The sequence below is a fragment of the Eublepharis macularius genome, chromosome 3, assembly GCF_028583425.1.
Source record: "Eublepharis macularius isolate TG4126 chromosome 3, MPM_Emac_v1.0, whole genome shotgun sequence".
NCBI classification, from domain to species: domain Eukaryota; kingdom Metazoa; phylum Chordata; class Lepidosauria; order Squamata; family Eublepharidae; genus Eublepharis; species Eublepharis macularius.
In genome coordinates, this window is record NC_072792.1 from 52,231,443 (window position 1) to 52,303,531 (window position 72,089).

Here is a 72,089-nt window from a genome sequence, read left to right on the forward strand (position 1 = left end):
TTATTCCATTGCATTTTACCTACCACTGGATCATCATTGGTGAGCTTCTCCCATCCTTGGGTCTCCAAATAACCAAGGAAGTCTTAGAGGCAATGGCCTTATAGCCTTTGCCATCAGACCAAAGTCCCAAGACCCAAACCCAACATCTTTACCCAAAGATGAGAAAGTTTTTAAGTATTTTACTAATACCTGAGTCTCCTTGAGGAAAAAAACATGCAAAGCAGTGAAGCAACTTCCCTCTGCACCATCACAGGCACTGCAGTTTTCGGAAATGGAATGACACATTTTATTTTCAGTTGCACAAGTTTTTCATGACGATTAATGATGATTAATATGAAGAGGGTTTTTTTTATAAGTTCATGGTTGCAACTGCAAATTGTCCTCAGCAGGATTAGAATAGTTTAATGGTGGCAATTTATTAAGAAAAGGGTATGAGCAGAAAGCCATAAACAGCCGTCCTCTCCCTTCCCCCTTTAAATTGTACACTTTGGAGCTGTGATCTGTAATTTTTTTTAAAATGGTGAAAATAACCCCTAAATAAAACTCTTAGGTGTCACAGAGACAGAACTCTAGAACTGTTTATGCATACACAGAGTTCTGGTTTTTTGTCCATTTTTGTCTCATTATAGCCAGAGCTATGTCTGAGAAATAATCACCTGTCTTCTAAAACGATGTGTGTGCGCATGTTTATGTATGGTTAGTCTACTAAATAGCACTGCTATTAAGACAGCAATTGTAATATTTCAGTGATCTAGATTAGTATTTGCAAATTTAAAATATTATTTTTAAATTTTTACTTGCAGCAAGATTATTTAAAGTTGTAAAATGTCTTAATCAGAGGTAGAGGGCTTTTCATTCCCAGTCAATCTTTATTTTCTTATTAGATAGTAACACGAAAGAACATCTTGAAACATCTTGAAAGAACATGTCCCACCCTTGGAAATCATTGCTTCAGGGGAAGTTCTCACACAAGCCTCTCCTGTGCAATGGGTGAAGCATGTGGGTGCATATTATCTTTCTATTTACATTAATACCACTAGTTACACATTTTATGTCAACATACATACAAGAGGCATGCCATCAGTTAAACATTTCTTACCAACATATATGCAATGGTCAATAGGTATACCAATCTGCTTCTGCAACCTCCACTCTTAAGTGTTTCTGGAGAGTGCATCTGCGATGACATGCTTCCTCCCTTTTATATGTATGATATCGAAATTATAATCCTGTACCTGAGACTCCATCTTATCAGTTTGCTGTTTGTACTCTTCACCTGGCTTAACCAACACAAAGATGAATGATCAGTACACACAGTGAATTTCCTCCCCATAGGTACGGTTTTACCTATGACCCACACTATTGCCAAATATTCCCTCTCAATCACAGAGAGATATTGCTCAATCACAGAGATGTTGCTCTCTATCCACCAACTTCCTACTGATGTAGAGAATGCAAGAGCAAAGTCTTTCAGCCCAGTTAGCAGTTTATCAATCAGCCTCTGGAATGTGGCTGGGGCGTTCCTAAGATCAAACGCTAAGACTGTGAGTTCAAAGAGTCCTTCTCTGGTCAAAAAAGCAGTTTCGGGTTGGTCCTTAAGATCCTTTGCTACCTGCCAATATCCTTTTGTTAGGTCAATGGTGGAAATGAAATGTGCGTCCCCAGTGATTTCCAGCAGTTCCTCCACCCTTGACATGGGGAAAACATCTGGGACTGTAACTTGTTCAACCTTCATTAGACAACACAAAATCTCACTGTTTGGTCTTTTAAATTTTAAAAAAAAATTTATTGTGAAAAACTTAAAAGATAGAGCAAAAGAAAGAAAGTAAAACAAAACAAAAAAACCCAACTACAGAGAGCCAACAATGGCCTACATCAATCTGGGCTGCATGATTTGGGGTGATCTAAAGGCTGATTTGGGGCACAGAGAGCTTTAATCTTTCCCTGTTCCTTATTCATGGCTATTCTCAATACAACGTTCTAGGAGGCAGGCTGGATAGGAGGTCTTAGCTCCAGGACCAGTGTTTGGATCAGCAGCACCAGCACATGCAGGGGACAGTCTCTGGAGTTCAGGGCTGTGTGATTTGGGGTGATCCAAATTTTTTCCCCCACTGCAGCTGCCCCTTTCTGCTTATTGATTTGTTCTAGGGGCACCCTACTTTTAAGCTGTTAACTCAAGAACTGGGCTCTGTAGGATGACCCAATATAGGTCCATTTGGAGGGCAGAGTCTGCTGAATATGGAAGTGTATGATATGTGCCCCTACAAACTTTATTTTGGGGTGCAGAGCTTTTCAATTTCCCCTAATATTTGTGTTTAACTTCGTGAATAAGGATCTGAAAACTGCAAATAAGGAACTAGGAACTCGGAACCAACTTCAGCTACGTGGTTCGGGGTGGGTTCTGTGACTTCTTCTGTCTTTCTTATTAGTTGACAATTTTTGATAAAGTTTGCTGTTTTTCTTTATACAGCTTTAGACAGTAGGATTTCATGTACCTCTCTTCCTAACCTGCTTTTCCTATTTAGTTCAGGAGTGTTCCGCCTCACAGGGTTGGTTTTAAATGGCTCATTTTTCTCTGAGGTGCCCCAAACTTTATTTTTCTTGATTGGGGGGTGGTGGTGGTGGTAAAAGAGATCCTCCTGAGTCCCCTTCTTTTTCATCCTATAAAGTGGCAGCTTCATCTAATGTTTTAACCTTTTTATTCCTTAGGAACCATCTAAATTGTGAGGGAACTTGATTGTAAAACTGTTCCAAGCCTATTAATTGCTTCAGTTCCTCAGATGTTTTTACTTTACTTCCCTTCGCCCATTTGTTAAAGTCTCTGTCCAAACAGCCTACCTGGACATATGTTTCTCCCTGCTTTCTTTAAATTTCCCTGAAAGATTTTCTGCTTTATTCAGCAGTCAGCCCAAATCTAACACTGACCCTTTCCTTAAGAAGTAAATAATCTGAGGTTTCTTCATTCCTTATCTCTGAGTAAGCCTTTCTCAATCCTCCACAAATCTGTGGGCACATATAAATCATTCTGCCCTCCTCTGGGACCCCAAAAGCTCCACAACTTTGTTCACAACTGCAGAAAAATGCCTCCACATCATCTCCTTTTTGATCATGTAGACATTTCTTTTGTTCCATAAAGGTACCTTTCCCAACTCTGTAGAAGCAGCAATTCTGCCCTTAACTGAATTTCCTTCATCTTCATATTATATATTTCTTTTTCATCTTCCCTCTCCGCTTCCCTCTCTTGCTGGGCCCTCTCTGCTAATTCTTTTTCTGCCAAAATTTTGTCTAACTGTATTTGTTTTTCTTTCTCTGTCTCAATTCTGACTTTTAACTGCTTCAATTCTTGCCTGTTCAAATTTCATTCTCATAATTTCTACATCCTGACTAGAATTCTCCTCAGTCGATTTTACTCTCTCTCATCTTCTTCTTTTTTTTTAAAATTTTTATTGGAATTAGAAATATTTTGTCATTTATAACAATCAAATTACTTTAATATTCCAGTTCTAACCCCCTCCCTTTCCCCCCCGTTTGTTGACTTCCAACAGTTTTCCAACCCTTTGTCTATTCTTCCCCTACTCATTTCAATTTATTTTGTCAATTAAACATATACTTTCACACTCTTCTAAGCTAGTCTATTATAACACAGTACTAAGTCAATTTCCCTTCACTTATCAACTAACTAATACATTCCTGGCATGTTATTCAATAGTAATAATACTGGTAATATTCTCAATATCCTGTACTCTAACTTATTCATTCTAATGTCATCAATATGGGACAAACAATTTATCCCTCCCTATACATAACTTGAGTACTCATAAGTGATGAATACATTTATAAGTCAACCAATTTAACTTATACTCTATATGTTACTCTTTACTTCCTCTTATATCTCTTATATCTCTTATCTTTATAACATAAAGTCAATCAATTTGACTCATATTCTACACATTTCTAAATATACCTATAAACACAATATACATTCGACATAAGTCAATCAATTTGACCCATGTTCTGCACATTTCTAAATATCGCTATAACCAAAAATACCTTCAGCATAAGTCAATCAATTTAACCTATATTCTATATGCTACTTCTCATTCCCCCCTTCTTGTATTCATGAATTTTAATTCTGTTAATTCTCAATTACACCCCTATCTGCCAGCAACATAATTAATTAATTAATTTCTATTCTTATATATCACATAATAACTATTACTTAATACTGTATAGAATAATCAAATAGAATAATTGCTTAGTAATTCTTCTTTAACTCTCCTCCCCCCGGTATAGTCACTTCTCTCTTCTTTTGTTTTCTTCAATAATTTTCAAACTGCCACAGTTCTCCTCCCACCTCCCATTTTTTCACCAAATATTGTTTCAGCTTCTCCCAATCTGTGTTAAACTGTCCTGGATCAAGGTCTCTTAGTTTTCTTGTCAGTTTATCCATCTCCGCCATGTACAGCAATTTGTGAATCCAGTCCTCAATAGTTGGCACTTCTTGTACTTTCCACTTTTGCGCATACAAAAGTCTAGCCGCTGCTGTCATGTAAAAAAGCAATGTCCTATGTTGTGCTGGAATATCTTCCATTCCCAAGTTCAGTAGCAGGAGTTCTGGGTTCTTATTAACTTGAAACTGTAAAATCTCACTTATTACTCTTATTATTTCCCCCCAGTACTGCCTGACTACCTCACAAGTCCACCACATATGGTACAAAGATCCTTCATGCTTTTTACATTTCCAGCATTTATTAGACGTGTTCACATTCCCTAGCACAATTTTCTTTGGTGTCAGGTACCAACGATAGATCATTTTATAGACATTCTCTTTACTCTCTCTCATCTTCATGTGACTGATGTAGTGGTGCCATTTCTGACAGGAACTTTATGGTAATTCCTCACAAAGTTACAAAATATTTTCTTATTTCAGTTTGTATCTGTGATGGAACAAACTAGTTGTGGGTTTTACTTTTGTATCACAGTAATGCTACCAGTTATGACATTCCCTCATTCTTAAACCAAAGAAATGGCTTTTTAAAACTCAAAAATAACCCACCTGCCCCCATTTCTGGCAAGGGCCAGGCTGGCAGCAGAAGCACTGCTCACTCGCAAATGACCCCCTAAGCACTTAAATCACTCAACCCGGACAAGGCGGCGATGTTTCTTCACGCGTGAAGTAAAGTGCTTAGGGGTGTTCCCCATGGGGGCTTTGAAATAGACTCCTGAAGAAGCAAGCACGAAATCTGCTTGCAGCCGGCCACAGATTGAGGGTTATGCAGGAATGAGGTTTACTGCTGCTTTTACAACTGACCTCATTATTGCTATACAGGAGAAGGTTATGCAGAAATGAGATTTACTGCTGCCTTTACAACTCACTCCACGAGTGTTTTGCAGGGGTGAGGTTGACTGTTGTTTTTATAACTTACCTCATGGCAGGAAAGCCTTTCTACTTTATATTTAGGAATGCATAAGAAAGAAGATCTGGAAAGAAAGTAAAAAACTGTTTCATCAAGGATTTACCCGGAAGTTATGGACTATTTGGAGAATGCTCATATATGAAATGTTGCCTTGTATGGACTTGTATGGACATTTGTGAATGGATATTTATGAATTTGTTATATTGTGGTAATATTTATGAATTGTCAGCACTTTGCACTTTCAATTGCACTTATAAATTGACTCATTGTATTATAAATGGCATGAAATTGATTCTTTTGTTCCCTGTGGGATTCACCTCCCTCCTTTTTGCATCAAATTTCTTATCCCAGCCAGGTGAAGGGGGGTGGGCATTGCCATCTGATCTGCTCCTGATCCCAGCTGGGTAAAGGGGGTTAGGCATTGCCACCTTCTCCACTCCCAATGCCAGCTGGGTTAAGGTGGGCAGATGGCATTGCCACCTGCTCTGCTCCTAATACCAACTGGGTTAAGGTGGGGGTGGGCATTGTCATCTGCTCCACTCTTAATATCAGCTGGGTGAAGGCAGGAGGTAGGAATTGCCACCTGCTCTGCTCCTTATACCAGCTGTGTTAAAGTGGGGGGTGGGCACTGCCACCTACTCTACCACTAATACCAGCCGTGTTAAGGCAGGGGGCAGGCATTGCCACCTGCTCCGCTCCTGATCCTAGCTTGCTGATGCGGGAGTGAGTATTACCACCTGCTCCTAATACTAGTTGGATTATAACAGGTAGTGGGCATTGCTACCTGCTCTGCTCCTATTACCAGCTGGGTTAAGGCAGGGGCTGAGTATTGCCACCTTCTCTGCTCCTAATACCAGCTGGGTTAAGGTGGGGGCTGGGCATTGCCACCTGCTCTGCTCCTAATACCAGCTGGGTTAAGGTGGGGGGTGGGCATTGCCAACTGCTCCGCTCCTGATCCTAACTGGTTCAAAGGGGGGGCATTGGCACCCTTTCCACTGCTAATACCAGCTGGGTTAATGTGGAGGTTAGGCATTGCCACCTGCTCCACTCCTAATATCAGCTGGATTAAGGTGGGGGTGGTCATTGCCACCTTCTCCACTCCTAATATCAGCTGGGTGAAGGAAGGAGGTAGGCATTGTCACCTGTTCTGCTCCTTATACCAGCTGCATTAAAGTGGGGGTGGGCACTGTCACCTACTCCACCACTAATACCAGCTGGGTTAAGGCAGGGGGCAGGCATTGCCACCTGCTCTGCTCCTGATCCCAGCTTACTGAAGTAGGAGTGAGTATTACCACCTGCTCCTAATACCACCTGGGTTAAGGCAGGGGGTGGGCATTGCCACCTGCTCTGCTCCTAATACCAGCTGGGTTAAGGTGGGGGCTGGGCATTGCCAACTGCTCTGCTCCTAATACCAGCTGGGTTAAGGTGGGGCGGTGGGCATTGCCAACTGCTCCGCTCCTGATCCTAATTGGTCCAAAGGGGGGTGGGCATTGCCACCTGTTCCACTGTACTACCAGCTGGGTTAATGTGGAGGTTAGGCATTTCCACCTGCTCCACTCCTAATACCAGCTGGGTTAATGCAGGGGTGGGCATTGCCACCTGCTTTGCTCCTCATGCAAGCTGGGTTAAGGTGGGCAGAGGGCATTACCACCTGCTCTGCTCCTAATACCAACTGGGTTAAGGTGCGGGTGGGCATTGTCATCTGCTCCACTCTTAATATCAGCTGGGTGAAGGCAGGAGGTAGGAATTGCCACGTGCTCCGCTCCTTATACCAGCTGTGTTAAAGTGGGGGGTGGGCACTGCCACCTACTCCACCACTAATACCAGCCGTGTTAAGGCAGGGGGCAGGCATTGCCACCTGCTCCGCTCCTGATACCAGCTGGGTTAAGGTGGGGCGGTGGGCATTGCCAACTGCTCCGCTCCTGATCCTAATTGGTCCAAAGGGGGGTGGGCATTGCCACCTGTTCCACTGTAATACCAGCTGGGTTAATGTGGAGGTTAGGCATTTCCACCTGCTCCGCTCCTAATACCAGCTGGGTTAATGCAGGGGGTGGGCATTGCCACCTGCTTTGCTCCTCATGCAAGCTGGGTTAAGGTGGGCAGAGGGCATTACCACCTGCTCTTCTCCTAATACCAATGCTCAATCAGTGTTCACACCCATTACACTCATAAGTACACATCAATGAACATACAATTCAAATGCAAATACAAAAGAATAGTCCAAGAGGGACTAGATGGTTTAGAAAAGGATGGCAGCATAATAATTAAGGGGAAAATGCTGGGGGAATCCTCCTAAAAACCAAGATCAATATATAGAGACTAAGCCCAAGGAGGCACAAACAGGGTTAAAATAGAACACCTATTACCTTCACAATGGTTCAATTATTTTAACAATGTATTACTGAAACATCATATCCACATGATATAGCACGGGGAGTTGTGGAGGATATATTGAAAAGCTAGACTGCATCCGGAACCAATTTCAGAATTTCTACTCCAACTTTTAGACATCATACTTGAAAAGAATTATTTTAGATTTGATGATACTTTTTTCTTTCAAGTCAAAGGAGTAGCAATGGGATGTGCAGCAGCTCCCAGCATTGCAAATCTGTTTATGGTGCAATGGAAAGCAAAATATATCACCAATGAGACTAATCCATATTATGCGCACATTAGTATATTTAAAAGATGTGTAGATGATCTGTTCTTCTTATTCAAATAATCATCAGAAGTTGACAAGTTTTGTGAGTGGCTAAACATGAGGAATCCTAATATTCAGTTTACATGGCAGAGCAATGCACAGGAGATTAATTTCCTTGATGTTATGGTGTTCAGGAGCAGAGATAACAGATTACAAATATGGTCGTATAAAAAGAATAGAGATAGGAATTTCTATTTGCTCTATGAGTCCTTCCATCCAGCACACGTAAGATGCAACATATCTTATGGTCAATTTTTGAGACTGAAACGTAATTCATCAGTAGAGGATTATAATCAGGACTGCTTGGAAATCCAAATGGCCTTTGAACGAAGGGGTTACCCCAGACGCATTTTACAAAAAGCATCTTCCAGAGCCTCTGGGGTACATAAAGAGAGGTTGTTTGAAACCAACATTAGGGTGAAGTCAGATAGACTGCAATGGGCAATGGATTATACTCCCCTATGCAAACGCCTGTATGCTATTGTTCGCCGTCACTGGCCTTTGGTATCAGATATAAAAGGATGTGAATTGCCACCTACCATAGGCTATAGGTGAACTAAAAACATCAGGGACACTTTAGTCTGTTCAGATTTGTCAAGGACACAGGCGATGGCAGATACGCCAATGGGGAATTACAAATCCGGGCATTGTGCTGCAAGCCCCTTGATTTTGGAAGGGACTTGTATTGATGTGCCATCTATGGGAAAACAGGTGCGTATCAAACATTTCTCAACATGCCAGACTGCTGGGGTAATTTATCTCATTATATGTCCATGCCACAAATTGTATGTGGGAAATACCATTAGACCATTGCGGCTTTGGATCCTTGAGCATGTATCAAGAATCAGAAATAATGTTCAGGAGGCCCCTTTGACTCAGCATTTTAAGGAGAAACATCACAAGGCACTGGATATGAAGGTAGCAGTTTTATGTGTGGCATGTAGAGGCTCTGGTCAATGTACACCCAAAGAATTATTTAGAAGGGAAGCCCAGTGGATTTTCTTTCTTTGAAGCCACAGGCGCTTAATAATGAACTTGTGCTAAAGTGCTTTTTGGGATAAGTACCAGTATAGGTTACTGCATCTTTAATTTCAGTGAAATGGTCGAGATAGAGTTACTATATAAGTGAGTAAGAACCAAGAGGGTGCATGCTAGATTGTCGTGTCAGCGTCACCCTCTGGGTTCAAAGAATGAATTGAAGACTTGTATGGGTAAGCATGGAGATTTATTTAAACTTGGTAACAATTGTTGAAGGCTTTCACGGCTGGAGAATGATGGTTGTTGTGGGTTTTCCGGGCTGTATTGCCGTGGTCTTGGCATTGTAGTTCCTGACGTTTCGCCAGCAGCTGTGACTGGCATCTTCAGAGGTGTAGCACCAAATGACAGAGATCTCTCAGTGGACATTGGAGATCAGCTATGTACAGAATGGGAACTATCTTGTGGGATTCTGCAGGGTGCAATCTTATCTCCTATGTTATTCAACCCCTATGTAAAGCCTTTAGGAGAACTCATTTGCAGCTATGGATATCATCAATATGCCGATGACACCCAACTCTATATCTCACTATCCAGGTCCCCACAGGATGCAGTAGAAATCTTAGATCACTGCCTGACAGCTGCAGTGAAATGGCTGAAAAAGAACAAATTGAACCTAGACAAGACTGAGGTGATGCTTCTTGGGAAGGCAGAGATCTTGAAGGACATTGTACTCCCCGCTTTCGATGGAATTCATCTGACCCTTGCAGACTCAGTTAAGAGCCTAGGTGTCAGGATGTCAGTTCTCTAACCAGAGTACAGCCATATTGTGTTATGTTATAACCAGTAGTTTTCCAGTTTTCCTCCCTCTAGGCCCAGATGTTGTCCAGGCCGTTCATACTCATGGGAGCGAAGAGGCTTATCTATCCAGTCCAGCCAACGACCTTGATGTCCTCATCTTCTCAGGCCTTTGCAGACAGGATGAAGGGGGAGGCTGGGACTGGGTGTTTGATGTATTGTAACTTTCATTTTACAGGCCATTTTCAACAAAGCTTTTGTTCAGCCAGGGGCCTCTCCAGCCCTTGGATCATGGACACCTGTATCCTGAGCATAGTCTTTCAATAAACCTTTTGAAACCAAGAAACCTTGTGCTTCTTGCAGAAGGCGGGGGAGATGAACTCGAGATAACTGGGATTCCATAGTCTGACAATAACTAGTAATAACTGGATCCAGCATTATTACTAGAAAAACAAGTTAAGGCAGTGGCAAAAAATGCTTTCTACAACCTCACTCTAGCCTGGAAGATGGCTTCTTATCTTGACACAGCTGACCTGGCCACTTGGATCCATGCTATGGTAACATCAAGGCTTGACTATTGTAATGCTCTATACACAGGTCTCCCATCTAAGTTAACTAGGAGCCTCCAATTAGTGCAATATGTTGCAGCTCAATTGTTATCAGGAGTGAGCAGGAGCATGAACATCACTCTCATCCTGAGGTTGCTCCATTGGCTATCATCAGTTATTGTGCTCAGTTCAAGGTATTAGTTATTACATGCAAAGTTCTTCACGCCTTTGGTCCGGCATATCTACGGGCCCGCCTCCCTCCCTATGTTCCTCCATGGCAGCTTCGCTCATCTGAACAGGGTCTCCTGCAGGTGCCACGCTGCACATGGGTGAAGTCAGCAGCAGCCCATACACGGGCTTTCTCTGTGATGGCCCCTATCCTGGTGAATGACCTGCCTGATGAAGTCAGAAGAGCCCCCCCCTGAATTATTCAGAAAGGCTTTTTACTCAAACAAGAGGGCTGTATCGTAGGGATAGGGTCTCAGATGTTTTGCTAATGAGTTAGGGACCATAGACTTCATCACTATATTGCCTTACATATTTTCTAATGCTTTAAATATGTACTCGTATATACCACCAGTGCTCCATGTTGTCTAATGTTAGTCCTAGAACTGATGTTCTGCTTCAGTATTTTTTCTACTCTGATTGGATTCTTGGTAATACTGTCTTTTAAACTTATTTACCCTATGATGTTGTTTATGGAAATGTCCTTGATTCTGTATTGAAATGTGCTTGATACTGATTGTACTAATCTCATACTGTGTAATTCGCCTTGCATATCAGTGAAAAAGGTGGACTATTAATGAAACAAACAAACAAACAAACAAACAAACAAATAAAACATGTACCCATGCAGGATCCAATGCTCTCTTTGAAATGATCGCAAAAAAAGGAGAACATCAGACATGATATCCAGACGTGCCACCGTCTGCAATGGCTGTTTGTCTTATTCCTCAGAATCCCCCTCCCCCCCCCATAAATGGAAGCAATGGTGTCGATTCCAACATTAACCCACTGGTTGATTGAATCAACGAACCCTTGCATACACCACCAAAGGTGTTCACCATATATGGCAGCCATTGTTTCACACAGCTGCCAAGGCTTCATACTCAAGCTCCTGATTTAACGTGAAAAGTATTTGCAGTAAGTGGATATCTTTATTGGGGCCAATCAAAAGCTTACAATATGTGGGGTTTTTTTGTTAGACTGTTGAAAGAGAGATGACCAAATAAGCAATTATTGGCTTCTCTCTCCCGTAACCTGGGTTTCTTCTTTGCCAAACGGTCAGCTCTTCCCAAAACACTGTCATTTCTAAAGTCATTTCGTAAGGAACAAAGTATAGTGATGCAAAGTTTGAAAAATCTGATTACTAATAAGATAAGTACATATACAATTAGAACAAACAATTTATGCATAACCTTAAGATAAATCTAAAGAAAGCAATAGAAGTAACAAAGATGACAATCTAAATAAGGAAATTGATAGACTTAACATGTAACTAAGGAGGAATAGAGTTCAAGCTACTTTAATATATATCCCTGCTAAGTTAGAAGTTTAAATTAATGTGATCACAGTTGTATAATTATCAGCTGCTGAAGCTGGTGTTAATCCCAAGTACAGCCAAAATGTGGTACTTGTAGAACTAAATGGTAAATCATTATTTTGGGTAAATCTTTTAATGGAAACAGCACAAAAAATAAAATATTCTAAATATGGGTTCTCTTGACAAATTGCAATGAGTCCTAGCTGGCTCACATTGGTTCTCTGTGCTTTCCTTCAGATCATCTATACAATGGGTTTCCAATGTGGTGCTTGTGGGAGCCATGATGTCCACTGACACCTTATCTGGTGCCCATTAAATCCTTTGAGAAAGTGGGTGGGACTAGGTGGGGCTCTTGCCCAGTAGGGATTCTGATTGGCCACTGGAGATCCGATTGCCTATGCAGAATAAAATGCTTTGGCAGCAGCTGCCACCATAGTATTAATTTTATTTGCTCTCATTCCTTTTACACAGTGAATTTTTACAATCACCCCTTTTCTCCCCTGCACTTGGGCTTCCTCTGTGTGTACAGTTCAGCTTCCTGTAGAAGCCATTTTGTGGTTGCATCCATCACCATGTGTCAGAATTTCTTATGTGCCCACAGGCAAAAAAAGATTGGGGACCCCTGATCTATACCCTATATCCTTTGCAGCCGTTACCCTAAAGGGCAGATTAAACTCTGTTTTACTAGCAGTTTGCTGAGCTTCACCTTTATACCAGCATTGAAGAACAAAAGATCATTCATCTTTCTTCTTTGCCCCTGAACTGTTGTCAACACATAATATTGGTTTAGCCTACAATTCCCACATCACCATTTTTATAGGTGTGCTAACATCTGCCATCTTTTGGTCAAGATAGACATGATGGGATGATGAGCATGAATACACTCATGGGAGTAGGAGTGTCTATTTGTACTGAAATGCACCATGCTGGTGATGAGAGGAATTAAACCCCGCCCTCTTCTCTGCCTTACCATGCTGTGAGTGTTTAGGTGTTTTTCTTCCTTTGAAGCCAGAAGTGCGCCAGCTTTCAAGAAAATTGCTTAAAGCACTAGAAAATATTAGTGTAAGGTAGGGAAGTTTTAGCTTTCCACATTGGTGTGTTCCATTTTGTATGGCCACAACCATTTTACATATGAACAAAGGCTGCATGATTATACATGAACCTCCCGTTCAAATCTAATTTGGCCTTTAACTTTCTTCTTTTGTTATTCCGTGGATAAAGAATTCTCTCTCTGACAATTCTCTCCCTCACATGCAATTTGAGAGCAAATAGTAAAAATAATATAAAAGTCAAAATAGGCTAACAAGGGGGTGTGCAAAAAAAATTTGAAAAAAAAAGAGTTGGAAATAAGGGATTCCTGAAGCGGCAAGCCTCTTCACGAATCCCTTGTTTGATCCGCTTCAGTGTGCTCCGTAAAGATTCTGAGCACACCAACAAACTACCCCCCCCCTATTTATTCACCCTTCCCCTCCCATTGGGTGAAATAAGCCGAGGGGGGAGAGTTCAAACCCCACCAAGCAGAACAGCTGCTTGGTAGGGTCTGTGGCCGGCCCTTTAAATTCCAACAGGGAAACCCCACTCCCCGCGACCCAGGTGAAGCATGGAAGGGCCCTTTCCAGCTGGCTGGAGGAAGGGGCAGAGAGTTTGAAGGGAAGAAGATTCCCTGTGCTGCTTGCAAGCGACACAGGGAAACTTCTTCCCTTCAAACTCTCCCCCTTTCCAGCTGGCTCGAGGAACGGGGGGAGAGTTTGAAGGGGAAAAGCAGCACGGAGAGGGAAATTTAAACCCTGGCAGGCTGCACTCAGCCACTTGACAAGGAAACCCCTGACAAGCGGCTGAGTCGAGGATGAAGTGTCCCTCTCCCTGCTGCTGCACAGCAGCAGGGAGAAGGGCATTTCACCCTGGCAGGCTGCACTTAGCCGCTTGTTAGGGAAACCCCTGACAAGTGGCTGAGTCGGGGATTTAAATGTCCCTCTTCCTGCTGCTGTGCAGCAGCACAGAGAGGGAAATTTAAACCCCATCAGGCTGCACTCAGCTGCTTGTCGGGAAACCCTGGACAAACAGCTGATCGGTGGTTTAAATGTCCCTCTCCCTCCTGCTCCACAGGGGCATGGAGAGGGACATTTCAGTCCCTTGACCTGAAGCTTCCCAAAGCTACACAAATAGCTTTGGGAATCTTTGATTTGGGGTTCCCGAAACGGCCCCGGTATGCTGGGGCGTTTCAGAAATTCTGAATCTTTGCAAATCGGGTCCAATTCGGCCATTTTTCCTGAATCAGAAACCTGAAGTGCACACCCTACTAACAAGCCCACTTCCTTGCACTTTTTCTTTGGGTCTTGCAGGTACCAGGAAGCTCAGATCAGAATGATACAAAAACAATACTCTTCCCTTCTAGTCTCAGCAGTTAGAGGAGTACAATTTCATGATATGTAGCTTTTCTGAGCAGCCAAAGTGTGCAGTCAAGCCATCAATAGTATATTATTGCTAGAACTGGAAGGCTTGTAAGGAATCTGAATTCACTAGTATCTGTACTGTAGGGGATATTGGAAATTTTGCAAAAATAGTCATAATCTATATACTCTTGTTATGAAAATCTTTTGGTATCTAGAATGACTAGTTGAATAATTTGCTAAGATATAACAAACATTTGATTATTTTAACTCCTTTTACACACTGGAGAAAATGAAACATCCTGGACAGCATTATTTTATTGCCAAAATGACATCTTGAGAGGTGTTCGTTTTCTTTCTTTCAGCCTCCTTGAAGCCAGCTGCACTGAGGAGCATGTTGATTTCTGATAGGGTTCGTTCTTTTCCTTCAGTATGAAGCAACATAATCAAAGAATAAAATTGGGACAATAAAGGCCCACATCGATCTTCATTGACAACCATGCCAATTACTAGTACTCCACCGCCTGTTTCAACAGAGAAAAAGAGCACCATTTTTCTTGCAGAAAGGAATGTGAGGAGAATTCTGGAGTGACATCTCATGAAAAACTGGGGAAATGTTTTTGAATGCATATACAATTAACCTGCACATGGTATAGGAATAAGGGTAGAGTGGCTGGTATCAGGGTCAGATTAGTCATCTGGCCTTGATGCCCCCCTCCACACACACACCTGAAGTAGAACCCTGTTTTAGCTCATCACTCATCTAAATGCCATATTAAACTGTAATTGTTTTTAATGACTATTGTACCCCATCCTGAGCCCACTTGTGGGGAGGGCGGGTTAAACACCAAATAAACTAAACTAAACTAAACCTTTTAATCAAGTCCTGCTGAAACACAGTAGCACCAGGCTTCTCCCTGCTTGGGTTCAAGGACACTAAGAGCTCTGTAATCCAGCCTAACTATTTTCGGTGGCTGCTCAATGATGATGTCAAAGGACCTGACTGAGTCTAAAGGACATGTTCAAAACTAGTGTCATAATTTGGAACTGAGAGAATAAAGGTTCCTTATGTTTTATTTGCCATCAAGTGATTTCCAACTTTTGGTAACCCAATGAATTAATGATCTCCAAAACATCCTTGCAACGTTTCTTTGGTCTTGAACACTGAACACCATGACTTCCTTTATGGAGTCTATCCATCTTATGTTGGCCTTGCTGTTTTCCTACTGCCTTCATCTTTACCTTAGCAATTATAAAATGGCAAGGGAGGAAAAGTATAGATGTTGAGTACCAGTGGGCTATGCCAGTTCTGTACTCCATAGTGAATGGAGGGATGGATTGGCTGTTACTTTACCACATGAGATCCTGGTGTGCTGCTGCCATGGAGGACCAACTGTTACAGAGTCCCCACACCCAAACAACATCATATAATAATAACTAGGGGTGTGCAAAAAAAAATATTCAGGTTTCCTGCTTTGGGAAACCTGAAGCAGAAAAAAAGAGTCAGAAATAAAGGATTCCTGAAGCGGCAAGCGGCTTCAGGAATCCCTTGTTTGACCCGCTTTGGTGTGCTCCATAAAGATTCAGAGCACACTGACAAATTACCTCCCGCTTATTTCACCCAATGGGAGGGGGAGGAGGGAACCCCCTCCTTTCCCTCCTATTGGGTGAAATAATAATAATAGCAGCATTAGATTTATATACCACCCTTCAGGATGACTTAACACCCACTCAGAGCGGTTTACAAAGTATGTTATTATTACCCTCACAACAAAACACACTGTGAGGTGGGTGGGGCTTAGAGAGCTCCAGAGAACTGTGACTAGCCCAAGGTCACCAAGCTGGCTTCAAATGGAGGAGTGGGGAATCAAACCTGGCTCTCCAGATTAGAGTTCCGTGCTCTTAACCACTACACCAAACTGTCTCTCAAATAAGCTGAGGGGGGAGTTCAAACCCCACTGAGCAGATCAGCTGCTTGGCGTGGTTTGTGGCCGGCCCTTTAAACTCAATCTGGGTTGTGGGGAAACCCCCCGCGACCCAGGTGAAGCGTGGAAGGGCTCTTTCCAGCTGGCTGAGGGGGGAGAGTTTGAAGGGAAGAAGGTGCCCCGTAGAGCTTGCAAGCAGCATGGGGAACCTTCTTTCCATCAAACTCTCCCTCTTTTAAGCTGGCTGGAGGAAGAGGAGAGAGTTTGAAGGGAAGAAGCTTCCCTGCGCCACTTGGAAGAACCGTGGGGAAACATCTCTTCAAATTCTCCCCCTTTCTAGCTGGCTGGAGAAAGGGGGCAGAGTTTGAAGGGAAGAACACTCCCTAGCAGGTTACAGTCAGCCTCTTGTCAGAGAAACACCTGACAAGCGGCTGAGTTGGGGGTGAAATGCCCCTCTCCCTGCCACTGCACAGCAGCAGGTAGAAGGGCATATGATATCACCCCGGCAGGCTGCACTCAGCCACAGCAACATGGAGAGGGAAACTTAAACCATGGCCGGCTGCACTCAGCTGCTTGTCGGGAAACCCCCGACAAACAGTTGATCGGTGGTTTAAATGTCCCTCTCCCTCCTGCTGCCCAGGAGCATGGAGAGGGACATTTTAGCCCCTTGACCCAAAGCTTCCCGAAGCTACACAAATAGCTTTGGGAATCTTTGATTCGGGGTTCCTGAAACGGCCCCTGTATGCTGGGGACGGTTCAGAAATCCCGAATCTTTGCAAATCAGGCCCGATTCGGGTATTTTTTCCGAATCAGAAACCCGAAGCGCACACTCGTAATAATAACATAATAACCTTGTGCTTTTATACCACTCTTCTGGAAAATGCCACACTCTGAGTGGTTTACAAAGTCAATGCCATTATTATCCCCACAGACACTCTGAAAGGTAGGTGGGGCTGAGAGAGCGCTGAGAGTGTTGCAACTGGCCCTAGTTCTCCCAGCTGGCTTTAAGTGGAGGAGTGGGGAATCAAACCCAGTTCTCCGGATTAGAGTCCTGCTGCTCTTAACCATACAACAAACTGGTATACACCAAACTGAAGGAAGAAAATCAGGCATAATGGCACCTAGCTTCAGCCTGTGCCAGCTGGCTTCAGTGTAACCAGCAAGGAGGAACATTTTGGCTATACTTTTCCTCGCTGAACACACCTGGGCCAGCAGAGTAATGTTGAGCACAGCTGTGCTCCTCCTCATCAGCCACACTGCACTTGGGCTAGCAAGAATGAACACAGTCTTGTGCCGGTCCAGGCATAGTGCTGCTAGTGAGGAAGAACACAGCAGTGCCCCCTTTCCCTCCACCCACTCTTCAGCCCTCCATCAGGTGAGGGGCCAGGGCAGCAATGAGCCCCTTTTCAGGCCATTTTAAGCCCCCAGTCTGCCTCTGAGTGAATGAGAATTGGTTTGAGCAAGAATGAATTGTAGTTTAAGCAGTCAAACGTCCTTTTGAGGGCTTGATGTCTGGAACTCAGGATACCTATTTTAAAATAAAAACCTGAAATATTTCTGCACTTGAATAAGAGAGTATTGAGAATGCCTTGAGAAAGCTGAGGGCAATGCATACAGCCTATGTGAATGTCACAATTTATGAAGTCTACCACTATCCACCCCTACACGTACCAGGTTTGCAGGTCTTGTACACTTCGGTTAGCAGCTGTACACACTTTTTATCATCCCAGTTATGGAGGACCCTCGCCAAAACATACAGATCAGCTTCAGGAAGTGGGTCTTTAAAAAAATCCCCTGTATTAAAATGACGCAGAGATCAGTTTGATTAATCATAGACTTCAACAAGAATAATTAGCTAAAGTCCGCCTACTGGAACTTACACAGATCCCCATTTCTGAACTTCCTATTGTTGTTTCTAATAGATATCAAGAGAAAAGTTATCCAAACCATAGATTCTCAGGATATAACACAGATATGATAGCAACGGGATACAACATTGGTCCTGCAGTGTCCACCCTCAAATGGAGGTGGGAGGCTGGGGGTTGATAACTTAAAACACTACCTGGGTGCTTGGGAAGCAAAGAGGGGGCTCTCTCTAAACATGCTTTTCCATCCAATAACTCTTTTTAAAAGCACAATTTCTACCATGATCAGAGTGTTCAGAGTCAGCAGTCCAGGTCAAGTCCAAAGGGGGGGGGCAAGGCTGGGTTGGGCGGGCATGGCGCGAGGAGAAAGCATTCCCCTTGGTGCGTCACGCTGTGATTGCTTTCGGCTCTCTAGGCACTGGTAGATGTGCTGACATAGCACCACCAGGACTTGGAGCGTGGCAAGGCACTCTGTTCAGGCCAATTCGTCCAGGACCTCATCTACAGGCCCTTCCACAAATTGGTCCATGAATGCTGACTCGTTCCAGGACAGGTCCTGAGCTAGGAGTTGGAACTCTGCTGCATAGGCTGCCACGGTACCCCCTTCCCTGATGGAAGCAGCGGATCCTTCTATTAGCGTTCTCCACTTTGATTGGGTTGGCAAATGCCGTCTGAAGCCACTCTATGAACCCAGCATAGTCTTGCAGTGGTGATGACAGCTCTAGGAGGAGTGGGGTAGACCACTTGGCAGTCTTTAACAAGTTCAAGATAAATTCCACCTTGGTCTGGTTGTCTGGGAAGTCCCGGGGGCGCAGGCTGATGTATAGCTGGCACTGGGCGAGGAAGACCGTGAACTCTTCCACATTTCCTGAGAATTTCTCCGGTGGCTTACTGGGCACTTGGGCAAAGCTGTGGAGGGAGGCTGCATGGCCACTTGAGCTTACTGCTGCTGAAGTTGCTGCTGAAGTAGACTCACTGTGTTGGTAAGCTGGTCAACCCACTGCTGGAGTGCTTGGTTTTGCACCAGCAGGGCAGCAGGTGCAGCTGGGTCCATGCTGTCAGTGAACTGTTGTGGAGTGGAAGCAATGGGTTACACTCAGGCCAGGGGCATGTGTCCCAGGAGTCAGCCGGTCAGATTAGCTCACTGGTTGGCCAGGCAGGCTAACAGCAAGTCCATTAGAGCAAGAGTCAGTGGTCCAGGTCAAGTCCAAAAAAGTCAGTCCACATGAAGGGAGGCAGGTGAGAAGTCCAAAGCAAGGCCAAGGTCATAATCCAGAAGGTCAGCCCAAAGGGGGGGGGACAAGGCTCAAGGCGGGTGCAAGGCTTCCAGGCACAAGGCTCAGTTTGCAGGGAGTGGTGAACTAGGTTACTTCCAAGCTGAGCTGTGCTCAGTGTCTTCCCTTTATACTCCTCCCAGGTTGGGAGGGTGAAGGGCAAGTGTTCCCTCTTCCTCTGATTGACTTGCCTCACTCTCCATGGTCAGCTCCTCTCAACGTTGCTCCTGCACCTCTCCCACACAGCCACTCTCGCTCAGCTCTGCCATCTAATAGCTGGCTCCGGCGACTTGACCCTTCCCGATGCTGGTGTCACCTTTTGCCTGCGCTCATTTCCGCCTCTGGCTGCACCTTCCAAGGTTCCTGGCTGTGCCTCCTGCTGCTCTGCCCCAAGCTACCTTGGCGTCACAGCAGGCTCTGATACTGGTTTCTCTGCTCTTGAGTCTGGCCCCACTGGCTCCTCGTCCTCTGAAGAGGACTCACTCATAGGTAATAATGTGCCAGACCAACCCTGACCAGGTTGACTCATAACACCATCCCCCCTCCCAAGCCCCCCCCCCCCGCTGTGGCCTGGATGGCCCTGGATTCTCTTGATAGGCCCAATGGGACCGCCGAATGAGGCAGGGAGCATGGAGGTTCTCGGCTGGTTCCCAGGAGCAGTCATTGGGCCCATAACCCATCCAGTCCACAAGATATTGTAGCTTACCCCAGTATAAGCGGGAGTCAAGGATCTGCTGTACTTCAAATTCTTCCTTGCCAAGACTGGCAGAGGTGGTGGTGCTGGGTCACGAAGCGGGTGCAGAGGTGCCACTAGGGTAAGCAGGGACTGGTGGAAAACCAGGTGGATGTGCACCATGGGCAGGGGTTCTAGATGGTACGCCACTGGATTGATCTGCTCCAGGATCTGATATGGCCCAATAAAGCACACATCCAATTTCCGAGATGGCCATTGGCTGTAGAAGTATCTGGTATAGAGCCATACCAAGTCTCCCACTCATAGGTTCTCTCCCTCCCACTGATGCTGGTCTGCTGTTGCCTTGTAGGCCCTCTTTGCTTGATCCAGTTGCTCCCGCAGTACCTGATGGAGGGCCTGCAGTTCTTGCACCCAGGTGTCTGCTGATGGGACTGAGGTCTTGGGAGTGGTCTGCAGGAAGTAACACATGTGGCGTCCATATGAGGCTAGAAAGAGGGTTTGCTGAGTAGAGACATGGACTGCATTATTGTATGCAAACTCCACCACGGGGAGCAGGTCCACCCAGTCGTCTTGCTGGTAACTGACGTAGCAGCGAAGGTACTGCTCCAGGGTGGCATTTGTTCTCCCTGTTTGACAGTCTGACTGTGGATGGTGGGCCGAGGATAGGTGAACTTAGGTGCCAAGGAGTGTCTGCAAGGCTTGCCAAAAGCGTGAAGTGAACTGAACTCCTCAGTCTGAGATCAGATGCTTGGGGGTTCCCATGTAACTGGAAAATGTGGTGGAGATAGAGACATGACATTTCTTTTGCTGAGTGGGAAGCTGGCCAAGGAATGAAGTGTGGCATCTTGGTGAAGAGACCAACTGCCACTAGGATACAGGTCTGTCCCTAAGAGGGCAGAAGTTCCATGATAAAGTCTATGGATGCCGTTTTCAATGGCCCTTTTGGTGTGGGAAGTGGTTGTCAGAGACCAGCCAGTCGGCCAGACAGGTCTTTGGCTCGACAACATACCTCACACGAGTATACATAGCGTACCACATTTCTCTGTATTTGTGGCCACCAGAACTCCCATGATAGCAGGTGAAGAGTCTTGTAGCATCCAAAATGCCCTGCAGGATGGGTGTTGTGGGCTAGATGTAGTGCCTCCACCCGCAAAGCCCTGAGGAGGTACACATAACTGTCCTTCGTAAGCCAACACCCCCTGTTGGAGGAGGTAACCGGGGGTATGTGTGTTTCTGAGCTGGGTTTTGCAGAGCCAGGATGATCTGTTGGGTCCAAGGGTCGCACTGTTGTGTCTTCTGGATGTGGATCAGTAGGGGGTCAGGCTCCACTGCTGCGGCAAAGGTACTAGGGGCCAAGGTGGTCAAGGCTGTAAGTGCTTCACCTGCCTGTTGGGCGAATTCAGGTTTCTGTGAGAGCGCATCAGCCTGTTTGTTTTGGGCTCCAGGGATGTAGTGTATTTTAAAGTCGAAATGCGAGAAGAGAAACCACTGTGTCTGTCATTGGTTTAATGTCTTGGCAGTCTGGAAGTGCTCCAAGTTCCGGTGGTCGATGTGAACCATCACAGAGTTCCGAGCTCCCTCCAGGTGATGCTGCCATGTCTTGAAGGCAGTTTTTATGGCTAGCAACTCTCTCTCTCCCAGATGGTGTAGTTGCGTTCTGTCATGGTAAGTTGGTGAGAGTAAAAGGCACAAGGGCACAAAGGCCCGTCCTCTTTGGTTCTCTAGGCTAGGATGGCCCTGATGGTGGTATCTGAGGCATCTGCCTCCACAATGAACGGGAGATCCACTCTGGGGTACTCCAGTACAGGGCTCACTATGAATTGGGACTTTATCTCTTGGAATGCCTGCTGAGCCTTGTGGGACCACATGGACAGCGTACGTAGTTTTAGCAATTGAGTCAAGGGGACTGCCAATGCTGCGAAGTCTGGGATAAACTGGCAGTAATAAATGGCGAACCACAAGAAGCGCTAAATATCTTTTTGGTTCCTTGACATCTGCCAGGATAGTATTGCCTCAACCTTGGCGGGGTCCATCTGGATACTTTGGGAGGATACACGATGTCTTAGGAACTCAACCTCCTGATCGAAATCACACTTCTCCAGTTTTGCATATAATCCGTGTTGGCAGAGCTGGTGCAAGACGAGCTTTACATGGTCCACATGCTTGTCAGGTTTCCGGGAGTAAACAATGATATGCTCTAAATAAATGATGACATAACCATCCAAGAAGTCCCAGAACACGTCATTGATAAACCTCTGGAAGACCGAGGGTGCATTACGGAGGACAAATGGCATGACCAGTTATTCGAATTGGCTGTAGCAGCTCCTGAATGCGATCTTCCACTTATCCCCCTCTTTGATCTGAATCAGGTTGTAGGCCCCTCTCAGGTCAAGCTTCATGAACCGGGTTGCACCCTGGAGCTTTTCAAGTAGTTCCGGGATCAACGGGAGTAGGTAGCAGTCCTGGACTGTGATTTGTTTGAGTGACTGGTAGTCATGACACATGCGGAGCTCCCCTCCATTTTTCTTGACAAACAGGACAGGTGCGGACATGGGGGAGGTGGAGGGACAAATGAACTCATTTTCCAGGTTCTTAGCCAAGAATTCCTGGAAGGCCAGGCATTCAGGATCTAACAGGGACTGGAGACAGCCCACAGGGAGGGGCTTACCTGGTATCAGGTTGATTGCGCAATCATAGAGTTGGTGTGGTGGGAGTTAGCCCCCTTTTCTGCAAACACGTCCTAGAATTCCATGTAATGGGCTGGTAGGCTGAGCCCCTGCGGCCCTGTACTGGTCCCCAAGAGCAATTCTGGTAGCCTCCCAGGAGGAGCTGGAGGGAACTGCACTGTCCACTGGACCCAGTCAATGGTGGGGTTGTTCCTGGCCAGCCAAGTCATGCCTAGGACTACTGAATGGCACAACATGTATACCAGGTCAAACCAGATCTGGTCCTGATGGCTTCCAATCTTCAGCACTAGGGGCCATGCTTTGTGAGTCACTGGGTCCAATTTCAGAAGTCGCCCATCTAAGGCTTCAACTAAGGAGGCACTGGCCTTCTCCAGCAGAGGGAGTTGGTGCTACTGTGCAAAGGCCAGGTCCATAAAGCACTGGGAAGCACCTGAATCCACCATGGCTCATGTTTCCAGGCATCGCCCATCTGGCACTGGGAGGTCTACCAGGAAGAAGAGGTGTCCCTCTCTGGTGCAGTCAGCCCCATGGATGAAGTGTTCTCGCCCCAGTTCACGTGGGCTGCCGCAAGCTGGGGCCTGCCTTTGGCTGGTGCTGGGGGATGGCACATCTCAGGGCAAGAGCTAGTGTAGTGTCCAGAACCCCCACAGTACAGGAAGAGTCTCCTGGTCTTTTCTTCTGCTGACAAGCGGGGCCGCATCCCTGCCAGCTCCATGGTTTCCCCCGGAAGTGGCTAGGGCTTGGCTGGGTTGGGCAGGCATGGGGTGAGGAGAAGGCAGTGCCTCACTCTGTGATTGCTTGTGGCTTTCTAGGCACTGGTAGATGTGCTAACATAGCACCATCAGGGCTTGGAGCATGGCAGGGCACTCTGTTTGGGCCAATTCATCCAGGACCTCATCTACAAGCCCTTCCACGAACTGGTCCATTAATGCTGACTCGCTCTAGGAGTAGTGGGGTAGACCACTTGGCAGTCTTTAACAGGTCCAAGATAAATTCCACCTTGGTTTGGTTGTCTGGGAAGTCCCGGGGCTGTAGGCTGATGTATAGCTGGCACTGGGCGAGGAAGACCGGGAACTCTTCCACATTTCCTGAGAGTTTCTCGGGTGGCTTACTGGGCACTTGGGCAGAGCTGTGGAGGAAGGCTGCATGGCCACTTGAGCTTGCTGCTGCTGAAGTTGCTGCTAAAGTAGGGTCACTGTGTTGGTAAGCTGGTCAACCCACTGCTGGAGTGCTTGGTTTTGCGCCAGCAGGGCAGTAGCAGCAGCTGGGTCCAGGCTGTTGGTGAGCTGTAGTGGAGTGGAAGCAATGGGTCGCACTAAGGCCAGGGGTGTGTGTTCCGGGCGTCGGCCAGTCAGATTAGCTCACTGGTTGGGCAAGCAGGCTAACAGCAAGTCAGTCCATTAGAGCAAGAGTCAGTGGTCCAGGTCAAGTCCAAAAAAAGTCAGTCCATATGAAGGGAGGCAGGTGAGAAGTCCGAAGCAAGACCAAGGTCATAATCCAGGAGATCAGTCCAAAGGGGGGGCAAGGGTCAAGGTGGGTGCAAGGCTTCCAGGCATGAGGCTCAGGTTGTGAAGAGTGGCAAGATAGGTTACCCAACTGAGCCCACTCAGCATCTTCCCTTTATACTCCTCCCAGGTTGGGAGGGTGAGGGGCAAGTGTTCCCTCTTCCTCTGATTGACTTGCCTCACTCTCCAGGGTCAGCTCCTCTTGACGTTGTGCTTGCAGGCGCACGCTCCTGTGCCTCTCCCACACAGCTCCTCTTGCCCAGCTCTGCCATCTAGTAGCTGGCTCAGACGACTCGACCCTTCCCCATGCCAGTGTCACCTTTTGCCTGTACTCATCTCCGCCTCTAGCGGCTCCTTCCGAGGTTCCTGGCTGTGCCTCCTGCTGGTCTGTCCCAAGATCTTTTGGCATCACAGCTGGCTCTGATGCTGGTTCCTCTGCTCTTGAGTTGGCCCCACTGGCTCCTTGTTCTCCAAAGAGGACTTACTCGCAGGTAATAACATGCTAGATTGACCCTGACCAGGCTGACTCATGACACACAGAAGTCTGCTGCTATCAAGTTTCCTTTGGTCTAGGTTCTGATTAACTCAAGAAAGCCCATGTTTTATGCCGATGAAGGAAGGCCAGAGAGCAGTTGATGGTAATTACACAGGAAAGAAAAGCCAACAATATTAATGAAGTCATCACATTATTTTTTAAAAACTTTCCTAGCTGCCAGTTTTTGACTGTATTACAGCTTGTGCTCTCTTACCCTAAAATTCCTACTCTGTCTAGTATTCAGAAAACCAGAGATGTGTTATATGTATGTGTGCCTCTTTTGAATCTGTGCAGAGGGGCCTTCTGTACTACATGAGTAACATAAAGGTAGAAGCAACTGTTGGTGGCAGAAGCTGGTTAATTGGTTACTGAGCTGTGTATGAAATTGTCCTTGACTGCTGAATGTGACTAAAAAGTAATTTAAGTGGTATATAATTTAGAAAACAATACCCTAGTATTTGATTCCAGCAGTCAATTTGGATGGCAAATTAAGAAAAAAGATGTATATGGGCTTGACAGGGAAGGCTACATCGAGTATCACTATGATCTTATACCCCCAAAATCAGACCATTTGAAGGAAAAACTGACTTGTGAGGAACAAAAATCACTCAGAACAGAGGTTCTCATACATCAGCAATACAAGGTCTCTCTTTTGATTTTAATGTTTTAGCAGCAATTGAAGTTCTCCTCCCTCACCAGTGTCTGCCATGTGCCGGTATACAGAACAGTGTACAGAAAGCCATGTATGTCACATGTGCTAGGAGTACACAGAAAAACAGTGCCAGCATGCCTTCACCTTTAGAGACCTCAAAATATTACAGTGATCCTGCCTGCCTGCACTGGTAGTCAAATATTTGCTGCTTTCAGATATGGAGGTGCTCCTTAATCCCATGCCTGGTAGCTATTGATGGCCCGATCTTCCGCAACATCAAATATACTTTTATGCTTTACTAGACAGTATTCTATTCTTATTATTAAAATTTTACCTCAATTTTTTTTTTGCTACAAAACCCATCTTGTTTGATTTAAGTTCTCTTGGACAAGTGTTACAGTTGATGTAATTAAGTAAAAGGACGTCAGTACTGAATAATGATTTTGAAATTCAAAGAACATCAGAATTACCTACCAGAATGCACGGCACAGGGCAGAAACATCACTCACGGCTTATTGTGTTGTCAAACCAGTCTATGGGTAGACTAGGAAATATTTGCCACATTCCTTGGGGCGCTCATTTTTCCTCTGACAAGATAAATCACAAGTAGGAATTCCAAGCAACCCACACCCACCTTCTAGGAAATGAATCCGTTGTTCTTCCTCTGATACAAAGTGCTTTTTTGCTACTTTTACCACTTCAGGCAGGTCAAAAATAGAGACTTTGCAATTTGGATACAAATAAATACATTCCTTAGCCAAGGCACCACCACTTCCTTAAAGAGAGAGCCAAATACAAAGAAGGGATTTATTTTTAATGAAAACTGTTCAATGCATTTTTCAAGCAAGCTTGTGCAAAAAACAATGGTGTCACATAAAGATTCTGGCTTTCCAATAATTTCAGAGGCAGTTTAATTCAGTACTTGAGTAACTCCATGGATTTGGTGTATAAATACCTTCTGCTAATACAGTAGTAATTTCCTCCAAATGGCCAAAGGCCATTACAATTTTAGGTAAAACTGAGAATACATAAAATCTGATGGTTGATAGGAAACAACAACAAAAACAAATTAGATTTAAAACAAGATTAAGAAAAGCAGTGATTTTTTTCTAACCCCGCCTCCAACAAACAACAACATAAATCAAGCTACAGCAGGTTGGGGCTGGAACATGGCTCTAGCTTGAATTATTATAGCAGCCAAAGCATTCAATGAAACCATCCAAGGGACATAACTTGTGCTAATAAAAAACACAGTAGTCCACAATGGAACAACCAGGCTTACCAGGTTCCCACCAATGGCGGACAAACTTCTGGTGATAGCAGCCTTTGCCCTCTGATCACTGGTGATCAGCAGAAGAAGACAGGCTGCTCTGAAATTGCCCAACATTGGCAGCAACCTGGAAAGGAGAGCAAGGATATGAGCACAAGTGCACCTGTGTTCCTGTTGGATAACATTACTTCTGGTGTGACCTTGAAGATTTAGCATTGCACTGGAGTGGATTCTTTAGGTATTGGCCAAAATACTATGTACGATATAGTTGATTCCAGGTTACACTGAAAGTAATGTTATGAGCTTCCTTTGTTCTTAAACTACAGATATGGCACCAGAGGCATTTTTAGAATTCCAAAATAACTAACTAGTTTATTTACTCTTGAGGGACATGTTCAGGTGAAATCAGGAGTTGAAATTTTCTGAGGTAGTTCAACATATATATAGAGAGAGAGAGATGGGCACAAACTGGAAGCAAAATAAACTGTGCAGTTCGTGGTTCGTCACATTTCATGAATCATGAACCACGAACTTTCATGAACCTGCCCCAGTTCACAAAATAGTTCATTTCATTTGTGAAAACTTCACATGCAGGTCAGCAAATCGTCACTTCCGGGTCAGCAGAAGATCACTTCCGGGCCAGCAGAAGGCCACTTCCGGGTCAGCAGTTGCCTAGGAAACTGATTGATAGGTGCCAGGCTGTCTGCAGTGACAAACCAAACACCAAACCAAACGAACCAGCCTAAAGTTTGTGGCGGTTCATCAGAAATGGGCTCTGACAAACCACCGGTTTGTGAACCACAAACCGGCCTGGTTCATCACAAACTTTGGTTTGTATTTCGGTTCATGTGCAGAAGTGATCTTTGGTTTGTATTTTGGTTCATGCTCATCTCTCTCTATATACGTATGTATATATGTAATGTATGCTGGGATGTGTGTGTATACATACACACACCGACATACATATATACATATATATGTCAACTTGGTTTTGTCCCCAACAGATCTTGTCAGACCAACCTGGTTTCCTTCTTTGATCGAGTGACGAGCTTACTGGATCATGGGAACTCTGTCGACTTGATTTTCCTGGATTTCAGTAAAGCTTTTGACAAGGTTCCCCATGACATTCTAATGGGTAAACTAGAAGACTGTGGACTGGATTATAGGACAGTTTGGTGGATAGGGAACTGGTTAGAGAACCACACCCAAAGAGTGGTGGTCAATGGTGATTTATCAGATTGGATAGAGGTGTCCAGTGGGGTGCCCCAGGGCTTGGTTTTGGGCCCGGTGCTTTTCAATATTTTTATCAGTGATCTGGATGAAGGGGTAGATGGGCTACTCATTAAATTTGCTGATGATACCAAATTGGGAGGAGTGGCAAACACCCAAGAAGATCTGAATACTCTGGAGAAGTAGGCGGTTGTGAACAGGATGCAATTCAACATAGATAAGTACACAGTATTACATCTGGGCCACAAAAATGTGACACACAAATACTGGATGGAGCATACACTTCTGGGCAGTAGTGTATGTGAAAGAGATCTTGGGGTAAGTGGGGACTGTAAACTAAATGTGAGCAGTCAGTGTGATGCGGTGGCAAAAAAGGCAAACTCAGTCTTGGGTTGTATCAAAAGGGCCATTGTATTGAAATCACAGGAGGTCATAGTCCCTCTCTATACTGCCTTGGTTAGACTGCACCTGGAGTACTGTGTGCAGTTCTGGTGGCCTCACTTCAAGAAGGATGTGGACAAAATCGAGAGGGTGTAGAAGAGAGCAATGAGGATGATCAGGGGTCTGGAGACTGAGCCCTATGAGGAAAGACTGAGGGTCTTGGGTATGTTTAGTTTGGAGAAGAGGAGATTGAGGGGGGACATGATTGCTCTTTTTAAATATTTGAAATGCTGACATTTGGAAGAGGGCAAGGAGCTGTTCCAGTTGGCAGTAGAGGATAGGACCCAAAGCATCGGGCTTAAATTACATGCCGAAAAGTACCGGCTGGATATAAGGAAAACTTTTTCACTGTCAGAGTAGATGAAAGGTGGAATCAGCTGCCTAGGGAGGTGGTGAGCTCCCCTTCACTGGCAGTTTTCAAGAAGAGGCTGGATGAATATTTGTCAGAGATGCGTTAGGCTCATCTTGCATTGGGAAGGGAGTTGGACTAGAAGGTCTGTATGGCCTATTCCAACTCTGTGATTCTGTGATGTCTCTGAGGTAAAATCAGAACATACAGAGACTTCCATTCTTATGCTCTTTGGTTCCCTTGTTTCTCTCCAAGCACTCTCATATACTTTCTTTTAGTGGTCTCTCTTGTGAAATTAGGTATGCTGGTACCCAAATTCTAGTACCCCAGTCCCCTTTCCTTCACACATCAGTGCTTTCCTTCAGTTGTTAACTGAATCTTAAGCTCTCCAGCCACCCCTCTCTGTTTGACTGGGTAGGGAAAATCTCCTCTTATTATAAGATTTTTCCCCTTTCTTTGGCCCATTTGGAAGTCAAACTTCCCAAAACTCCTTGCCAACTTTCCCCAGTTCTCCTGTTGGTCTTAAAACTGCTATCTATTAGGACACCATCTCCCAAGTCTTTATACTGAATCTCTTTCAGGACTGAAAGAGCCGCCTCTTTCCAGCTCGTGCTACCGAATCAGATTCCTTGGAGTATCCTGTCACTTGAAGCTCTCTGATTCTGTGAATGATTAACGCATAACATTCCTGCAGGTGTGTGTGTACAGTACTTCTAGGCTTTTTAAAACATGCCGTCTGTGACAGACTCAGCTTCAGATGCTGAGATTTCCAGTCAGTGAGCTATGATTGACATGTTTCCTCCCCCCACCCCCAATGTGGCTATCCTGAAATGGCAGATGGGGATGGAATGTTGGGGAAGCTGTCAGTTGGGGTTGGAGAGTAAACGAGAGAGTGAAAGGGAGTTGGAGCCTGGCTTTAGACCAGAGAGGGTCAGCCAGAGAATCCTCTGTGAGAGGAAATAATGTTTGTGAAACACTTTTAGTCCTAGGACTAAAGTGGGGAAAACCAGCAATAACTCCTACTTAGACTCAAGAGATCTGGGAATTATAGAGGGCCAAGGAAGTGGGTAGAGAGAAGTCTCCCCTTCAGTGCCAGGAACAGGGTTATAGCTCATAACTATAACACCTGCCCAGTACCTAGGAAGGGGAGCACCCTAAGGTCTGGAGAGGAGGGAAAGTCGTGCTGTGTTTGTGTTTGAGTATATAAAGTGTAACATCTGTGAAGCAGTGTCAATCTCTGAACAAAGCCAGCAACCTAGTGTTATTCCAAGTGTTTTGTGCCTCATACCAGTGAAGTTCCTGTACAAAAACCTTTCTGTTTCTTCAGTTCAAACAGCTGCCTACCTGCCTTTTGACTTTAACCTACTGTAAATAAACCTTCTGTTACCTTTTGAACCTCCCCAAGCTTTGTGTGCCAGTTTCTGCTAAAGGGAAGTGCAAACCCCTGATCTGTTCCCTACTAAGACTTGGCTGGGTAACCATTTTTACTAATCCTTAAGGGTGGGACAAGAAGGAAAGTTGAAGCTTAACATCAACCATGCTACCAGAGGCTTCCCAGCCCAGTATACAGCTTCACAGGCTTAAAGAGGAGAAGTTTTACCTCAGGGTAGGGGAAGGTCAGCCTAAGCCTGAGTTGGACATGGATTTGTGGCACCATCTATCACAGAGGTAATTATGGGACACTGTTGGCACATATGCTAATGCATGTACATGAAGACAACTAAGATGATTCCCTGACACCCCCCATTTCCATTTGTCAGGGGGGCAGACCTGGCAACCCTAGGAACAACTGTGATCAAGTCTAGCTGCAACAAAGAGAATGCGTATTTGAGAAATGTAGGATAATACTAGGCAGAAATAGTAGCAACATATTTTGCTTGTGATATTATTAACAATTTGATCTATAGTTCTTTCTGTACTGGAAGGTTACTCCAGTTGCCTATATTATTTCAAAGTGGTGTTTTTCCTTGTTAGTTTTCATATGCCAAGATGAAATAGAACAGCAATAAAACAGTACAATGCAAGGTTCTTCCTGGGCCCTTTCTATCACCCATTAATTCCTTTACTTCTTTTCAGAGCTCCACTTTAGGGTTACCCATCCTAATAATTGAGGCTATTACGTTCTCCAGGAACTTCCACCACTTTCCTTTTCTTACTGTTGAATCATTCCTGTCTTCACTTTCCTTTTCAGTACATTAATCTTACAGTGTGATTAAAAAAAATGTTCTAAGCTAAATTATAACAGAGCATTCATCCACTTTTACTGTAGTATTCACACTGCAAGTAAAGGAAGACAACTGAGAATACTTACCTCCCAGATCACAAATATTTGGAAACTGAGATAGATCAAATGCAGCAATGACATCTCTGCCCCACAGACTCCAACCACAATTCATTAAGTCCATGAACCTTCGCCGCTGTTCCTCTGATCTAGCAGTTCAAAGCAGTATTGACAGAAGAAAGAGACACACAAATAGAGTCTGACTTGCAAGTAAGGCCTTGATGCGCAAAATGCTACAGGGCTCAGCATTATAGACTGTAGCACAGGTTTTCCACCTGGCCTTGCAAACTCCAGCCATTCCTACAGTCCTGAAATGACATGGTCCTGCTGCACTGCTCCCGCTTTTTGATGCTACCGTGCTTGAAAAGAGCAGTTTCAACAATCCCTGCTCCACTGTTTCATAGCTGGTACCTTTGTGATTGCTCTGACCCACTGCAAATCAGGATGTACCTGGGACGAGCAAATCCTGGTCAGGGGCTGTGGAAAATATTTCTTCCTAGTGACAGTAGCATTTGTGAGAGTGGCACTGCACTAGGCTGTATAATTTCTGGACATCAGGTATGGTTGTATCCTGTTGACCTGTTGACTTAATGGCAGGATTTTTCTTCAGCACAAGAATCTTAACTTGGGTGACTTCTCGACTGCATGGGCTTCCTTCATAGTGTTTCTGAAATTCTGTATCTCGTAATTTGAGGGGGTGGGGATTGGCTGAGTTTGGGTGGAATAATTTTGCAAGCTGCAAGGATCAGAATGATTTTATTCTGGTCATTTAGGGGGAGAGGCTTGAGGCAGCAGGTGTACTCACAGCTCAGGTCTCAACCTGCCTCAAGTTTTTCTACTCTTCCCTCATAAATCTCTCCACTCTAACCTTGGGTAAACTCACAGGAGAAGGTGCACACAATCGCACCTGAATGTAAAGCACACGTTGACCAGTGGTGATATCTTCTCCCTGGCACAAAGCAGAGGCTAATTTATGCAGATTAGGGTGAAAATTAGAAATAACAGATAGTTATAAAAGGAGAGCCACTCTGAGGAGGACTCAGACATGAGTAGAATGGTTGCCCAATTCAGTAGCCTTCTGCTGTAGTGCTGCTGTCCTTTGCTTAGGTGCCTCCACCGTGATTAAAGAAGTCTTCCCAAGATAACGGGTCTAGCAGCCCCAAGAGGAATTTCATCCTACCTGGGAAAACTTCCAATCTTTTCTAGGGCTTTCTGATTAAAACTATTAACTTAGCATTAAAGAAAAGGAGACAATGAAGGTGTCGTATGCACTGTACACGCTCGAGTCCTTCCAGATCACTATTCCACATTGAAGGACCGATCTGGTCAGAGTTTCACATGTCAAGGCAATCAAAACATCATGTTCACTTTGCCTACTCCTATTTCTTTCAAAGCTGGATTTTAGTTGGAAAGGGAGACCAGGTGACCTGTCCAGTCTCCCAATTTTACTAATAAAAATAGAGAAAAGAAAGAGGGTCATCATTCTTCTATTTCCCATGAACAAAACTAAACATTCCCCCTCCACTCCTCCTTTTGAGATCTGTCTTCCATTAATAACACCCATATGTCAATGGGCTCTAGCACATTTAGGGTAACGCATGAAATGATACATTATGGAGTTGTCATAAAGTGAACAGAAACAGTTCCAAGTCCCAATGCAGAGAATCATGGTATGCAAAGTGATGGTCTCTTCCTCAATCAAAAACATTCAACATTAAGAACTTCAGAAAAAGCGCAGGTGCACAGAGGCTCTTAAGTGCCTCTGCCAGGCAGTCACTTCCTCACTTCCAGGGCGCATTTTGTAAGGGAACGCGCAGGAAAGCAGTTCCGGCAGTTCCCCAAAGAGGTCACATGTCAGGTGGCCCATTTACACCCATTTCAGTGTAAATGGCAAATGTGAATCCCAATGAAACCCAGCTATCTTAATTCCCACTTACGCATCAACCAATACAGCTTTCTCTTCAGGTTTCTATAACCCCCTCCCCCCACCTCATCCAACTGCTAAAAAACTGCTTTTAAAAAACCAATTCTCCATAGTCTGCTGCTATGAACCCTGAAAAGTTATGGGGAAAGAGAGGTTTCGGGGGGTGGGGGAGGAGTTGATGTTGCCTGCTTGCCCACCTGCACTTTAGCAATAGAGGAGATTGGCAGCAATTAAGGCCCCGTTTCCCAGAGGAATGTTGAAGGAAGCACTCACCTTGCACATGCGCAACAGGACAAAACTCATAATGGAAAAAACAAATGGATTAGATTCAAACCAGCAACAGCCCACCTGAAATGGAGTTTTTTCAGAAGCCCTGGATATGAAACTGACATGGAAATTTTCTCAGCGCATACATCTACTTAAGTACTTTATTTGAGGCAAGTGAACGTCAATACTAGGCAATAGTGCCACTGTCTGGAAACTAAGCAGTTGTGATTGTCCCACCTGGTCTGCTTAACTTCGAGGTACCTGGTTCCTGACATAAGAAAATCTTATGTTGGAATTAAGGGCATGCTTGAAATGAATCCCTGGATAACATCAGGGGACTTTGGGGGAATGCAAGGCCACAAGACAGAAGAAAGAATGGTTACATTAATGTTGCATGACCTTAACAGTCTAACAAGTTCCATAAGTTTTCTCTGATATGAGAAACTTACACAAATAGCCAGAGTATAATTTTTACCTGTAAACATGATCATACACATTTTTTGGACCAGGAAATTTCTCCAGTTGGTTTTTTCCTTCCCTAGAAGAGAATATTTGTTAAAATTAGATTAAAATGAGGCAGTGTAATCACAAAAGTACATGTACGGCTCCTGTTATCAAAGAGAGTTATATTACTAAAACAATTATATAGATACTTTTCAATTTTTTAAAAACAAAAACAAAAATCAGCCATCTGGACCTAGATGAAGGAAGCCAACACACCAACATCAGAAAAGCTCAGCATTTCCAGTTTAACTGTCTTATGAATTCTGTCTGATGAATGTTGTATTCAATTCTAATTAAGAAGTAAAAAAGTAGTTCAGTATTCCAACAAAACTAGTTTAGACCTTGTACCTAATTATCTTCTTTATGTACCTCTTTAGGGTATGTGTTAACCCCTTCTTCATAACTCAAGGGTACCTGACCTTTTGGGGCCTGTGGGTACTTTGGAATTCTGAAAAAAGGTTCCAGGCACAGCCCCAAAATGGCTGCTGCAAGAGGTGGAGCCAGCCCCCACATAGCTGCTGAAGGAGGGCAAGGCAAACACATAGAGGAAGCTCAAATGCAGAGAGAAGAGGTGTAATTTAAAAAATACTCTGGGAAAGAAGAATGAAAAAGAAGAAAACAAACTGTGTGATGGTAGCTGCCTTTGAAACAATGTTGTTTCAATCTGCATAGTCAATTGGATTTTCAGTGGCCAATCAAAGGCCCTGCTAGGTGATTGAGGGGGCAGAGCACCACCTAAGATGGTGGATGCAAGCTTTTGAGTCTCTAGCTCTTCTCCTCTGATGTAGACTCAAAACAACATCTCATGCACAGATCTAAATCATCAAAACATGCGGAAAACATCTGGAAGCAAAAACAAGAACACCAAAACTGAGAATGTGTCGGTAAGAACCTTCTTCATCCCTGAAACCCCGCGGAAAAGTGCTAGGCTCGGCCCTGGGGAAGAAACTAAAATGGCGACTAGCAATGATACTGCTCTTACTGCATTAGCTCCCCTTACAAAAAGCGACCTTGTAGAGTGCTTAGAAGAGCTTGAATCCCGTATGCTGGTTAAAATGCAAAAGCTTGTGGGAGCCCAACTTGCAGAATTTCAGCAGGCTCTAAATGAAACCACTAAAACAGCAGACACTGCCATGGAACTTGGTGTCACATTGCAGGAGGAAATACAGAGCCTGCAAAAAAATGAAAAGCTCATGCAGGGCAAAATCACTTCCCTTGAAAGTGTTATAAAACAAAATAACATCAGGCTTAGAAATTTTCCAGAATCAGCTGAAAATAATGCTGACTTGATTGCATTCATCTCTGCCTGGCTTGCCTCAGTACTTAAATTAGAGGAATGGGTTGCCCCCCTCATTGAAAAAGCTTATAGGGAAGACCTCCTACCCCCGCCAAAATCCACCAGAAGAAGGGACATTATAATAACAATTACAGACTCTAGATCAAGGCAAAGGATCTTTAAAGAGGCATGACTGAAGGGCTTTTTGCTGTATGAAGAAGAAAAAATTCAGGTCTTTCCAGATCTTCCAACAGCAATCCTAACAAAAAGAAAAGATCTGAAGCCTGTCACAGAAGTCCTAGCTCAAACTAAAATCAAGTACAGATGGGGCTTTCCCTGCAAACTTATTGTTCTGCATGAAGGAGTATGACTCCAAGCAAATAACCTGGATGAGGGCCTGAAACTCCTTGCTGATTTGAATTTGAAGATACAAGAAACAAAGGGAAGCCCCAGGGGAGACAGACCTTCCAGGAGCTCCAACACAAACGATAAATGGAGCAGGATTCCGATTAAACAAGCATCTCCAATTTAACTTTTTTTCCCTTTCTACATAAGCAGCCCACTGAGTATTTCTCTTCTAGTTATATCTTTGAGCTGTTGTAAAGAATTACCATTGTAAATACTTACTAATGTAGAGTTTGCATTGGGGAGGAGGGGGGCTTCTTAGCTGTTGCTCCTCTGAGTAAATCTCCTAGGGAATGGGCACATTTTTAAGTGCCTTTATTATGTTTTTTTGTTTTCTTTTCTTTTTCTCCTGGGAGTTAGGCTTCCTAGTGGAGGCCCACAGGGGATGGGGGGAAAGTTGCTTAAAAAAGGAAAAGATTCCTTTTGAATTGTGTTTCATTAAGTTGGAACTACACAGAATTTTAATATGTCTTTATTTTGTTAAAATGCTCTTAAAGAAGAAGAGCTTTGGAAGGGGAAGGGGAAGGGGTTTGTTAAAAAACTTAGGATGTTTAGACTGTTTTTTTTAGTTATGTTTTATAAAAGCTCGAACAGTATCTTTTTTTTTAATTAAATTTTTATTGGAATTAGAAATATTTTGTCATTTATAACAATCAAATTACTTTAATATTCCCGTTCTAACCCCCTCCCTTCCCCCCCCCGTTTGTTGACTTCCAACAGTTTTCCAACCCTTTGTCTATTCTTCCCCTACTCATTTCAACTTATTTTGTCAATTAAACATATACTTTCACACTCTTCTAAGCTAGTCTATTATAACACAGTACTAAGTCAATTTCCCTTCACTTATCAACTAACTAATACATTCCTGGCATGTTATTCAATAGTAATAATACTGGTAATATTCTCAATATCCTGTACTCTAACTTATTCATTCTAATGTCATCAATATGGGACAAACAATTTATCCCTCCCTATACATAACTTGAGTACTCATAAGTGATGAATACATTTATAAGTCAACCAATTTAACTTATACTCTATATGTTACTCTTTACTTCCTCTTATATCTCTTATATCTCTTATCTTTATAACATAAAGTCAATCAATTTGACTCATATTCTACACATTTCTAAATATACCTATAAACACAATATACATTCGACATAAGTCAATCAATTTGACCCATGTTCTGCACATTTCTAAATATCGCTATAACCAAAAATACCTTCAGCATAAGTCAATCAATTTAACCTATATTCTATATGCTACTTCTCATTCCCCCCCTTCTTGTATTCATGAATTTTAATTCTGTTAATTCTCAATTACACCCCTATCTGCCAGCAACATAATTAATTAATTTCTATTCTTATATATCACATAATAACTATTACTTAATACTGTATAGAATAATCAAATAGAATATTTGCTTAGTAATTCTTCTTTAACTCTCCTCCCCCCGGTATAGTCACTTCTCTCTTCTTTTGTTTTTCTTCAATAATTTTCAAACTGCCACAGTTCTCCTCCCACCTCCCATTTTTTCACCAAATATTGTTTCAGCTTCTCCCAATCTGTGTTAAACTGTCCTGGATCAAGGTCTCTTAGTTTTCTTGTCAGTTTATCCATCTCCGCCATGTACAGCAATTTGTGAATCCAGTCCTCGATAGTTGGCACTTCTTGTACTTTCCACTTTTGCACATACAAAAGTCTAGCCGCTGCTGTCATGTAAAAAAGCAATGTCCTATGTTGTGCTGGAATATCTTCCATTCCCAAGTTCAGTAGCAGGAGTTCTGGGTTCTTATTAACTTGAAACTGTAAAATCTCACTTATTACTCTTATTATTTCCCCCCAGTACTGTCTGGCTACCTCACAAGTTCACCACATATGGTACAAAGATCCTTCATGCTTTTTACATTTCCAGCATTTATTAGACGTGTTCACATTCCCTAGCGCAATTTTCTTTGGTGTCAGGTACCAACGATAGATCATTTTATAGACATTCTCTTTAATGTTAGTGCATGTCGTAATCTTCAAAGTATTTTTCCACAAATATTCCCACGCCTCCATTGTTATTTCTTTATTAAAATTTATAGCCCACTTCACCATTTGCACCTCAACTACCTCTTCTTCAGTGTACCATTTTAACAACACTTTATAGACCTTTGAAATGTCCTTTTTGTCTTCTTGTAAAATTACTTCCTCCAAGTCCGAGTTCTCCATTCTTATCCCTCCCTTGACACAATCCGATTTATAAAGGTCTCTGAGCTGTCTATATTGAAACCAGTCATAGTTTGGAGACAACTCTTCTTGCGTCTTTATTCTTAATTTAGAAAATTCTATTCGTGTTATCTCCTTATACGTTAAACACTGTTGTTCATTATCAACAGTTCTCGGATCTATCACTTCATAAGGAACCACCCAGGAGGGAATTCCTTCTTGTAGGTAATCTCTGTACTTTTTCCATATTGTGAAGAGGCTTCTCCGAATGTAATGGTGTAAAAACATAGAGTCCGCTTTTACTTTATCATACCATAAGTATGCATGCCATCCAAATTTTTTTTGTATCCCTCTAAGGCCAGCAATTTGCGATTTTTAAGCATCATCCAGTCCTTCAGCCAAACCAAGCAGATTGCCTCATAGTAAAGTCTTAGGTTGGGCAGTTGCATTCCGCCTCTCTCTTTCGCGTCCTGTAACACTTTCATTTTCACTCGAGGCTTTTTGCCTGCCCAAACAAAGTCCGATATCTTTCTCTGCCATTTCTCAAACTGCTTGGAATCCCGAATAACTGGTATTGTCTGTAACAAAAACATCACTCTTGGCAGCACATTCGTCTTGACTGCTGCAATTCTTCCCAACCATGACAAATTCAATCTATTCCATTTAATCAAGTCTCGCTCTATTTGAGTCCACAATTTCTCATAATTGTTCTTGAATAGATCTATATTCTTTGCAGTCAGTTCAATTCCCAAATATTTCACCTTATTTGTTACTTCACAGTCTGTTATTTCCATAAGTTGCTGTTGTTTTTGTTTAGTCATATTTTTACACAGTATCTTTGACTTCTTTTTGTTTACAAAAAAACCTGCCAAATCTCCAAATTCTGTGATTTTTTCTATTACCCTTGGCATGTTTTCAATTGGATCTTCCACAAATAACATTATATCGTCTGCAAATGCTCTGACCTTATAGGAAAAGTCTTTTATCTTTATTCCACAGATTGCATTATCTTCTCGGATCTGTATCATCAAAATTTCCAAAACCATTATAAACAACAGTGGAGACAACGGGCAACCTTGTCTTGTACCTTTGCCTATAGTCAATTTCTTAGTCACCTCGTCATTCACCACAATTGCTGCACTCTGGTCTCTGTAGATTTCTTTTACTGCTCTGATAAATCTTTCTCCCAACTGTAGCTGTTCCATAGTGGCGAACATAAAATCCCAGTTCAAATTGTCAAATGCTTTTTCAGCGTCCACAAAGAAGAACCCAACCTCCTTATCACAACGCCTATCATAATATTCAATAGCATTTATAACTGTCCTTATATTGTCTCTGATTTGTCTATTCGGTAAAAAACCAGCTTGTTCTTCCCCAATAACTTCGGATAGCCATCCCTTTACTCTTTCCGCTAAGATCTTCGCAAAGATCTTATAGTCATTGTTAAGTAAGGAAATAGGTCTGTAATTTTTGACGTTAGTCAAGTCCTGTCCTTCTTTAGGGATCAATGATATATTAGCTTCACTCCAAGTATCTGGAATTCTTTGGTCTCTCATAACACCATTGATCACTTCTTTTAGGAATGACACCAGTTCATTGACCATTACCTTATAAAATTTAGCTGTGAGTCCATCAGGCCCTGGCGCCTTACCCAGATTTGTTGACTGTATTGCCTTCCTTATCTCTTCCTCTGTCACTTCACTATTCAATTTATTTCTCCAATCTTCCGAGATCACTGGGAGCCTCATTTTCCCCAGATATATCGCTATTGAATCTTTATTCACCTCTTTTTTATTATACAATTTAGCGTAAAATTTGTAGAAGGCTCTACTAATGGCAGTCTGTTCCAGATATACTTTAATATCCTCACATATTTTATTTATTGTCTTCTTCTCCTTTCTCTTCTTCAATTGCCATGCCAAATATTTCCCAGGTTTATTTGCTCCTTCAAACGACTTTTGATTCATTCTCTTCAGATTCCATTCCAGTTCTTTATTATTCATTGCTGTCAACTGTTCTTGTAAAATTTTAATGTCTTGGTAAACTTTCTTCTTCCCTGGTCTTTTCTTTAGTAGTATTTCTTTGGCTTTTATTTTCTCTGTAATCTCCTGTCTCTTCTCCTCTTGTTTTTTCCTGGCTCTTCCATTTAAGTCCATTAGTATGCCTCTAATTACTGCCTTATAGGTATCCCATACCTTGTTGGTTGGTACTTCTCGATTCATGTTGTATTGTATGAAGAACTTAGTTTCCCTTCTCAACATCTCCAAGTTTTCTCCCTCTTGCAACAAGTCCTCATTTATTCTCCATCCTTTCCTCTTAGTTCTTTTCCCAAACTTCCACATAATTGGATTGTGATCTGAGCCTACCATAGGCATTATTTCCACCTCTTTAGTCCATAGCATTAAGTCCTTTGAGGCCCAGATCATGTCGATTCGTGATAAAGTAGAGTGTCTTGCGGAGAAAAATGTGAATTGTCTGCCCTTGGGATTCTGTATTCTCCATACATCTTCCAAAGTTTCCTGCTGCATTAATGCAAAAAAAGTTTTTGGTAGTAGTCCTCTTTTCTTTTGTGCAGTTGCTGATTTCTTGTCCTGCTCCAAATTTGTAACTCCATTGAAGTCTCCTGCAAGAATTATCTGGTCGTAAGAAAGTTCATCTAATTGCTTCCTCAAATCCTCAAAGAAGCTTTCTTTTGCTCCATTAGGTGCATAGATTCCAATCACCAGCACTTTCTTTAAATTCCATGTACATTCCACCGCTAAAAATCTGGCTTCTGGGTCCTTAAACACTAACTTTGGCTGCAGCTCCTCTCTAATATACAAGACCACTCCCCTTTTTTTCTTTTTTGTGGCCACTGCAAAATGAGTGCCCAATTTGCTCAGTTTTAGATATTTTACATCCTGTTTTCTAATATGAGTCTCTTGTAAACAAACAATGTCACATTTCTGTTTTAATAGCCAGTGAAAAGTACTTTTTCTCTTATTGGGTGAATTAAGTCCATTTACATTCCAAGATATAACCTTACATTCCATATTCATAGCCTTGTTGCTGGTAAGTCCTTTTCATTGTCCCTCATAAACTTTTCCATTTCAGATTCAGATCTGATGCGCTTTTTCACTCCTCCAAACTCAAATGCCAGTCCTTCCGGTAATTCCCATCTATACCTTATTTTCATGTCCTTCAAAATTTGGACTAAGGCTTTATATTTTTTCCGATCAAGCAACACTGATCTAGGTAACTCCTTCATAATAATCACCGTCTTGCCATCAACCTCCAATGGGTCTTGGAATTGCTTGCTCACAATCATTTCTTTCATATTTCTGGTTGTAAATTGCACAATCACGTCTCTTGGTAACTTCCTCTGGGTCGCAAGTCTTGAGTTTATACGATACACCACATCTAGGATAGCCACAATTTCTTCTTCTTCCTTCCCCAGGTATCCAGCTAACACTTCAGCAACTTGCTCTTGAGCTGTCTTTCCCTCCATCTCCGGCAAACCGCGAAACCTTAGCTGCTTTTCCATATACTTGCTCTCCGCAATAGCCATTCTGCCCCTCATCGTCCTCATATCTGTCTGTTGCATGTCTGAGAGATTCTCCATCGCCTTCTCCACCACGTTAACTTTTTGCTGTGTTGCTTCCATTCCCTTTTTCATTTCTGCCAATTCACTTTTAACTGTCTCTTTAACTTCTTTGATCTCTTTCACCAGCTCCTGCTGGACCTTTAACATTTCCGAAAATCTTTTGTCTAAATTTTCCATAGCCGTCTGCCACTCTTTTTTCGACATCGTGGGGCTTGACTTGCCTCGCTCCCACGAATCTGCTCGTTTCCTTAACTCCGTGGCGCTTGGCTAAGTGTCCCTTTAATTTAATTTAATTCAAATGTCCCGGTTTCAAAAGGAAAAAAAAGCACTTACAAAATCCAAAATGCCGGGCGTCTTTTCTCTATGGTTTTTCTATATTTTTGTAATCCAATATGGCATACTTCCTCTTCTGCTGAAGCCCGTGCCCTTCCCTCTTCAAAGATGGCGATTGCCCTCTTCCTGTCTGCCTTAGGGCCGTCTCTCTCCAGTAGCTCTATCACAATTACGTACTTCCTGTTTCCCGTCTCCTCACAGCAGCTCTCGCGATGGTAGAAACTTTCACAGTCTATTATCTCCTCACAACCACAGGTATGAACAACAATCCTCCAATTTCTCTAATTACTTCTTTTAGCTTAGTCCTTTTACTAATCTGTTTCTTGCCGAGTCTTCCTCTACTTTTAATCAAACTGTTGCAGTTTAAAAGTCCCCTTTAATGCTTCTTTACTTTAAGTAATTCATCCCGTTTCTTTTTTTTTTTTTGAAAAATTTTTATTGGGTTAGAATCCATTATTTCCACATTTACATTCAATTTTCCCCAATTTTTTCATCTCTAACCCCCTCCCTTCCCCCCCCTTTTTGTTGACTTCCAACAGCTTTCCAACCCTTTGTCCCCTTTCCCTTACTTTTATTAGCTTCCTCTATCTAAAACAAATATATATTCTCCATTATTCTAAGCAGTACATCCTTAACTATTTTTAACATTATATGCCCAAACTGTAAGTCTTTGTTTCCATCTTAGATAAACAATTTATCCCAATTTTTCAATTTCAGATATTTCTATATATCATAAACCATATAGATCATACATTCGTTTATATCAAACAATTTGACTTATTCTCTATATATATTACTCATTCTATCTTTTTATAATAGTTCTATATATCTCTCCTCACGTAGTCAATCAATTTGACCCATCTATATCTTCAGACATTCAGTTTGGTACAAAACTTATCAGAAAAAAAGAAAATATTGTTAGTTAATCGCTCCTTATATTTAGTCCTTATAATTAATTATTTTCTCTATGTTCTGTTTGTTAACCTATATATATCTATATATATGTCAATCTATTAATCTGACTGCTTATTAATTCACATTTATCTCTTCTCCCCCCGGTAAAGTCTCCCCCCTCTACTTCAATACTTCAGTAGTTCTCAAACTGCCACAGTTTTCCTCCCACCTCCCATTTCTTCTCCAGGTATTGTTTCAGCTTCTCCCAGTCTGTGTTGAACTGCCCTGAGTCCAGATCTCTCAGTTTTCTTGTCATCTTGTCCATTTCAGCCATATACAGCAATTTGTAAGTCCAATCTTCAATAGTTGGCACTTCTTGTACTTTCCATTTTTGCGCATACAAAAGTCTAGCTGCTGCTGTCATATAAAATATCAACGTCCTGTGTTGGGCTGGAATTCCCTCCATTCCCAAGTTCAGTAGCAGGAGTTCTGGGTTCTTATTAATTTGAAATTGTAAAATTTCACTCATTTCTCTTATTATTTCCCCCCAGTACTGCCTGGCTACCTCACACGACCACCACATATGATAGAGGGAGCCCTCATGCTTCTTACATTTCCAGCATTTATTAGAAGTATTCAAATTCCCTAGCGCAATCTTCTTTGGTGTCATGTACCAACGATAGATCATTTTGTAAATGTTCTCTTTGATATTAATACATGTCGTTGTCTTCATTGTAGTTTTCCACAAGTATTCCCATGCCTCCATTGTTATTTCTTTATTAAAGTTTATAGCCCATTTCACCATTTGTGTTTTAACTATCTCATCCTCGGTATACCACTTCAACAGTACTTGGTATACCTTGGATATTCTTTTCTTATCTTCTTTAAGAAGGGTCTGCTCTAGTTCCGAATTCTCTATTCGTATACCTCCCTTTACAGAGTCCGAATTATATAAGTCTCTGATCTGTCTATACTGGAACCAATCGTAGTTAGGTGATAGTTCCTCTTGTGTCTTTATTCTAAGTTTGGATGCTTCAGTTTTAGTTATTTCTTTATACGTTAAACATTGTTGTTCATTATCAACAGCTCTCGGGTCTATCACCTCATATGGAACCACCCACAAAGGGGTTCCTTCTTGTAGATAAATTCTGTACTTCTTCCAGATTATGTATAGACTTCTCCGAACAAAGTGATGCAGGAACATCGAGTTGACCTTTGCTTTGTCATGCCATAAATATGCGTGCCATCCAAATATTTTTTTATATCCCTCTAGGGCTAATAGTTTCTTGTTCTTTAATGTCATCCATTCTTTCAACCAAACTAGGCAGATTGCATCATGATAAAGTCTCAGATTGGGCAGTTGCATTCCGCCTCTTTCCTTTGCATCTTGTAAAACTTTCACTTTCACTCGAGGCTTCTTGCCTGCCCAAACAAAATCTGATATTTTCCTCTGCCATTTTTCAAATTGTTTGGAGTCTCTGATGATTGGTATTGTCTGTAGCAAAAACATTACTCTTGGTAACACATTCATCTTAACTGCTGCAATCCTGCCCAACCATGACAAATTCAATCTATTCCATTTAATCAAGTCTCTCTCTATCTGAGTCCATAGTTTTTCATAATTGTTTTTGAATAGATCTATGTTCTTTGCAGTTAATTCGACTCCCAAATATTTCACTTTACTTGTTACTTCACAATCCGTTGTTTCCATTAACAATTGTTGTTTCTGCTTAGTCATATTTTTGCATAATATCTTTGACTTCTTTTTGTTAATGAAGAAACCTGCCAAGTCTCCAAACTCCTTGATCTTATCTATCACTCTTGGCATGTTCTCCAATGGGTCCTCTACAATTAACATTATGTCATCCGCAAATGCTCTGACCTTGTATGAATAGTCCTTTATTTTTATTCCACGAATTTCATCATCTTGACGTATTTGTATCATCAGAATCTCCAATACTAAAATGAACAACAATGGAGATAACGGGCAACCTTGTCTTGTTCCTTTACTTATCGTCAATTTCTTGGTCAATTCATCATTCACCACGATTGCTGCAGTCTGGTCTCTATAAATTTCCTTAATTGCTCTGATGAATCTTTCTCCCAATTGTAGCTTTTCCATAGTGGCAAACATAAAGTCCCAGTTTAAATTGTCAAACGCTTTTTCAGCGTCTACAAAGAAGAAACCAACCTCTTTGTCACAACGCTTGTCATAATATTCAATAGCATTGATCACTGTCCTTAAGTTGTCTCTTATTTGTCTGTCTGGCAAAAAGCCTGCTTGTTCCTCCTCTATGACTTCCGAGAGCCACCCCTTCAATCTCTCCGCCAATATCTTCGCAAAAATTTTATAGTCATTGTTGAGTAGCGATATAGGTCTATAATTTTTCACATTAGTCAGGTCTTGGCCCTCTTTTGGGATCAATGATATATTCGCTTCACTCCAAGTTTCTGGAATCCTTTGATCCCTTAAAACCCCATTCATCACCTCTTTTAGGAATGGTGCCAGTTCATTAGCCATTGTCTTATAGAATTTAGCCGTAAGTCCATCTGGCCCTGGCGCCTTTCCTAGATTTGCAGATTGTATTGCCTTACTTATTTCCTCGTCAGTTACTTCACTATTCAACTTATTTCTCCAAGCTTCCGAGATTTCTGGAAGTTTGGTTTTCTCCAAATATGACGCTATTGATTCTTTGTTTACTTCTTTTTTATTATACAGCTTAGCGTAAAATTTATAAAAGGCTCTACTAATGGTAGCCTGCTCCAAATACGTTTTGTTATCTTCGCAAATTTTATTTATTATCTTCTTTTCCCTTTTCTTCTTCAATTGCCATGCCAGGTACTTCCCAGGTTTATTAGCACCCTCAAACGCTTTTTGATTCAGTCTTTTGAAATTCCACTCCAATTCTTTATTGCTCATTGCTATTAGCTGTTCTTGAAGTATTTTAATTTCCTGGTATACCTTCTTTTTCCTTGGTCTCTTTTTTAGCTGTATTTCTTTGGCTTTTATTTTCTCCTCAATCTCTTGTCTTTTCTCCTCTTTCTTCTTTCTTGCTCTACCATTTAAGTCCATTAGTATGCCCCTTACAACCGCCTTGTAAGCATCCCAAACTTTATTGGTTGGTACTTCTTTATTCACGTTGTATTGTATAAAAAACTTTGTCTCTCTTCTCAATATTTCCATATTCTCTCTTTCCTGTAACAAGTCCTCATTTATTCTCCATGCTTTCCTTTTTCTCTTTTTTCCAAATTTCCACATAATTGGGTTGTGATCTGAGCCTACCATAGGCATTATTTCTACCTCCTTAGTCCATAGTGCTAAGTCTTTTGAGGCCCAGATCATATCAATTCTTGATAATGTAGAATGCCTTGCAGAATAAAAAGTAAACTGTCTGCTTTTAGGATATTCTCTCCTCCATACATCTTCAAGAGTCTCTTGTTGAATCAACTCAAAAAAAAGCTTTGGTAATAGTCCTCTTTTCTTTTGTGCCGTTGTAGTCTTTTTGTCTAGTTCCAAGTCTGTCACTCCATTGAAGTCTCCAGCAAGAATTATCTGGTCATATGCAAGATCGTCTAAATGCTTCCTTAAATCCTCAAAGAAGCTTTCTTTTGCACCGTTAGGTGCATAAAGTCCGACTACCAACACTCTCTTTAAATTCCAAATACATTCCACTGCTACAAATCTAGCTTCCACATCTCTCATAACAAATTTTGGCTGTAGCTCCTCTTTTATGTACAACACCACTCCTCTTTTTTTCTTGTTGGAGGCCGCTACAAATTCTTTGCCCAGTTTTCCAGATTTTAAATATTTTACATCCTGCTTTCTGATATGGGTCTCTTGCAAACAAACAATGTCACATTTTTGTTTTAGTAGCCAGTGAAAAGTATTTTTCCTCTTATTCGGTGAGTTTAGTCCATTTACATTCCAAGATAATACTTTACACTCCATACTCATGATCTTGTTGGTAAGTCTTTTTCATTGTCCTTAATAAATCGCTCCATCTCTCGCTCAGATCTGATGCGTTTTTTGGCCCCTCCAAACTCAAAGGACACTCCTTCCGGTAACTCCCATCTGTACCTGATTTTCATGTCCTTCAAAATCTGAATTAGCACTTTATATTTTTTCCGGTCCAGTAACACTGATCTGGGCAGTTCCTTCATTATAATAATCGTCTTGCCATCAATCTCCAATGGATCTTGAAACTGTTTTGTCACAATCCTCTCTTTCATATTTCGTGTTGTAAACTGCACAATCACATCTCTTGGTAGTTTCCTCTGGGTTGCTATTCTCGAATTCACACGGTATGCCACATCTAGGATAGCCACAACTTCCTCCTCCTCCTTCCCCAGGTACTCAGCCAACACCTCAGTCATCTGTTCTTGCGCTGACTTTCCTTCCACTTCTGGCAAGCCACGAAAACGTAGCTGCTTCTCCATATGTTTAGTTTCTGCAACTGACATTCTCCCCTTCACCAATCTCATCTCTGTTTGTTGCGTGTCTGCTAAATTCTCCATCGCGTCTTCTACTGTTTTAACTCTCTGCTGCGTTCCTTGTAATTCACTTCGTATTGTTTCCATACCTTTTTTCACTTCTGACAGCTCCGATTTTACTGTCTGTGTAACCTCTTTAACCTCTTTTATCAGCTCCAATTTCGTGTCCTTAAGTTCTTTAATCATATCTAAAAGTTTTTTGTCCAGGTTTTTATCCAGGTTTTCTATTGCCGATTGCCACTCTTTTTTTGACATCGTGGGGCTTGCTTTAGCTCGCTCCCACGAATCCGCTCTCTTCCTTAACTCCGTGGCATAAAATTTAACGTTTTTCTATTTTAAATGTCCCGGTCTTCTTATAGAAATTAAATTTTAAAGAGTCCAAAATGTCGGGCGTCTTTTCTCTATGGTTTCTCTATGATTTTGTAATCCAAGATGGCCTACTTCCTCTTCCGCTGAAGCCGCGACCCTTCCCCTTTCAAAAATGGCGATTCCCTACTTCCTGCCCTCCAGCAAGGGCCGCTTCTCTCCAGCCACTCTATTGTTATTACGCACTTCCTGTCTCCCGTCTTCCCACAGCAGATCTCGCGATGGTGTCTTTTTCTCACAGCTCCAAAGCCACAGGTATTCAAAACAATAGTCCCATTTCTTTAATAACTTCTTTAAACTTAGTCTCTTTTTAAATTCAATTCCTGCCGAGTCTTCCCCTCCTTTTCACTAGTCTGTTGCAGTTTAAAAATCTACTTTTTTTCCTCTCTGTTTTTATCAATCTGTCCCGTCTCAGAAGATAATGATCTTTACCTTCTCTTCACTTTTCTCGGGTTGTAATCGCTGTTTCGATTTTAAGTTCTCCTCTCAGCTTCTTCCCCCAATCGAAGCTTGGGTATGTAGGTCTTATGCCAGCCGAATTGGCCCCAAAACTGCCGCAGAGATTATAGCCGACCCGTCGCAAGGTGGGACCTCAAGGATCGGGAGGGGACCCGTTGTGTAGAGCCCCCCCTCGTCCGAGATCTAGCTCACCCTAGGGTCTTGAGCGTTCTTTGCCTGCTCCCCGCCTGAGAGCAGTCGGCCGCGGGCTATTTTCACCCCGCCAGCCGGTTAAAACGGCAGTCCGGTCAGCTCCGCAAGTGGAGCTGCGTTAGACCTCCATGGATCCCAAACAGGAAGTCCTCCAAGTAATTCATCCCGTTTCAAGAGATAGTGATCTTTACCTTTTCAAACATCTTTCTGGGTTGTAATCACTGCTTCAAACTCAGGTTCTCTTTCACCTTCTTTCCTCCTGTTGATGCTTGGCCATGTAGATCTTATGCCAGCCGTCACTGGCTCCAGAACTGCCGCAGAGATATAGGCCGACCTGTCTTAGGGTGGGACCTCAAGGGACGGGGGAGAATCCGTTGCGCAGAACCCCCCCTCGCCTGAGATCAACGCGCCCTGAGGTACTTGAGCGTTCAAAGCCTGTTCTCCGCCTGAGAACAGGGGACCACGGGCTTGTTTGCCCCCGCTGGTCACTAAAAACGGCAGCCCGGTCAGCTCTGCTCCCAGAGCTGTGTTAGACCTCCATGGATCCCAAACAGGAAGTCCCCAAAGCTCGAACAGTATCTATATCCCAAATCCATGTCTAAGGTTATCAGATATTGAAAGCAGTTTTATAAATTATATTATATTTAGGAATGAAATCACCCCCTTGTTTGAGTTGTTCTTGAAGGCAACCACTAGCCAGAACTACCTCATCATGGTATTTATATTTTATAACCCAACACTGCCAACACATGGCTTACAGTAAAATAAAAGTACTAACTCTTAACTGTAGGGGGCTTAGTAACTGTATTAAATCCAAAAGGATCTCATCGTCACTAACCAAAGAGAAAGTAGACATACTGTTTCTTCAAGAAACACACCTTAAGTCCCAAGTGTCTCAGGTCTTAAAAAATAAATGGTTCACCCACCAATTCCAGGCTCCTGGTTCTTCAAAGTCCAGGGGAGTGGCAACCCTTATATCCAGGAACGTGTCCTACCACTATTTAGGTAGCTTGTCAGATCCCAGAGGACGATATTTATTTATGAAAGGTAAACTTCATGGGAAAATGACTACTTTAGCATGTGTTTATGTACCTAATAATAATCAGTTAACATTTATTGAAGAAGTGCTTGCTAAGCTCCAAGAGTTTCAGGAGGGGGATATTCTTCTTGGGGGGGATACGAATATCACAGCTAATACTAAACTGGGCAGAACACACTTGAAACCAACTAAAGGCATAAAGAAAAACCCAGACACAGGTTTAAGCAAAATTCTAGAGCAATATGATTTATGTGATATATGGAGGGCATTCCACCCAGGCACAAAAGATTTCACATATTATTCTTCTGTTCACAAAATTCATACCCGCATTGATTATCTATTTGCATCCCGCAATCTGCTCAAAAAGATCACCTCTGCCTCTATTGGCCAAAAACTTTGGTCAGACCACACCTGGGTGGATTGTTATATATCTAATGAGGAGATGAAAGCTAAAGACTGCAACTGGGTATTAAATACATCTCTTTTTTATTAGATCCCGCTGTTCAAAAAGAAATCTCCAATGCATTATCAGATTACTTTGAACTAAACTCTGACTGCGGTGTTCCAGTTGAAGTGGTATGGGATGCATCCAAGGCTGTGATACAAGGTAAATTCATTTCAATAGCTTCTGCTATCAAGAAGAAAAAAAACTTAAATTAATCACAGATTTGAACCAAGAGATCAAAAACTTAGAAAACAAACATAAGATCTTTGGTGGGAAAAAAACCTTACAAAAATTGGAGGCCCGCCGCAAAAAATTGGAAACCCTGGAGTGCACTAAAATACAAAGGAACATTCTTTATTTAAAACAAAAATACTGGCAAAAAAATTCTAAATCTATACATACGTTAGCCTGTAGGGTTAATAAAAAAAAATCAGCTAGACATATAAACACCATCAGTAACCATCAAAATACCTTAACTTCTGACCCCCTAGAGATAGTCCAAATTTTTGCAAAATTTTACAAAAATTTATACTGTACAGACAATCCTCAAGAGAACTCTTATTTCTTTCTTTTCGAAACAATACCCCATTAAAAACAAACTCACAGCAGAACACCAAAAATTTCTAGATCAACCCATAACAAATCAAGAACTACTAGAAACCATCAAAAACCTCAAAAATAACAAAACACCAGGAAGGGATGGCCTGCCAGCTGAATATTACAAAAAATTTGCTGAACAGATAATAAATCCATTAACCAACACATGCAATTTAATCCTACAATCAGGCAAAATACCTAAATCATGGCTAGAGTCCAGAATTATAGTCATACATAAAAAGGATAAAGATGCAACCAAACCCCAGTCCTATCATCCCATTTCATTAATTAATCAAGATGCCAAGATCTTCACATCCGTTTTAGCCTCTAGACTGAATAAAATAATAGCTCAATATATTAATACAGATCAATCTGGTTTCATCCCCTCCAGAACCATCACAGACAATATTAAAAAAAACAATAAATATCATCAATTTCTGTAAATATACAAAGACTGAATCTATAATATTGGCGGTGGATATTGAAAAAGCGTTTGGTCGCTTAGAAATACCATTTTTAAAAACAATATTAAAATATATGGAGTTTGGGGACCGCTTTCTTACAGCCATAGATGCCCTATATGAATATCCCAATGCACAAGTCAGAATTAATGGTTACAATTCATCAGACTTCACACTCACAAGAGGCACTAGACAAGGCTGCCCATTGTCACCCTTGCTTTTTGCTTTATCCGTAGAACCACTAGCAGAAGCTATTAGAGATGACCCCGGAATTCAGGGTGTCAAAATAGGGACAAAAACCCATAAAATCTGTCTATACGCAGATGACATGGCAATCTATTTAACAAATCCTCTAGACTCTCTCAAAGCTTTAAACAATATTTTACAGCTTTTTGCCACTATTTCAGGCCTAAATATTAATGCAGCCAAAACTGAAATATACCCCATTTATATTAATGCCTCTTCCCGCAAGGCCTTTAAAACCTCATTTACTTTCAAATGGTTAGAAAAACCTTGGTGCTACTTAGGAGTTTTAATCCCAGAAGACCTTAAGGACCTTTTGAAACACAACTATACAAACTGGATAACAAAATTGAATTTATTAATTCAGAGTTGGAACAAACTATACTTTTCGTGGTCTGAAAAATTTTATCTGATTAAATCTATTGTGCTTCCACAATTTATTTTTCTTTTTCAAAATCTACCTATACATATCCCAAGTAAGGATTTGAAATCCTGGCAGACATCTATAAACTCTTTCATCTGGGGAAATAAAAAACCCAGATTAAGTTTTTCTATCTTATCTCGCCCATCTAAACTTGGAGGATACGGCTTGCCAGACTTAACTGGATATTATGAAGCCATCCAAATGAAGAATATTATTGCATACCTTAATTCAGACCAATCAAAAGATTGGATTGCGATTGAACAAGCCTTTCTGTCTTCCGTATCTATGGAAGATTTACTCTGGAATACTCCTAAAGAGAGACCAAACCTAATCCAAAAGCTTCCACTCTTAAATTCTACCTTACAAATATGGGACATAGAAAGAACATCCTTAGCCCCCAACGTCTCTCCACTATCTTCTTTTTTACAACAAAAATGGTTCATCCCAGGCAACTCTAAAGAATCTTTCTCTTTATGGAGAGCACTAAAATTAACAAGACTATGGGATGTTACCTCCAAAAATTTTCTAAAACCCAAATCCCAATTGGAGTCATCAACCAACATCAAATTACCATGGTTTGAATATTTTCAGTTAAACCACTTAATTAATAGCCCAACGATACAAGCACAACTTAAAAAACCAAATACTGATTTTGAAAAACTGTTAATTTCTCTTAGTAAAAAAGAAAAAGGTCTCATCTCTATTCTTTATAAAATCCTAAACACCCAAAAGTGGAGTAAAAAAGGAAACTATCAGCTTCGGTGGCAGTCAGACTGCAATACAATTATTTCCAACTCACAATGGGCACAAATTTGGTCCTCAAAAATATGCTCCACTAATGCTATTAATATCACAACAACCTTCAGAAAAATCATGCACAGGTGGTACCTAACCCCACTCAAGCTACACTACATAAATCCTTCATACGACCCACAATGCTGGGGTGGCTGCAAACAAACAGGCTCTTTTTTCCACTGTTGGTGGAATTACCCTTTGATTTTACGTTACTGGAGCCTGATCTTGAACATGAATGGGAAAATAACTGGGTATGTCATTCAACCACGTCCTGAACTTGTTTTTCTTAATTTGTGGGGAAAGGAGGACATCCCCATAATCTGAAAAGATCTGATTTCAATTATGATCAGTACGGCCAAAGCCATAATCACAAAATCATGTAAATCCAAAGTCCCACTCACAATACAGCCTTGGATTAATAAATTATGGGAATTTCTCACAATGGAGAAAATCACAGACTGCATCTCAACCACTGAGAACCAGAACTTCCAATCCAATTTCCATGAGAAATGGTGGCCTTTTCTGGACTATATGGAAAAGCAAAACAAATACTTGAAGTCAATACCTGACAATCTCAAAGTTATAGCAATTTATTAAATTTTATGTTCTTTCGTTGTCTTTACCACATATATTGTAAATACTGCCAAGGCAATTGATACGCTGTCTCGAGCACTTGTTTGTATTCATACTGTTTATATAGTTATATGGTTATTTATTTGTTTTTTTACTATTGCATATTGTTAAAAAATTCAAAAATAATTTTTTTTTTTAAAAAAAGGCCCTGCTAGGCAAGAGTCCCACCTGGCCCCTCTCACCTTCTAAAAAAAATGTGGTGAGCATCAAGCAAGGTATTACTGTGTGCCATGGTACCCATAGGTACCAGACTGGTGAGTCCTGCCTTAAATTATGATCACTTTAACATCTGAAATTAAGTATTCTCATAGTAGGAAGAAGTTTCAGGTAGCCAAGTTAGATCAAATTAAAAACAATAATAAAATCCATGAAATACCTGTAATTAGGACTAACCAAAATGACACAAAACAGTGTGCGAGCGTCCAGAATGCCAGAGGTACAATCTGACACCGGAAGAACCATTTTAAATTGGCAAAACTGCAGACTTCTTTACACAAAATACTGACCTGTGATATTGGCTCCCTACGTCCATACTTGTTTTAAAAAAATTGAAACATCCAACCAGGTGAAGTTCTGGTGGACTCAAATGAAGGCACACTGATTTTGATCAGTCCTAATAAATGGCATTATGTGGATTTTGTTCTTGTTTTTAGATTATTCACTTATTTTCTGGGGCTGCAGAATCAATCCTTCTTCCTATTGTCTACCACCAGTTGCTATTAATGTATATAACATTATTTATTTATATCTTCTTCTGGTTTTATTGCATTATTTTTTAATCTTGTAATCTGCCTTGAGTCACAGTGAACCATAAATAAAATAAATAAATATTGCTTCTTTGAAATCCTTCATTAGCTGATGAATAGGCACAGCCCATGCCAAATAGAAGTGAAGGATTACTGCAGCTCCACAAATGTCAGTATCACTATCATATATGTCACTCTTGAAAGACTTTTGGTGCATTTTTGAGTGGATAAATTAATTTCACTATAAGCTCAGCCCTCCTCAGTACAGCAAAGCATTTCATAGCAGCCAGTGGTTTCTGTTTTAATATTTAGACTCCACATCCTTACCTCACAGCATCTGTCAAGTGGACTGAATATGCATAGGTGTTTTCTGAGAGCCACGTCATACAAGCAGACTGAGATTTTGGACTCGATCTGTAAAGATAGAGACTGGAAAAGTCTGTGTTTCCATAGAGAACTTTTGAAAGGGGAGAGAGAAAAAAAGAGAGAAAAAGAGATTAATGTTTCCCATATTTGTATATGGCCGATTTTATTGTTTGATACAATAGAGAAGCAAAACAAAGATGACTATGACCAAGTCCCCCCACTGTTAACAAACAATGAACACAAGCAATTACATGAATACAATCCCCAAATGCATTTGGCAGATTTTGCCAAAACAAAGGAGTCTGAGAACTTGAGACAACAGTAGGAGTCTAAAGTGGCTGTACTCTGGGATCTTCATGGATTCAGGCTTAATGTCTGTCAGAAGAAATTAGCAGACACAATTGACAACTGGAATTAACAGATTTATTTTTATTATTCAATTTCTAGCTTGCCCTCCCCCCTCAAGTGGACTCAGAGTAGGTTACATCAGAGATACAATTTAAAACCACAAAACATTAGCACACTTTAAAACCAAAAGTAACATCATCACAGTTCATTAAAACAGCTTAAAAGTGTCCAGATACAATTCCCAAGATTGGTCCAAATCCAACATCCTCTCCTGCTGATAGTACACCAGAGGGAGAGAGGGTAGGAGCAACATTTTAATCAGAATTCATTTAAATTTAAATGGGTGCAACGGTGGAAAGCCACTGTAAAAAAAAGCCTGCCCTAAAGGACAATGAGCAGAGTGGTGACATAAGGAAAAGCACTGTGAACAGTGCCACCATTTCATTTTAACTTCTGAAACCAATGGCAAAAATAGGTTGCTGGTCTTATAGTAATTTTAGTAGGTCATGTGGCTAATGTGATTATTGTAATAATTTTGGAGATGGGGCTGTGGCACAGTGATAGAGAATCCTCTTTGCATACAGAATGTTTCAGGATAAGTCCCCAGCATGTCCAGTTAAAAAAAGGATCAGGTGGCAGGTGATGCAGAAGACCTCATCCAGAGACAAAGGAGAGCCAGTGACCAGTGGTCTGATTCAGTGTAAGCAGTCTCAGGCATTCATTCGCAGTCACTTGCACAATGCTTTTTTTTTTTAAGAACCAACTCTAGCTTTTGGGTCCTTCCAACATGATACCTTGCTCATCCTTTCTCTCTGTTCTCAGGAGCTTTAAAGCCACACAGGCACCCAGAAGCAGCTCCATCCCATAGCGGCTGGTGCCCAGACGTTCAGCAATGGTCGTGGAACTCAAGGGTCCTTCTGACTCCAACAGATCAAATACTCCCAATTCACAGGCAGTAAATGTGGCCTGGAAACATAGGAAAATTGCAGACAGAGTACAAGAATAAGTTTCAGGTTACCTACAATCCTTAAGTTTATCAAGAGAAAAGACATCATGCACGCTGCTGTGTTTCTTGTGTGTTGATAACTCATTTCAGCACATGAAGTTTCTGTACTATTTCATGGTTGAGTGCAACCCCTACATCTCTCTTTTAGAAGACATCTCTGCTACAATCCAAAGGGAGAAAGAAGTAGCACATTATGTCTTAACTCCTTCCTCTGTGTTTGTTCAAAAAACTTTACATGCAAGGCAGCGTTACAGGATTTGTATTGATTGGATATAGATTAACAGGGTATCCAAAAGACATGACTCTTATCCTGATATGGTCTTGTTGCAACAACAAGAATTATTCAGCTAGAAATAGGATGAATCTCTGATTAAGATTTGATAAAGGTTAGTAAATATCCAGCTGGTACTCTATTTCCTGTCTACATTAGTGATGTGCATTATGAAATTCTTGAGCCAGAAGAAACACAAAAACAGCTGTTTTCTGGTCTTACTATGTGATACTCTGGAATGGTAATGCTAATCCAGGCTGCCTGGAAATCATAAAACCTCTGAAAAAAATCCCCCTCCCCCAGCCATACACCATGAGTGCATGTTTCTCTTTGATTTCCTAGACAGTGGCAGTTCTCCCTTCCAATCAGATCCTTGAAAGGCAGAAGAATAGAGCACTCCCAGACAATCCCAAGCTTCATAGAGCCATTCTCCTTCCACTGTTCTTTGTGGGGCGCAGGGAGAGTTTTTCCCTTTTAAAGTAGAACAACTGAGCTTCTTCAGGGACCTGTAGAATTCAAACCATTTGTCCAATTTACTTCAAACTTAAGGGTTCCTTGGTGGGCAGGCACAAGAACCTTTTTGTGGCATTTGATTGAAAAACAGTGACTTCAGCCCGCCCAAGTTCCCAACAGGGAATAATGGCAGACTAATAGGAGGGTGTCTGCCTACAATGGAAGCCTTCTTCACACTTTGGAAGAAAACAAACCACAACAAGAAGAATGGCAAATGCAGTTTTCAGTGGAAAGGTAAAAAATATTATCAGTCGCTTTAAGAGTAAAGAAATGAATGCAGAAAGGACTTGGTTGGGATTTTTTTTAATGCTGGTGGCCAGCTGGAACTTACCTGCTAAACAGGTACAACAATGGCCGTTCCCGCAACTGCTGGCTGAGAAAAAAGGGGGGGGAAGACCCCGCAGGAACCAAAACAATACGTGCTCTCTTCAACAATTTATATGTTAAAGTGCAAATGCTAATTAATTTATCACTACTAGAACCATCAAAGGTACAAAATTCATAGAAATTATATTACAACAGCATAACACAGTGATTCTTATGCAATAATAACGCGCGTTAGAAAACACCGCCGCTGATTCCGGGATGTTTATTGTGTGATTTTTCCTCGTATGCAAAATAGCTCGCTCTTGAAGAAGGAACAACAAAATCTGTGGAATATAACTGGTCCCAGATTGAGCGGGAGGAGGGCATTCCACCAGCCTCAACCCCACGGCTCTTCCACACTTCGAGGACTTCGAGGACGGATGGTGTAAAGGAACAGAATAAGGACTATTCAGATCAAATAGAGAGGACTCCTTATTACACCCGGACGTTTATAGGATATCTATAAGTTGTATCTTGCTCTTTGCACTTTACTGGATTGGATTGCTGCTATTATTGCATAAGAATCACTGTGTTATGCTGTTGTAATATAATTTCTATGAATTTTGTACCTTTGATGGTTCTAGTAGTGATAAATTAATTAGCACTTGCACTTTAACATATAAGTTGTTGAAGAGAGCACGTATTGTTTTGGTTCCTGCGGGGTCTTCCCCCCCCCTTTTTTCTCGGAACTTACCTGCTAGGCTGCCACTTAACTGCCATTTAGGAATCAGGTGAGAGAAGTGCAACTGAACAGAGTAGGTCCCCTACTTTGGGGGTCTGTGAAATCAGCTGAATTTGTTTGATCTGCTTCGAACTTGGGGAATCTTTAGATAAGAGGGGGACTGTGTTCTGTACAAATTTGGTGTTATTAACTTTATAAGCAGCTGCCCCACACCCTCGTATATATCCCTCATTGAAAATAATGGTCCTGAAACTCCAGGAACTGCCCCCCCAAAAAACCCATACCGATTTGAATCTGAACCAGTAATGTCCTATGTAGAAATAAGCAACCATGTTAAAAATTCCCCCCTCAAACCTGAACCCAAAAGTATACTGATTTTTTTTCAGCACACAGTAAAATCTGCATTACTCCTGTCTAATTTTTTGTCAGAAAGAGAAACATTGGGATATATCTAAATACCTAGAGGAATTTGCTGACTTTGCTAAAGCAAAAGCATTTTCCCTCATCACACATCCTGATTAGTAGAGAATAGGGGTGTGCACCTGAAAAATATTCAGATTTCCCGCTTCAGGTTTACCCAAAGTGGGAAAAAGCTTCAGAAAAAAACCCAAAATCCGAAGCAGCATGCCACTTCGGATTCACGTTTCTAAGTCGCTTCGGTATGCTCTGGAAAGATTCGGAGCATACTGAAGTGATGGGGAGGGGAGGAGGGAAGCCCACCACCACCCTTAAACTCCCACCCCCACCTTTAAACCCCACCCCCACCCCACTTACCTGGTCAGTCAGAAGGCTGGAGCGGCCCACTGGCCAACTGGCCGGTGGGGAGGGCCTGCCCTGCCGCTGGCACCATGTAGCTGCAACTGGCGTGGCTGGCTGGCAGAGAGGGCCTTCCCTGCCACCATCGCCGTGCAGCCAAGGCCGTCGCAGCTTGCTGACAGAGAGGGCTGCTGCCGCTGCCACTGAAGGCCAGCAAGCAGGAGGGACACTGCCTCCTCCAGCACGGTGCCAGCAGCAAGTGGGGGTGGGGAGAAGTGGGGGTGGTGGAGTAAGGGTGGGAAATGGGTACATTTAAAGGGCCCTGCCGCTTGTGAAAGGGCCCTTTAAACTTAATACCCGGAGGCCCTGAAGTTTCTCAAAGCATTATGAATGCTTCAGAAAGCTTTGCTTTGGGATTTTTGAATTGGGGCCAGATTCAGAAATCCCAAAGCTTTCTGAATCGGGCCCAACTCGGGTATTTTACGCGAATCGCATACCCGAAGCGCACACCCCCAGTAGAGAATAATTGCTGCTAAAATGACCAGGATTCTTTTGGTACTTTAAAGCCAAACAAATTTTACTCTGGCATCAACTAGAATAGTCTATGAAAGCATATGTTAGAATACACATTAGTATTCTTTGAGATGCCACAAAATTCCTGTTCATCCTTCTTGTAGGTTTAGTACTGGCAAGCATTACTGCAGGTCTTACCTTTTTTTTTTTTAATAATAAATTTTCTTTTATTGAAACATTTGTTGCAACAAATAACTTACAAGTAATAAACATCATTACAAATCTGATTAAAAGATCAGGGTACAATACAAAGTTAGTCTTGTTTTCTTATTAGTTGTCATAAATATATCCATGTAGTTACATTATTATACTACTAGTTTAATAGAAAGAGAGGTATCCATTGTTTGTTATAACTTGTAAAATTTTTGATTTAGGTTGCAGATTATTCTCTTCTATGTATTCCAGAAATGGGAGCCATTTTTCAATAAAACCAGTATTTTCTGTGAAGTGTTCTGCATTTTGTATGTCATTACTTATTTTTTCTAATGTAAAATGGTTCCAAACTTTAGAAAACCAAGTCTCAATTGTTGGTAGTCTTTTTGATTTCCATACTGTCGCTATGGCACTCTTAGCTGCTATAAAGAGTGAGGCAACAAGTTCCTTTCTGGGTTTGGGGATGTGTACATTTTCCCACAGGTCTAAAAAGATCATTTTCGGGTCGAAGGGAAGTTCATAATTAGTGATGTCTTTAATTTTCATTAGTATCTCCTCCCAAAATTGTCTAATTCCTTTACATTCCCACCAACAATGGGCAAAGATTCCCTCTTCACCACAATTTTTCCATTTTGGGGATGATCTAGCTGATATTTGCGCTAGTTTTTTGGGTGTTAGGTACCATCTGTGAATCACTTTAAACGTTTGTAATTTAGTTACAATGAATTTCGAGGTGAATATTCCAGACGACCATATTTCCTTCCAATTCTCTGAGGACTGTTCAATTGCACAGTCCCCTGCAGGTCTTACCTTTGAAAACATAAATCCATACTGGTACTGAATCAATGTTTCAATACTTTCAGTCTCTTCTGTAGAATTCATTCTTTCTTTCTTGGCCAGAGAACCTGCAGTTTTCCTCAGCAGAAAAGGTTGCTTTTGCTCTTGGTGTCTCAATAATGCCCACTTACAATATTGTCGTGCTGTATTCTCTGAATGGATCAAGAGGAGTTGAGCTGAAATCGAGGCAGACCTGAGAATCTGAAATGTTTGCAAGGCAGAGGTATTTCAAAGTTTGGTTGAATGTTTTTTTTGGTGATAATATGTCATTCTACTTTCTATAGAATCTACTTCCTTTGGAATTAAGTTCTACTGGACAGGAACATTTCTTACTTTTCCCAAACATGGATATGCACAGCAATGCCCACCCTATAAAAAAGCAATATGTGAAAGCTTTCTGCAGATGCTCTGAAGTAAACATGCTGTAACTTTCTTACCGAATCCATATATGCCAAAGCTTTAGAATGACATGATATGTTCAGAATGAAAAAGTGGGTTAAAAAAAATTAAAAACTTGATGTTGATGGTTAGCAGTCAACATGTATTTGTAGAAGATATTTTTGATTTTAAAAAGCCATTAAAATGAGTCAATGCTGGTCTAGTAGCAATTTGTAACCTAGTATAATTCAGAATTCTCAGTGCCATAAAGCTGAGCAAGCATTCAGTAAAGCCCACCAAGTTGTGAAAATGTCTAGATACCTTGCATTAGACCACCTTCATTTTTTCTATTGCATTTACATACCCCTGCTGAGTTGGATCACCGTTCATTAGTTTCTTCCTTCCTTTGGAACTCCAAATACCTCCTAAGATAGTCTCAGAGGGTCAAGATCTTATGGCCACCCACCATCGGAGCAAAGTCCCAAGTTCAGACACTCAGCATCTTCACCTACAGATAAGGAAACCTTTTAATCTTTAACTACCCAGGGAATCTTCCTGAGTAGAAACAGAAGTGAGGGTGGTACAACATTTCCCCCCTCCTCTGAAAGTCATTTTAGTTATTTTATGGAGGATAGTTCTCAAAATTCAAAAGAGCAAAGAGGCTTAGCAAGGTGGGAACACTATAGCTAGAAAGGAAGACATTTAGATGTCTTATCGGGATTTATCAAAGATGATCAGTATGTGGCAAGGCTGTTCATTGCCTCTCTAATCTCTGTAGAATCCTCAGAGTTGATGATACAAGGGCCCCTCTTTCTAATACTATGCAATACCAGATTTGTGAGGCTCAAACTGCATGCTACACTGGGATGTTAGAGAAAGAAGAAATTGACCTGGATTGCATAATAGAGACATAGTTGGAAGAAAACAATGTGTTCTGTCTGTCTCAACTAGCCATGACTAGAGATGGGCACAAACAGAAAAAAGACGAACATGATGTTCGTTAAATATATTGTCGAAGGCTTTCATGGCCGGAGAATGATGGTGGTTGTGGGTTTTCCGGGCTGTATTGCTGTGGTCTTGGCATTGTAGTTCCTGACATTTCGCCAGCATCTGTGGCTGGCATCTTCAGAGGTGTAGCGCCGAAAGACAGGGATCTCTCAGTGTCAAACTGTGGAGAAGATGTTGCAGGTGATTTATATCTACTCAGAAAGGTGGGTTGGGTTGTGTCATCCTGTAAGGATTTCCCAGGGTGTGGAATGCTAATGGAGTGCTAATGCTTCACTGTATCCTGATGAGGTTCTTTTGCTTATGGATTGGTGCTTGATATGCTAATCTTCTCTGCAGGGCTATTGTGGGTTGTAGAGTCTTTTGTTAGCCTGGTGTTTTTCAGAACTGGAAACCATGCTCTAGTCATTCTTAAAGTCTCTTCTTTCCTGTTGAAGTTTTGCTTATGCTTGCGAATTTCAATGGCTTCCCTGTGCAATCTGACAAAGTAGTTGGAAGTGTTGTCCGGTATTTTGGTGTCCTGGAATAAGATACTGTGTCCTGTTTGAGTTAGGCTATGTTCAGCCACTGCTGATTTTTCAGATTGGCCAAGTCTGCAGTGTCTATCATGTTCTTTTATTCTTGTCTGGATGCTGCGTTGTGTGGTCCCAATGTAAATTCGTCCACAGCTGCAGGGTATACGGTATACTCCTGCAGGGGTGAGAGGGTCTCTCCTGTCTTTTGCTGATCGTAGTATCTGTTGTATTTTTCTGGTGGGTCGGAATACTGTTTGTAGGTTGTGCTTTTTCATAAGCTTTCCCATTTGATCCGTGATTCCTTTGATATATGGCAAAAACACTTTTCCTGTAGGAGACTGTTTTTCCTTAGTTGTTTGATTTATCCTGGATTTAATTGCTCTTTTGATTTCATTTCTGGAGTAGCCATTTGCTTGAAGTGCATGGTTTAGATGATTAATTTCCTCATTGAGAAAGTGCGGCTCACATATCCGTCTTGCACGGTCTACTAATGTTTTCATTATGCCTCTTTTCTGTCGAGGGTGGTGATCGGAGTTTTTGTGTAAGTACCGATCAGTGTGAGTTGGTTTCCTGTAGACCTTGTGACCTAACTGAAAGTTTGCTTTGTGGATAACCAAGGTATCCAGAAATGGGAGTTTTCCCTCAATTTCTTTTTCCATTGTGAATTGTATGTTCAGATGGATGTTGTTGAGGTGGTTTAAAACTCCATCAATTCTTCCTCACCATGGCTCCAAATGATAAATGTATCATCCACAAACCGGAACCAGACACTAGGTTTGTGGGGTGCTGATTCTAGAGCTGTTTTTTCAAAATGTTCCATGTAGAAGTTCGCTATAACTGGGCTGAGAGGGCTTCCCATGGCCACCCCATCCATCTGTTCATAGAATTCGTTATCCCATTGGAAGTAACTGGTTGTCAGACAATGGTGGAATAAGGCTGTTACAGCCTCTGGAAAAATCTGATTAATAAGTGTAATAGTGTCTTTTACTGGAATCTTAGTAAACAGGGATACAACATCAAAACTGACAAGTATGTCCTGTGGATTGAGTTTCAGAGAACTGATTTTGTTGATGAAATGTGCTGAATCTTTGATGTAAGACGTGGTTTTCCCGATGTGGTCCTGCAGAAGGTTGGCCAGATGTCTAGCTAATTCATATGTCGGTGAACCAATGGCACTCACGTTGGGTTGGAGTGGGACTGAATCCTTATGAATTTTAGGGAGTCCATATAGTCGTGGTGGCTGTGCTTCTGTCTTGCATAGTTTCCTGTGCGTGTCGGGATGTAGTGAGGAATTCTTGATCAGCGCATTTGTTAGCCTGGTGATTTTGCGGGTTGGATCTCGTTTTAGTTTCTTGTAGGTGGAAGGGTCCAGGAGTCCCTTAATCTTCTTTTTGTATTCCCCTGTTTTCATGATCACTGTGGCATTGCCTTTGTCAGCTGGTAGAATAATGATGTCTGGATCTGCATTGAGGGTCTTGATGGCGTTCCTCTCCTTGCATGTTATATTGCTTATGGGAAGCTTTGCCTTTCGTAGAATCCTGGCTGTCTCTCCTCTTATTTCCTCAGCTTCCTCTTCAGGTAGATGACGAATGGCAGCTGCTACATTTGCAATGATGTCTTCCACAGGAATTTCGGTGGGGGTGACTGCAAAGCTTCCTTGTTTCAATTGCCAATACAAAATACCTCTGAGTATTTTTCAATAATATTTTTTAATTAGTGGATTTCAATAACACACTATTGCTTTCCGTCCTGCCCTCCATATTAAAAAAATGTTTTGTGCCAATTTCACAGATTGCTTTCAGACATTGAATGGGAAAGGTGCCTGGGAAAAGGAGAGAGACATATGTACATAAAGGGGTGCGAAGGGGAAATGACAAGGGAAAGAGAAAGAAGAGATACGGACAGGAACAAGCATGCAAAGATGTTCCATTTACTAATCTGCCATTTTCTCCTGGAGTATATTATCCAGAATCAGAGCTCAAAACAGGATAGAGAAGGTGAACAAATGCCTGGACCACATCCCTCACATCTCTCACATACTATACTTAATTATTCTAACTACTGTAACTAACTGGTCTAACCATTCTTTGCAAGGATGTTACATGCCAATATTGCTTCTCCTCCAGTTTTCGTACAATATTAGATTGTTTATAATGGAAGGAATATTATATATCCTTTTTAGACTTATATTTATAGTTTTTAGAGCTGCCAAAAATGTTTAACTGTGTGATGCCCTTTGACACTGGAGCAGATGACTAGCCTTATCCTTACCCTGTTTAGTAGTTCCAGCATGGGTCTAGAGCAAGGGCCAGATTGTTACTTTTTCATGAACTTCACTCTACAAATTAGGGCAAGGTATGGCACATCTCTACCATTTCTGTTTTTAGAAAAGTCAAAAGCCAGTCAATGTCATGGAAACAGAGTGGAAAACAAAGCAAATTTAAAAGCAGGAAGACTGGCTGGCTATCTCCTCGAAATCAGTGAGAAACAAAAACTAACAACACCAAAAGAAATTAAATGATATGAGTGGGTCTTATACAATGAAAACAAAACTTATCAAACTTTTTCATTCTACAAGAAAATTCCAGTATCTTCTGGTTCCAGAATCTTCTCAGTCCCAAAGCAGGAAATACTTGATGGAGAAAATATGACCACTACCCTTTATGCCCTCAGTTTTTCTTTCAAAGCTTCTCATAATCTTTCTTACAAGAAACATGATGGTGGGCAATTATACGATAATTTTATAGCAGGGCAAGGTTTTATGCATCATTTAAAGAGCTTCATCAAATAGATAGTACGGAACCTGAATCACAAGATTATTTAGAGTATAAACAAATTTGGATAGCACAAATTTGTCAAGCTGAAACAAACAGAATATAGACTGGAAACATACATAGCAATATGTGTGCTGTGAAGAATGGCAGAGGACAGCTAAATATTTTATTTGTTCCCTCTAGCTAAAACCCAGATCCACCTGCACCTATTATCTCAATAAAATATTTCCTTATTAGCATTCATAGTGTTGTGCTAAACATAAAAAAACCTAAAGGAATATAGTAATTTATTTTAAACATCTATTTTTAAATGTTTATATCTTGCATTCTCTGCTGGAAATCACTCATGGTGGCTAACAATGCAAGACTAAAAAAAATACAATAACAAAATTAAGATAAATAATTTAACACTTATTAAGCAGAGTTACACCTATCTAGGCCCACTGACTTCCATGGATTTATAAGGCTGCAACTCTGCCTAGGATTCTACTGACAGTGAAGTCAATTAATGCTATTTTAAGAGCATAACATTCTCCAAAAGCAGTCAAAAGGAGCATTAAAATAAAACCAAGACTATTTTCAATATATGTAATAAAATATAACCAAGATGTATGTAAACAAACTAGAAATAGTCCCACTGTTTCAGGGCACCATGAAGCATTGTTGGAGGCCTTGGCTGGTGCTGCTGGGTCTTCTCAGAATTAGAAGGGGTACTTCCTCTGAAACTGGTTATGGTGTTCTTGGGGTTTCTCTAGATCTCTTCCAGAGGTCTATAAAATGTTAACTATTCTCTCCTGCTCTGGTTCCAGAATCCCAGCCTCTTTGGGCAAATCCACACTTACCAGCACGGTGCTAAACAGGCAGAGTGAGAGCATCTTTCTGGCACGTTTTATGACATCATCTTGCCACGAGAGCAGCATCATAGCGCAATGACATCAGAAAACATGCCAGAAAGACGCTCTCACTCTGCCTGTTTAGCACTGTGCCAGTAAGTGTGGATTCAGCCTTTGTCATTGGGGCAAAGTCAGGTTCTTGGTCCATGTGACTGATTTGATGTTTCTCTTTAACCACTTATTTTTGATCTTAGGAGGAGGATATGACAGAACTGATCATCTGCATGGCTTTACTTGTATTTTAGACTTCACTATGACCTTCCATTGCTTGCTGACCCTGCTCCTCCTGTCTCCTGCCTTGCAAGACTCAGGCCATTTCCACACACTCTTAAAGGATGGTACGCAGACAGAATGCTGGTGATGTCTCTGTTTGCAAAACAAATGGGGGCCGTTGGGCTTCCATTTTTTTCAACGCCTTTTCTGGGACCGCAGAAAGTGCATTCACAAAAAAGGCACCCCAAAAAATGGAAGCTGAACAGCCCACAACCATTTTGCAAATGGAGACGTCTGGATTAATGAGGGGAAGCCTCCAGCATTCTATGAGTGTGCTGTTCCCATTAAGGGCATGTGGAAACAGCCCAGCATTGCCCTGCAGACATTGGCCACAACCAGAAGACTACCATAAAGACTCTAGATAACATTCATAGCACTGAAGAGCCTTCTTATCTCTTCTTTTGGAATGGCATGTGTAAATACTGGTAAATAAGTAAAGAAGAGATAACCTTCTCTACTTATTTACCTTCTCTACAAATACAGTTTCACAACTGAGGGTTTGATTGACAACAGTGCTGTCTTATAGAGAACTTCGTAGATGCACCACCTGGGCCTGAAACTCCCAGCCATTTTTAGAGCCCAACCATCATATGGCCTCTGGTTATGATTCTGCTATGGCCAGGAGGAGCAGTTTCAATAGAATCCAGTCAGAAGCTACCTATCCCTGGCGCCTGATAAAGTGGGGTCATCATTGCAACTGCACCCAGCCAGGAAACAGGTACCTGGAATGAGAAAATCCTGAATATTTCAGTTTTGCATAGTTCGTTAAAAGCCAAGAGAGTGGGAGATCTCCTGACCTCTTCAGGCAGGCCATCTCGCATGGTCAGTGCCACCATAGAGAATGCACATGTACAGGCAGGAGAAGATTTTGCCCAATTGCACGGCGGTATCTACAGAACGCCCTGTTCAGATGAGCTAAGCTGCCATGATGGGGCATAGGGAGAGATGTGGTCCTCCAGATATGAGGGGCCAAGGCCATGGAAGGGTTTGTAAATGATAGCCAAAATATTGAATTGAATTGAAAGATGCTGGCAGAAAAAAAACCTTGCCCCTCAAAACGGCTTGTGCCTTCCCTTCCCCATTCCACCAAACAGCTAAGAGCAGGAGGGGGGTTTAAAGGGCCTGTGGTCCTAGACTGGTCCCATCCTCCGTAGTCTGCAGGAGAACCAAACAAATGGCTCCCATCCCCCAGGCCCTGCATGGCAGGGGAACAGGCTATTGGCAGGCCCATCATCCAGTTCAAGTGGATGCATTCACTAAGGTGCCCCACTTCATAGCTTGCCTGGAAATGAACCCTGACAAACTAACTATACCAAATCAAGAAATTTTACCATTAGTCAGAAAGCTCTATTCACGAAACAATTTAAATGAAGTGGTACATGTATAACGAGTTAGTTACATATAGTAAGCAAAGCATCTAACAGTAATCCAAACCTTGAAACAGCCAAATCTAAAGTGCCAAGTGCTGTAAACAGATTAAATATTTGTATAAAGTGCTAGTGCCAATACTTTAACAACCGTTACGTATTCTTGAGGTACAGTACCACAGATATAATAAATACAAATATTTCTTTCCAGACGGTGCAATTAAGTCCAAGCAATGTATCCAAAATTATTTCAAAATATATCCAATTCCATCAGAAGAAATGATTCCATAAGGATTCAGTAGTTGAAATGGCTGATAATAACTGCAATGGGAAGACAGCAAATGAACCCATTTCAAAATTAGTTCTTCATCCAGGCAGTTATCAATAACTATAATAGGTCAACTACAATAGTCAAACAATCTTTTTATAAAATCACTCAGCATCGATCCTCCTGGGATCCATTTGGGGAACACTTTATTCAGGGTTGCTGAGTAACTTATGAGGCAGAAACTTGCTAAGTGGAGCTGCAAGATCTTGCGCAATGATAGAATTTTGATGTTAGTTGAACACCTCTTTGGCTTCTAGTCTAAACACCACAGCCTTTTTGCATCATAGAAAGAAACACCACTTTTAACTAGCAAGCAAAACAGCTGAGAACTTCCGAATCCTTTCATTGCTTTTCTCAATATCATCCTCTATGTGAGAAAGTTTTGGAAATGTAGTCTGGTACAGAAAGAGTGTGTGAATGGGAGAGAGAATTCTTCCTAAAAATCCTCTTACAGGAACGGGTCATCCTGTTTGCTTTGGTACCTGTGAATCCAGCTAGAATCAGAGAGCTCTGATTTCCCAATTCTCCTAAGCTTAATTGGTTCCAGCGCACAAGTCAGGAATGTACTTTGAAAGAATAAATAGAGCTTCTGGGCAAGTGCTGAAGGCATTGTCTCTGCCACCCACTGATATGAAAAAGTTTCAGTCATCAAGGTTCAGGGAGAAAGATGTCCAGACCAACACTTTGATCTGCTCTGATAACATGAAGATTAGATTACTATAATGAGCTCCACGTGGGGCAGGGAAGCCTTTAAAAGAACAATAAAAGTTGCCTCACCATAGCAAACTCAGAATCCAACAATAATCTCAAAATAAAGCCTTAATTGGTAACCTGGTGGTTACCAGTGTTGTCATAATTTGTGCCTGCACAGCTTGGATTGCCACAGATTTTATTTGCTGCACAGCCCTGATGTGATGGGAGCAAGGAGAAGGGGGAAAGTTGAGGGGAGCCTTCTAAAGTAAAAGGCTCTCTGGGCTGAATGCTATCCTATTATCCCTGCACCCTAGCCTTTATTTTCCTTCTGTTTAAACCCCAACCGACACAATATCAGTAAAAAAGGGGACACAAGTTTTTATTAACTGGATGGTAGCATGTAGCTTTTTGTTCCCTAAAGGGCTTGTAGTTGTCATCCTAATAATGTGGTACTTGATAGTGAGGTGGTTATGCCTTTTCTTCACAGAATGTTAACTGGCTGAACCCGAGCCTAAGTTAACAACACAAACGTTAAGGGGAGAAATTAGTGCTTTTCCCTCAGATAAGTCTTCTCAGCATATAAGGTTCCTTTGTAACCAGTTCACCACAGTTGACAAGCTTCTTAACAAGTACTAAGCCACTCTTTTAAACCTTCAGAGAAGCTGGCCTCAGTATCTATGCCAGAAAAGTTAGATTTTGGACAGACCCTTTACAGGGTGCCTATTTAATTCCTTAAACAAGAGTCCTACTAGGGTTCCCAGGTGTCCGCCAGTGGCGGGCGAACTCCTGATGGTTCACTCCCATGTCCATCAGTCATTGCTAATTGACAGGAGGTGGAAAGCTGTCCAGTGATCATGCATCACTAGCAGGCAACCCAGGAAACACGAAGCATACAAGCTCCCAGCCAAACACAATGACATCCCTTCCAGAAATGATGTTGTTGAGCTGCCTATGGGAGTGCTCCTGTGCTTCGTGCAGAGCTGATTTTGTCTCCAATGAGGTCGATTCTTAAAGAATGGGCTCCGTGCAAAGTGCAGGAGCCCTCCTGCGGGCAGCACAATAACATTACTTCTGGAAGTGACTGTACTGCACCATAGCTGGAAGCAGGCACTGAGGGCCAAGCTAGAAGTGACGAATGACACTTGAACGGCAAGTGTATTTCTCCCTGTTCACTTGCCCCCCACTCGATCCACTTGCCATTCAAGTGTCATTCGTCACTTGTAGCTTGGCCCTGAGAGAGACTGCTAAGTACCAGGACCACTCCCCCCACTGATTACTAGGGAGACCTGGCAACCTTAGTTCCTACCCTGCCCTGACACAAAATCCTTACTAAAAAGCCCAAAAGAAAAGGTGAACTCAGCTTATGCTCTTATACAGAGTTACCAAAAGTCCTATAAAAAAAATGTATAATTTCTCTTCTTTTTAAACTGAGATGCCAAGGAAATTCCAGGGGCTCTGATTGGCTGGCCAGTTTCTGGAGTTTGCTTGAGGCAGAATCCCCAAGACTGGATCAGAGTCCAGGAGACAGGTGGAACTTGGGGGTTGTCTTGAAGGGCAGTATATAAATCAAATGTTATTATAATATTATTATTATTATCCTTCCTTCTCATCTTTCAGCAACCACCTTCACTCAAGTACAGAACCATTTCCTTAATGACATTATCAGAATCTTCCCTTTCTTTTCTCTGGTTCTCCTTTTCCCCCTTTGAAATACACCTGCACTAGTTCCTTAACAATGTACCAGACACTTTCCTTTTGTCTGCTACATGTTTTCTACAACAGCACTGTTATATGGTGTTGACTTCTGCTACTGATTGTCCAGCAAATTTAGTTTTTTCCTAAGGCTTATGTAAACCAAGGTTTAAGTGCTGCCCTTTTTCCAGATTTGATCTCTCTCCTTTTCAAGGTGTGCTCTAGCTCAGCCCCTGACCTTGGGTACTGGAAAGACTACACTGCTGCCCGTGTGGTCCTCACAGGAAGAGGGAATCTGCGAAAAACTTTCCCACACAGGTGATTTGCTCCAATGTTGATGCTGTTGAGAAGCATGTTTTTTTCTTGGGTCCATTTCACATGAAAAGTACATGTTTCCCCCCAGAACTCCGCCAATAATTGGGCAGAGGACAGCTCAATTGGCAAATAGGGGAGATGGGTTCCATCATTGCAACATTACTACACCTGCTCAAAGTTTAAAAAAAAAAGTGTGACGTGAATTGTAAAGCCCCCAAAGCCCAAAACTGCACCGAGGCTTCAAAGCCCATCTCAATTGAAAAACAAGACGCCAAATCGAAACTGCCTCAGACAGTGTGGAACATGGGGGTGACATGCCGAAGCCATTGCAATCACAGCAAATGCTCATAAATGGTGGTTTAAACCATAAGTGCGAAAGGGCCTTGCTTCCCCACAGTGTTGTGGTGCACCTTCTCGGTCTTCCCTGCTTTCTTCCCCCTTTCCCCCCAAATCTTCTTTGCTGTGAAGCTCTAGGAGGTATCACAGCAAAGTTTGGATTTTCTCAGTCTTGCCCATGTGGAAGTCTGTAAAACAAGAGGCACTCTAGAGGAACAAAAGTAGAACCAACCAAGGCAACAAGTTCCCCTCTGCAATATTACTAAATATTAGTTTATTATATTTAGTTTATTATATTTATATTCCACTCTCCCTGTGGAATATAAATATACAACAATATTCAATTCACTTTTTAAAAAGAAACTGAAAAAAGGCAGCTGAGAAGGGAAGAAACAGCATACTCAACCCAGCAAATAACTTTTTAACTTTATTTATATATATGTTACCTCATTTATAACTCGCTTTTCTCCCCAAAGGGGACTCAAAGTGGCTTACGTCATTCTCCTCTCTTCCTTTTTTTACCCTTACAACAACCTTGTGATGTAGGTTAGTCTGAGAGCATGTGAGCCCATGGTCACCCTGAGAGCTTGCATTGCAGAATGAGGATTTGAACCTGGGTCCCCCAGATCCTAGTCTGGCATTGTAGCCACTATGCCACACTTTTCTTCCCCTGCCACCCCTACATTTCAGTAAGTCCTATCATTGCTGGGAGGGAAGAAGAGGGGCAGAAATGGAGGACATTGCCAGCCAGTGTCAGCAAGGTTACATCCATACTGGATTACCCTATATCTGCTGATGACAGAAGATCTCAACAAAGGATTGTATTTGTCACAGGAGTATGGTAAGAAACAACTCTGTCAAGATAATTATTTTCCCTGATTTAAGTCATCATAACCAACTGCCTTCTACAACTGCTGATTTTTTAAGTGACTGATCAAGGTCTTCAAATACCAACATATACAAGATCCTTAAGGAGCTTATCAGTTTAATGCTGCATTACTAAGCAAGAATTTAGAACTAATTTAAGATTATCTGAAGTACAGATCTGAAGTATATAGGCATATTCTTGACTAATCGGTGGTGGAGAGTGCCATCAAATCATAACTGATTTATGTTTACCCCTGGTGGGGTTTTCACTGCAAAAGACTAACAAAAGGTGATTTGCCATTGCTGAAGGTCTCCCGCCCAGGCTGACCCTGCTTAGCTTCCAAGATCTGATGAGACTGGGCTTGCCTGGGCTATCCAGGTCAGGGTCTTGACTAATTGACTGACTGTTATCTTAGATTACATGAATAAAGGAATAATTTTTGCAGCATTCCATACAAATAAGAAGCAAGTGTAACTATTGTCAATTGTAATCCTCAGATAAATGTCACTGATACTGTGAGAGATTGGGGGCATGGGTAGGCATTTTATTTTAAAATATTTCATATTTAAAGAAATGTGTGCTTTCATCCCTCATCAAATGTAGGCAAAAAATCTTCAGGGGAAGGATTTAGAAGTTCTCCAAGCTTTTTATTATTAACAGAGTTCTTTCATGTGTTATTAATTCTAAAAGACAGGTCTGTTAGAGTTTCCAAAGCTAACTTTCTTCCTAAGACCTTTAAAAAATGTTTGCATCACTGCCATCAATGTATGGACACATGGCAATCCAGATGCTAGCAACTATACCTATTTTTCTCCTTCAACAAATCTTAATCAATGACAGATTTTTTTTCTGTATCACTCTTGATGGAATAGGTGACTCAGCATGCCTTGGACATTAGGGGGCGCTGTAACTCTCTGGGTAATAAGCTGCTTCGCTTTGTTTAAGGTGGGAATGCCTCCTGACTCTTCCTCTGTCTCTGTTTCTCTTGGGAGATTTTTTCCCCTTGCTTCATGGCCTTCCAAAAGGAAGGATGTATTTCTCAGAGCTCCTGCCATGGAGGCCTCATTGACAGATTTACTCACAACCTCACTGCCAGACTATTCTGTCAGTGGCATTTATAGGGGAAGTAACTCTTTAGACTAAGATTCTCTCTTTCTACTCCAAGATACTGCCATGAATCGAATCTACCTCAATGAACTGTAAGATCTATCTTTCTACAATTTGATTGTCTGAGGATTAATTACTGCACATTGGAGAAAATGCCTCTAAGTAATTCTGCTACCAAATGAAATATAATTATTTCTAATAACTCTAATAACTCTCTAATAACTCAGCTATGGCAAGAATTCATAGCAACATTATAAAACCCACATTCTATGCAGATCATGCACCAGTAATAACATGGGATGT

At 41.9% G+C, this 72,089-nt stretch overlaps 1 protein-coding gene across 1 annotated transcript; it reads right to left on the minus strand.

The window, feature by feature from the left end:
- Positions 1–14,637: 14,637 nt before the first annotated feature.
- LOC129326177 (acetylserotonin O-methyltransferase-like) lies at positions 14,638–60,022 on the minus strand. Its single transcript, XM_054974343.1, has 9 exons — positions 59,985–60,022; positions 59,216–59,443; positions 54,880–55,051; positions 53,699–53,828; positions 33,747–33,809; positions 31,111–31,229; positions 26,144–26,284; positions 17,969–18,091; positions 14,638–14,896 (listed from the first exon to the last, which is right to left on the minus strand). Exons 2-9 carry the CDS (start codon positions 59,285–59,287, stop codon positions 14,685–14,687), a joined length of 1,032 nt encoding a protein of 343 aa, XP_054830318.1. The 5' UTR covers positions 59,288–59,443; positions 59,985–60,022; the 3' UTR covers positions 14,638–14,684.
- Between the last annotated feature and the right edge of the window lie 12,067 nt (positions 60,023–72,089).

Coding starts and splice junctions, on each gene's coding strand:
- LOC129326177 (XM_054974343.1), bottom strand. CDS start 59,287: ATGAATTCTACAGAAGAGACTGAAAGTATTGAAACATTGATTCAGTAC. Junction 33,810..53,698: donor CACTTGACAGATGCTGTGAG/GTAAGGATGTGG, acceptor ATTCTCTTCTAG/GGAAGGAAAAAACCAACTGG. Junction 14,897..17,968: donor GTACAAGACCTGCAAACCTG/GTACGTGTAGGG, acceptor CTGTTGAAACAG/GCGGTGGAGTACTAGTAATT.